The sequence below is a fragment of the Apium graveolens genome, chromosome 6 (genome assembly GCF_009905375.1).
Source record: "Apium graveolens cultivar Ventura chromosome 6, ASM990537v1, whole genome shotgun sequence".
Taxonomy (NCBI): Eukaryota; Viridiplantae; Streptophyta; class Magnoliopsida; order Apiales; family Apiaceae; genus Apium; species Apium graveolens.
Genome location: NC_133652.1, coordinates 143,072,219 through 143,144,307, shown reverse-complemented (window position 1 = coordinate 143,144,307; position 72,089 = coordinate 143,072,219). Strand labels below are relative to the sequence as shown.

The following is a 72,089-nucleotide window of genomic DNA, read 5'->3' as shown; positions in this document are numbered from 1 at the left end:
TATATATATATATATTGCTTTGATGGAGTTTGCATATAATAATCAATTTTATAGTAGTATTGGGATGGCACCGTAAGAAGCATTATATGGAAGAAAGTGCAGAAGTCCATTATATTGGGACAAAGAAGGTACGACAATCTTAGAGGGACCTGACATTGTTCAGAATGCACTTGATAAGGTTAACATCGTGAAAGAAAAGTTGAAAGTAGTTCAGGTTCGTCAAAAGAGTTATGTTGATCAACACAGATAAGAAATGGAGTATCAGTGGGTGAAAAGGTGTTCTTATAAGTATATCCTTGGAAAGGGGTGATGAGGTTCGACAACAAAGAAAAGTTAAGTTCGCGATATATGGGGCCGTATGAAGTTATTAAAAGAGTAGGACCCTTAGCTTATAAGCTAGAATTACCTTTAATGCTTTCTCAGATTCATAATATTTTTCATGTTAGTATGCTAAGGAGGTATCGTTCTGATCCTACACATGTTTTAAAAGATCCTGAAATAGAGATCTATGAAAATGCAAGTTATGTAGAAGAACCAATAGAAATTATAGGCCATAAGATCAAACAGTTTAGGAACAAGGAGATACCACTTGTTAAAGTATTGTGGAGGAATCACTCTAGAGAGGAAGTAACTTGGGAAATAGAGGAGAACATAAAACGGAAGTATCCCTACCTATTCAACAATACAGGTATCTAATTTCGAGGACGAAATTTTTATTAGGAGGGGAGAATTGTCACATCTGTCCAAGAAGCACACAAGAGCATGCATTTAATATTTAAAGTCAGTTATATTTTATTAAAGACTTTAACTGTGTTACTTGTTATTGTCAATAACTAGTAGATAAAATATATTGTTAAATGTGTAGAATATTATATATTTAGCTGTATATGCATTTGATGTTTAGCTGCTTGTGTGTTAGCTTAATAGTTATAACATTTTTATGAGAGCAATTATTATATTTTATGACATAAATTTAGATATGTATTGTTCTAGATTATTAATAAAATTTTATGAGGAGATCCGTATTTAGATGTTTAAAAAGTGAAGGACTCTTGTAGCACTAGATTATTAATTGTGTGTGACTCAGTTGTGTTTGAGAATTATTTATCTTATTAATTGTTGAGTCGTATTATTTTAATTCCGCTTTTAATAAGGGGTTTTATTGAAGATTTATTTTCATAAGTACTGAAATAATCTTTAAAATTATTTTTATGACTTTATAATTTTAATAATTATTTATAGGAATTTATAAAATTTAGAAAATAATATTTCGTCGATTATTTATCCCTATATGATTTTCTGATTGTATTTAATTGCGGGTCCAATGTTAAATTCAGAATCGTTTCAAAAATTATGAACATTCTATTTTATTAGTTTTTGGATATTTCAGAAATTTTAAAATTATTTTCAAAATTTATCCGACTTATTTTCACCCGCGGATTTGTATCGTTATTTGCGTAATAGTAAAATAAATTCACGCTTTCAGTCGGGGAGAGAGGTACATGTCCCTTTTATTGGACTCGTGTTTTTATTTCTAGACAAGTGGAAAGTTATACTGTAATATTCGGGATATATCGTGTGATTATTTTGCTATTAAATAATTATTATGTGTGTTCAGTATCTATTCTGTGAGTTAATTGTTAAATGTTATCTGTACTTGGATATTCAAAATAATATTAATTGAGTATTTTAATTTTTATATGTCCAAAATAAAATATAGATAGTTGTCATATCTTCCTAATTATTTTTATGTTGATTTATGGATTTATAAGAATCATATGAAATTTCTAAAATCATTTTCCGAGTATTTAAAACCTATTTTATAAAAACGAGAACCAACCAACGTCACCCGTTGTTACGTTTTTGGAACCCGAAACTCTTCCGAGAACTCCTTCCTAACCTAATTGTAATATTCCGAGCATATTCTATGTTTCGACTTTTTCGATCCGGCGTACGGTTTGTTCTGCGCGGGTCCCGGCGCAACATTTTCAATACAATATTCGTTTCGGTAAATCAATAAAACCCGTATTTTCGATAAACGGGAGCTTTTTATTAAACTATCCCAATTATCACTTCGTAGTACGTGTAACCAGACGCTGAGACGAAGACCGCAGTACAAATTGTACTAGTTTGGATAATTATCCCGAAAACCGATACCGTTTGTATCAGTTTTTATAAATAAACGTACCGTTTTATATCCGGAATGATCCAACGGGATACTAATTTTCCGTAATTATAAATAGCCTTTTACCGTATTTTATTTCGTATCAAAATCATTTGCAGATAGTTAATTTTATAATTTTCAGAGAAAAACCCTAATTACATAAACTGTTCTAAGAATCAAACAGCAAAACGAAGGCGTTACTGATCTCTGTTTTCAAAGCTTGAGTAACCAAAACGAAGTATTTGAAGTGTTCTACCAGATTCTGAGCTTCGTTTTACTGCAGAAATCAAGGTTTATTTTCTATAATTTTATTTATTTTTGAATTAAATTTATTAAAAATATGAATTTTTGTTCGGATGATTGTTTGTATGATTTGATGATTTCATCTTGTAGAGCTTGTTTTCCTGATGATTTTGATATATTATACGTCTGATTTGGAGTTCAATAACATGCTCAAAAGTGGGTTTAATTTTCGAATTTCAAAATTAGGGTTTATAACCCGTATGAATGTTCTTAATTGAAATTTGGGGGTTTCTTATTCTGGAATAGATTGATGTTGTGATATAGTGGATTGTATTCTCTGTGAAATTTGCAATCTAGTCGTATAAGTTTCATGAATCACCGAGGTCTGTAAAGAAGGGAGTTGTCTTTTGAAATTTTCCGAAGTTCGCCGGAAACTGGCAAACTTCACGGCCAAATTCCGGCCAACTCAGGGATGATTAGAACGATGTGTTGGCATGGTTGAATTCCTGGTAAAGTATAGATGCGATCTCGAGGTGATGGTGGGGTGAGGACGCCGGGAACGTGTTCTCCGGCCACCCCTGTATTTTCCGGCGACGGGGCTGGAAAATTACAGTTTAGTACCTATAGTTTTGAAAACGATGCAATTTGGTCCCTGAAGTTTCCAGAGTTTGCAAATTTAGGATTCCTGTTTTAAAAATGTTTAAAAATCATATTTCATATTTATTTTTATTATATAAATTTGTTTTTAATTTCTGAAAATTCTAAAAATTAGTATTTTAATTCCGAAAATTATTTTTAATTCAAAAATAAATCTAAATTAATTAGTTAATTCTTTATAAACGATATGTTATTGATTACGTGATGTATTATGTGTTATACGTAACTTGTTGATTGACTATCGGTTTATATATTCGGCGTTTACTTGATTATTGCATAACTTTCAATCCGTTAATCGGATTTGGATGAAACGAAGGGTAGATAGAAGTATGTGTTGAATAGAATCATTTGTGTTGATTATTGATAGATGCTTATGATATATGAGCAGAAGAGGCAAGACGTAGGAAAGGGAAACGGGTAGTTGAGGAGTAAGACGATTGTGATTGGAAGCGAGTGCAGGATAGTAAGCTAATACCAGGCAAGTGTTCTGAACTTTCTCGAGATATTGTAATACTTGATAGTCTTGTTGATATTGCAAGTGCTTTGAAGCACTGAAACCCAAACCCTGATTCCAGTTATTGTTCTTGAGCCATGAACCTTATTCTTTCTATACCCTTGATTGTTGTATACCCAAACACGAAACTCAAGTATACGATATTTCTCCACAAATTCATACAAACTAAATATTGAACACTGAACCAGATTGCTTACACATTCAAATCTTTGTATTTTATGCTGTGGAAGACCAAATCCTTGAAACCCTGAAACATTGATTCATTTTATCCAATTCTTTCATTACCTAGCATCAAAACTTTAAAAATACTCTGTTGATCCTTATGCAGATTAAAACCATTTCATTATGGAACATCAAATGTTGTTAATGATTCTGGTTATTGCTTATTATTGTTTATTCTGTTATTATGTTAGAATTGGATTGTTTATATAAAATTGTGGACCAGATTCGTGGTCAGACCATATAATGGTCAAGTTAGGCCAATGTGTGCCTTGGATCTAGTAGTTAGAGCAGTGTTGTGTGCTTTGCTTGGGGTTATTGCGTGACTGATCAGCAGCCTAACCTTGGTTTTTAATATGAAAATATAATATCCAATTCTAAATCATAATCCATTCTTCACTTGATATCATAATCATGTTCACTTGATGATCATTATTCTCAGTTTTGTCATTGTGACTTACTGAGCTAGTTAGCTCATTTGTGTGATATTGTTTATGTTCTTTTCCAGTTAAGAGGGAACCAGTTGGTACCGCGGATCCCCAGTCCAGCGCGAGAGCTAGGGATTCAGGTTGATTGAGCTGAGCTAGTAGGCTTCTTTTGGGATAATTTAAGTCTGTAAAAGTTTGTAATAATGTTTAATACTCAGTTTTGAGTTTGGAATAGTTGGGATTTGAACGGTATGTAATATAAGTAGATGTGTGGCTTGTGTGCATACTTTAACCTGTTGCGATCCGTGGTAGTTGGTAAGTAGGGTCACTGCATATTATGATTATCTTTATTATTGTTATAAGCAGGTTATAAATAAGGCGTGTGTGTGGATCCCAAACTTCTGACCCGGGTTTGGAGGGCGTCACAGGTTTGGTATCAGAGATACAGGTTATAAGTCACTGACACAAGCCTAGGTTGACGGGAATGGGTAGAGGGTTAGGATTAGAAGTAAGGAATAGAAAGATAGAACGTCGAGAGGTTGAGTGCTTCGGTATATCAGGTATTAGTGTAATTCGCATTATGGTATGAGATTCTGATATTGCGATATGATTTCAGATAGCAGCGATGGCCGACTCTTTTATTCCCGTATCAGCTGATCACTCAGAGCCTTCAGTTGGAGTGCCGTCTTCGGATCCACGTCCTGTTGTTCCACCAGTGTTGGCTATATTACCTCCACCTGTGTTGCAGCCCGTACCATTGCAGGCTATTCCACCTCCAGGCATGAGGCCACCTGTCAGAGGACCCCCACCTGCAGATTCAGGCTTTACTAGTCATTCAGTCACAGGAGTACCTTTCCAGTTCTCTTCCTATCATGTCCCATATCATCAGTTTGAGGCTTGCCTTATAGAGCAGTGATTCCTATAGGGTCAGATCCAGGAGTTACTGCATATCATGCGTACCAGAGAGATGGGGAGTGGTGAGAGGCGACTTAGAGGGAGGCTCCAGGTGTTTCGTAGAGCAGCTGCTGTGAGGATTGTTGAGGCTACACGTGAGGACATCACCCCTGATTTCCTAGTGGAGTGGGCTAAGTGGGTTCTAGAGGAGCTTGAGGAGATAGGAGGTCCAGATTTGCCATGAGCCAGAGATTCAGAGATGGAGATGTTGAGCAGTGTTGTTATGGTTATGTAGTATGTACAGTAGTGTGTAGTGTGTATCAGTAGACTTTTGAGTTGTATTTATAAATTAGCTATGCTGACTAGTGAGTAGGTTGTTGTACCCTTTTTGCTTTTACTTCCGAAGCGTCTTTACGCTTGTACTACCTAAAACTTTTGATCTATATATATCAGTACCTTTTTCCTTTCTATTACTGTCATTTACTTTATTGCACCAGTTATACCCCTGTGATACCATGTACCCTGTTTTCCATAACTGTTTATATTCTGTAAAGAAGCATGCAATTTACTTAGTTACAACTGTTTTCAAAAAGAGATATTTCTGTTTTGCAAAACCGTTCTTCTATGCAAAAGATTGATTCAAAAACTAAATAAGTTGATTGATTCTTTACAGAAAATGCCTCCTAGAAGAAATACCCGCTCCAACACCCAGAATGAAGAAACCAACAACAACAACAATAACAACCAAGATGATACAAATCCAAATGTGAACCCAATAGCCCAAATTCTTCAAATCTTGGCCCAACAAACAGTTCACCGGGCACAACAACAACAAAGACAGACCTACCCCCAGATAACTTTTAAAACTTTTCAAGCAGTAAACCCACCAGAATTCAAGGGTTCCTTAGAGCCAATTGAAGCAAATGTTTGGTTAAAGGAAATAGAGAAGGCATTTGCCTTAGTGAAAGTAAAGGAAGAACAGAAGGTTGAGTTTGCAAGTTACTATTTGAAGAATGAGGCCACATATCGGTGGGAGAAGGTGAAGACATTGGAAGGTATAGATGTAATTACTTGGGAAAGGTTTAAGGAATTGTTTTTAGAAAAGTATTTTCCTCATTTTGTTTAGGATCAAATGGAGCTGAAGTATTTAGAATTAAAGCAAGGGAACATGTCAGTAACAGATTATGAGGGTAAGTTTGAGGAATTGTCAAGGTATGTACCGTCGTATGTGGATACTGACAGGAAGAAGGCTAAGGGATTCCAGCAAGGTTTGAAACCATGGATCAGAGGGAAGGTAGCCATTTTTGAATTGGATACCTATGCAGGAGTAGTACAGAAGGCTATGATCGCAGAGACAGAGAGTGAGATATTTCAGAAGGAAAAGGAAAGCAATAAAAGGAAATTTGAAGGGAATGAGGGCCAGTCACAACCAGGGAAGTTTCCAAATTTTAAGAAGGGCAAGTTTCAGCCAGGGAGAAATTTTAATATCAGAAGACAAAATGCAGGAGACGGAGGCCAGAGCAACCGTCCAGTTAATGCAAATCAGCCGAATCAGTTGAGACAAACTTTTCCGGATTGTCCGGTATGTGGGAAGAAGCATGGGGGAGTTTGTAATAAGTTGAATGTGGTATGTTTCAAATGTAACCAGAAAGGGCATTATTCGAGGGAGTGCCAAAATCAGCCAGCAAGAGAGCCAACAAACAAGGATCAGCCTATCCGGAATCCAGCAGTAAAGGTTCCAGCCATTGGATTTACGTGTTTTAAATATGGGAAGCCAGGACATATGGCCAGGGATTGCAAGACATCAGCCCCAGTCAGTAATACATTGAGGATCATGGGATCTACCCCAACAGTGAATGAGACTCCAAGGGCTAGAGTTTTTGATATGTCTGTGAAAGATGCTATCCAGGATACGGATGTCGTGGCACGTACGCTTAATGTGAATTCTTTCTGTGCCAAAGTGTTAATAGATTCGGGAGCAACCCGATCGTTTGTTTCACAAGATTTTGTTAGTAAGTTAAATTGTCCAGTTGAGTGTTTAAATGAAATAATGATTGTGGAATTAGCAAATCAAGAACGTGTATCTGCTAATCAAGTTTGTGAGAATTGTGAGATTGAGATTTCTGGTAGTAAGTTTTTTGTAGATTTGATATCATTTAAGTTAGGGGAGTTTGACGTTATATTAGGAATGGATTGGTTATCTAAGCACGATGCCCAGATAGATTGTCGCAATAAGAAGGTAATGGTGAAAATGCCAGACGAAAGGATAGTAACGTTCAAGGGACAGAAACAAGTAAAGAAGTTCTTAACAATGATTCAAGCTAAGAAGTTATTACGACAAGGATGCGAGCATTTTATAGCATATGTGATTGACAGAAGTCAAGAACCAACAAAACTTGAAGATATTCCAGTTGTGAATGAATTTACAGACGTGTTTCCCGACGAGTTACCAGGACTTCCTCCAGATAGAGAAATTGAATTTGCGATCGACTTAGCACCTGGAACAGAACCAGTATCCAAGGCCCCGTACAGAATGGCGCCTGTTGAGATGAAAGAGCTAGCAAAGCAGTTGCAGGAGTTGTTAGAGAAAGGAGTAATCAGACCCAGTGTATCCCCGTGGGGAGCCCCAGTATTATTCGTCAAGAAGAAAGATGGAAGCATGAGACTGTACATCAACTATAGGGAGCTCAACAAGCTGACAATCAAGAACAAGTATCCGTTACCCAGAATTGACGATTTGTTTGACCAGTTGAAGGGAGCCAAGTACTTCTCCAAAATTGATTTAAGATCAGGATATCATCAACTGAAGATCAAGCCAGAAGATATACCATAGATAGCTTTTAGAACAAGGTATGGACATTATGAATTTTTAGTGATGTCTTTTGGGTTGACCAATGCCCCGGCAGCGTTTATGGACCTGATGAACAGAATTTTCAAGGAGTATTTGGATAAGTTTGTTATTGTGTTTATAGACGATATTTTAATTTATTCAAAAACGGAAGAGCATCATGCAGAACATTTGAGGACAACTTTAGAGATTTTAAGGAAAAAGAAGTTATATGCTAAATTCTCGAAGTGTGAGTTTTGGCTACAGTAAGTTCAGTTCTTAGGACACATAGTCAGTAACGAAGGGATCAAAGTGGACCCGGCAAAGATCAAGGCAATTACGAATTGGGAGAGACCAAGAACACCCACTGAGGTAAGAAGTTTCTTGGGATTGGCAGGATATTATCGACGATTCGTTCAGAATTTCTCAAGGATTGCAACACCATTGACAAATCTTGCATGAAAGAATGAAAAGTTTATATGGAATGACAAGTATGAAGGAAGTTTTCAGGAGTTGAAGCGGAGATTAATCACGGCACCTGTTTTGTCACTTCCAGACGATCAAGGGAATTTCGTAATTTATAGCGATGCTTCTCACAAAGGACTTGGATGTGTTTTAATGCAGCACGAAAAGGTGATTGCGTATGCGTCAAGGCAATTGAAACCACACGAACAAAAGTATCCTACTCATGATTTGGAGCTAGCAGCCATAGTTTTCGCTTTGAAGATTTGGAGACATTATTTGTATGGAGAAAAGTGTGAGATTTTCACGGATCACAAAAGCTTAAAGTACATATTCACACAGAAGGAACTTAATATGAAGCAAAGGAGATGGTTAGAGTTGATCAAAGACTATGATTGCTCGATTAATTATCATCCCGGTAAGGCTAACGTTGTGGCAGACGCATTGAGTCGAAAGGAAAGGTTGAATGTGTTATCAGTACCTGAAGATATATATAAGGAATTTCAGAAATTGGAATTGGAAATTAGAGTTTGCAAGCCTGAGGAAGCGAAAGTATACAGTATGACTTTTCAACCGGAGTTATTGGAGAAAATAAAGAAATGTCAGGAAGATGTAATGGATCAAGATATAAATCGTTTGGTAGGTGAAGAGTTATGCACGCAAAAGGATGATCAAGGTATTTTGAGGTTCTCATCTAGAATTTAGATTCCACCAGTGACGGAGCTGAAAAATGAAATTTTACAAGAGGCACATTGTTCAAGATATTCCATCCATCCAGGGAGTACCAAAATGTACAGAGATTTAAAGAAGAATTATTGGTGGCCAGACATTAAGAGGGAAACTGCGGAATGGATTAGCAAATGTTATACCTGTCAGAGAGTTAAAGCAGAGCATCAGAGACCAAGTGGATTGTTACAGTCATTGGAGATTCCAGAGTGGAAGTGGGAACATATTGCCATGGATTTCATAGTTGGATTACCAAGGACAAGGGCTAATCATGGTGCCATTTGGATTATAGTGGATAGACTTACCATGTCATCTCATTTTCTGCCTATAAATGAAAGATTTTCGCTCGACAAGTTGGTCCATATGTACTTGAAGGAAATTGTAGTTCGTCATGGAGTTCCTGTGTCTATTGTATCTGATCGAGACCCAAGGTTTAATTCAAGATTTTGGAAGAGTTTTCAAGAATGTTTATGAACAAGACTGAATATGAGTACGGCCTATCATCCCAGACGGATGGCCAAAGTGAAAGAACGATCCAGATAATCGAGGACATGTTGCGTGTTTGTGCTATTGACTTTAAAGGAAGTTGGGACGAACATTTACCTTTGGTAAAGTTTGCTTACAACAATAGTTATCATGCCAGCATTGGGATGCCACCCTATGAAGCCCTTTATGGACGTAAATGTAGATCTCTAATATATTGGGACGAAGTAGGAGAACGCAAGATACTTGGACCTGAACTGGTACAGCAGACAAAGGAAATTGTTGAAATTATCCAGAAGAGATTGATAGCCGCACAAGATCGTCAGAGGAAATATGTAGATCAGTCAAGGACAGACATTGAATTTTAAGAAGGAAGCTTGGTATTACTGAAAGTATCACCATGGAAAGGACTAACGAGGTTTGGGAAGAAAGGGAAGCTAAGCCCAAGATATGTCGGACCTTTTGAGATCCTAAAGCGCGTTGGCAAAGTAGCTTATGAGTTAGCGTTACCACCGCACATGGAGCACATTCACAATGTTTATCATATATCAATGCTCAAGAAATATAATCCAGACTCCAGGCATGTAATAGAATATGAGCCAATAGAACTTCAGGCAGATTTATCATATGTAGAGAGTCCGATAGAGATTCTAGAGGAGAGAGAGAAAGTATTGAGAAATAAAGTGGTAAAGTTAGTAAGAGTATTGTGGAGAAACCCAAAGGTTGAAGAGTCAACCTGGGAGTTAGAAAATGATATGAGAGAAAAGTACCCTCATTTGTTTTCTTAGGAGATTCTGAGGACAGAATCCTTTTAAGGGGGGGAGGATGTAATATTCGGGATATATCGTGTGATTATTTTGCTATTAAATAATTATTATGTGTGTTCAGTATCTATTCTGTGAGTTAATTGTTAAATGTTATCTGTACTTGGATATTCAAAAATAATATTAATTGAGTATTTTAATTTTTATATGTCCAAAATAAAACATAGATAATTGTCATATCTTCCTAATTATTTTTATGTTGATTTATGGATTTATAAGAATCATATGAAATTTCTAAAATCTTTTTCCGAGTATTTAAAACCTATTTTATAAAAACGAGAACCAACCGACGTCACCCGTTGTTACGTTTTTGGAACCCGAAACTCTTCCGAGAACTCCTTCCTAACCTAATTGTAATATTCCGAGCATATTCCATGTTTCGACTTTTTCGATCCGGCGTACGGTTTGTTCTGCGCGGGTCCCGGCGCAACATTTTCAATACAATATTCATTTCGGTAACTCAATAAAACCCGTATTTTCGATAAACGGGAGCTTTTTATTAAACTATCCCAATTATCACTTCGTAGTACGTGTAATCAGACGATGAGACCAAGACCGCAGTACAAATTGTACTGGTTTGGATAATTATCCCGAAAACGATATTATTTGGATCAGTTTCAATAAATAAACGTACCGTTTTATATCCGGAATGATCCAACGGGATACTAATTTTCCGTAATTATAAATAGCCTTTTACCGTATTTTATTTCGTATCAAAATCATTTGCACATAGTTAATTTTATAATTTTCAGAGAAAAACCCTAATTACATAAACTGTTCTAAGAATCAAACAGCAAAACGAAGGCGTTACTGATCTCTGTTTTCAAAGCTTGAGTAACCAAAATGAAGTATTTGAAGTGTTCTACCAGATTCTGAGCTTCGTTTTACTGCAGAAATCAAGGTTTATTTTCTATAATTTTATTTATTTTCGAATTAAATTTATTAATAATATGAATTTTTGTTCGGATGATTGTTTGTATGATTTGATGATTTCATGTTGTAGAGCTTGTTTTCCTGATGATTTTGATATATTATACGTCTGATTTGGAGTTCAATAACATGCTCAAATGTGGGTTTAATTTTCGAATTTCAAAATTAGGGTTTATAACCCGTATGAATGTTCTTAATTGAAATTTGGGGGTTTCTTATTCTGGAATAGATTGATGTTGTGATATAGTGGATTGTATTCTCTGTGAAATTTGCAATCTAGTCGTATAAGTTTCATGAATCACCGAGGTCTGTAGAGAAGAGAGTTGTCTTTTGAAATTTTCCGAAGTTCGCCGGAAACTGGCAAACTTCACGGCCAAATTCCGGCCAACTCAGGGATGATTAGAACGATTTGTTGGCATGGTTGAATTCCTGGTAAAGTATAGATGCGATCTGGAGGTGTTGGTGGGGTGAGGACGCCGGGAACGTGTTCTCCGGCCACCCCTGTATTTTCCGGTGACAGGGCTGGAAAATTACAGTTTAGTACCTATAGTTTTGAAAACGATGCAGTTTGGTCCCTGAAGTTTCCAGAGTTTGCAAATTTAGGATTCATGTTTTAAAAATGTTTAAAAATCATATTTCCTATTTATTTTTATTATAAAATTTGTTTTTAATTTCTAAAATTCTAAAAATTAGTATTTTAATTCCGAAAATTAATTTTAATTCAAAAATAAATCTGAATTAATTAGTTAATTAATTTCAGTTAATTTTTAATTGATTAATTGGTCAATTAATTCGAAAATTAATTGATTAATTGATTTAATTAATTATTAATTAATTTTAATTAATTACTTAATTAGATTTAATTATTTACAAATGATTTAAAAATTCCGAAAAATAGTTTCGAGCTTTAGAATATTATTCTAAATTATTTTTAAGGCTCGATAATTATTCTAAAATTGTTTCGGAGCCAGAATTGGCCAACCGAACCCTGTTTATTAACCCGAAATTGATCCAACGACCCGTTTTAATTCCGAAAAATGTTTTAAAAATCATTTTTAAATACCAGAAGCCTATTTATGACCCGAGACTTCTTTATAAACGATATGTCATTGATTACGTGATGTATTATGTGTTATACGTAACTTGTTGATTGACTATCGGTTTATATATTCGGCGTTTACTTGATTATTGCATAACTTTCATTCCGTTAATCGGATTTGGGTGAAACGAAGGGTAGATAGAAGTATGTGTTGAATAGAATCATTTGAGTTGATTATTGATAGATGCTTATGATATGTGAGCAGAAGAGGCAAGACGTAGGAAAGGGAAACAGGTAGTTGAGGAGTAAGACGATTGTGATTGGAAGCGAGTGCAGGATAGTAAGCTAATACCAGGCAAGTGTTCTGAACTTTCTCGAGATATTGTAATACTTGATAGTCTTGTTGATATTGCAAGTGCTTTGAAGCACTGAAACCCAAACCCTGATTCCAGTTATTGTTCTTGAGCCATGAACCTTATTCTTTCTATACCCTTGATTGTTGTATACCCAAACACGAACCTCAAGTATACGATATTTCTCCACAAATTCATACAAACTAAATATTGAACACTGAACCAGATTGCTTACACATTCAAATCTTTGTATTTTATGCTGTGGAAGACCAAATCCTTGAAACCCTGAAACATTGATTCATTTTATCCAATTCTTTCATTACCTAGCATCAAAACTTTAAAAATACTCTGTTGATCCTTATGCAGATTAAAACCATTTCATTATGGAACATCAAATGTTGTTAATGATTCTGGTTATTGCTTATTATTGTTTATTCTGTTATTATGTTAGAATTGGATTGTTTTTATAAAATTATGGACCAGATTCGTGGTCAGACCATATAATGGTCAAGTTAGGCCAATGTGTGCCTTGGATCCAGTAGTTAGTGCAGTGATGTGTGCTTTGCTCGGGGTTTGTGCAAGACTGATCAGCAGCCTAACCTTGGTTTTTTAATATGAAAATATAATATCCAATTCTAAATCATAATCCATTGTTCACTTGATATCATAATCATGTTCACTTGATGATCATTATTCTCAGTTTTGTCATTGTGACTTGCTGAGCTAGTTAGCTCATTTGTGCGATATTGTTTCTGTTCTTTTCCAGTTAAGAAGGAACCAGTTGGTACCGCGGATCCCCAGTCCAGCGCGAGAGCTAGGGATTCAGGTTGATTGAGCTGAGCTAGTAGGCTTCTTTTGGGATAATTTAAGTCTGTAAAAGTTTGTAATAATGTTTAATACTCAGTTTTGAGTTTGGAATAGTTGGGATTTGAACGGTATGTAATATAAGTAGATGTGTGGCTTGTGTGCATACTTTAACCTGTTGCAATCCGTGGTAGTTGGTAAGTAGGGTCACTGCATATTATGATTATCTTTATTATTGTTATAAGCAGGTTATAAATAAGGTGTGTGTGTGGATCCCAAACTTCTGACCCGGGTTTGGAGGGCGTCACATATACAGTCTTGTTTTCTTATCTTTTCTTCCGGCCAACATCAATCTCTCGGATCTCAGTCTCCCCCTCTCGCAATTCTCTATCTCTCTCGTCTTTTCTCTCATATCTCCCTCTCTTTTCTCTTTTCTCTCCCGTTTCTAATCTCTCTTTTCTCCTCTGTTTCTCCCTCGCGTTGGGTTCCTAGTTCTGGTAAGTCGTCGCTTACTTTCTTTTCCGATTGCTTGCTCTGGTTCCGGTCTCCTGGCTTTGGGTCAGACGTGGTCATTGGTACGTATATACACACGCATACGCGTGTGTATATTTCAGTCAGGCTTGCTGCTATGTGAATTTTTGAGAATTGATTCTTTGATTTTCTATGAAAAATTTGAAGTTGTTATTTTGTATGAATTCGAGTCATTAAATAATTGTAATACTCGAGTGAATTTCTGTGATTACTCGAATTATTGCTTCTAATCATTTAGAATTTTATCAGTGAAATTCGTGTTGGAAACCCGAAATATACGGGTACCGCCGAATTTTACAGCCGTCCGTGAGCTGACAGTGGACCGTGATGATTATTTTGAGTCCTACCAATTACAGAATATTTTCTTTATAATACGAGTTAGTCGTTTATTCATATTTAAGTCGTAATTGTATAGTTGGATTGTGAATTGTGGTTGATTGGTGGTTATAATCGTGTAACCTACTAATTGGATTTTTGTTGTGCATGTTGTAAAGATGCATAAACGCTTGGATTAACTAAAGGCGTTGTGATCGTCAATACTATAGTATCAAAGATAGGCATATCTAGCCTTTAAACATGAATGTAGTAGACTTTGTGGGTTTAAATGTGAATTTCTAGCCTTTGTGGTTATCAATGTGAATTTCTAGCCTTTTTGGCTATCAACGTGAGTTATGAGCCTTTGAGGTAAATAAAGTGAAACAATGTGAATTCCGGAATGATACTAAAAAATTGATTGGTCACAATAATAAAAGTCAAGAGAATATTAGAGCATAGGTATTCATGTACATGGAATAAGCATTTTATTATTCTTTGATTTGTGTTAAATCCGTTGGAGTAAAAGTTATAATAATTTATGATCATCGAGTTGCAACTCGTATCAAATGCAAATACTTTATACGTTATCCTAAAAACTAGACTTTTGCGTGATATCAAGTTGAAGTGGTAAATGCAGGCTTAAGTTACAGGTCAGCCAGCTAATGCTCAGTACTCCCTACTCTTCAGTACTTGTGTATGTAGCTATATGTAGCTAAGTCTTTTGGGAAGTTATTTGTAATGTTTTGTATCGAACTCCATTTGTATAATTTAAGTAAAAATGCGGGTTGTAATTATAATACATATGTTTTTGTGAATTTAAAATTTGTGCACTTGAACCTATTTAGTTTTATGAGTATATATTCAATTAGATTGAATTATATAAATACAATGAGGTACAAGGGTGTCACAACTGTTCTATGAAAAATATTCTAAGTCAAGATACCGACAAGTCACATGTCACGTAATATCGAGAAGTCATTCGAGAAGTATAGAATAGCTTATCGAGAAGTCCAAAATGGCTTATAGAGAAGTCTCGGAGATATCGACAAGTCAAATAAAGATGTAGAGAACTGGAGATATCGACAAGTCATTTCTGCATGTAGAGAACTTAGAGATATCGAAAAGTCAAAATGAAGATATGAAGAATTAGAGATATCGACAAGTCAACTGCTTAATAAACTCAAAAAGGCTTAGATAACTGCTTTTCCTGAAGCCTATCTTCATCCTAGTAAGGGGATGGCCTACATCTATCATCAAACCAGAAAGTGCGAATAATTCACAATCCCCAAAAATTGTGTTAAAGGTAATCTCAGAATAATCATGATATTGGAAACTGATCTTAAGACAAAGAAGAAGAAGACATATGAAGATGAGGAAGTGATAAGGATTTTGGGAAGATATTTGCAAAATGCTGAAACCATGTTGTCAAATACTCAATTCAACATCAAAGATGACTTGGATGATGATGAGCAGAAGAATGATGAGCAAAAACCTTCTGGCTTAAATCCAAGTCAATCTACCAAGGCAACTGGCAGTAAGGTATATCATAAGAAGAAGGATGATAGGAAGAAGGGAGATGAAAGCAGGAGGAAGAAAAGGGGAGAAGAAGAAGGTTCCAAGAAAAATGTTCAACAAATCCAAATCTCACAAACTCAAACCACCAAACCTAGCCAAACACCATCTCAACCAATCCTACCTCAAAAGCCAAAATTCTTGTATAAACAAATTGCAAACACCTTACTCAAAATACCAATCAGATCCAGCCATGTCACACTAGAGAAAGTCTCAAACCTACCTTCATTCAAACCTCCAACCAAAACTCACTTCAAGAATATTGGAAGAAAATCAAGGAAAATACAAGCTAATGTTGGTGTCATCTGGAACTGTTTCAATCAAGATGACTTTCTGCCTCTAAACATGAGCATAACAGATGATGACTATTTCAACATTTATCTGAAGAATTTGTCAAAGTTGGTGTTGTCTCTTTAGCAGAAGTCAGAATCTACTATTTGGATTGCTCCTTCATTTTGCTTAGCAGAGAAGTAATGGAAACATTTTCAACCATAAAATTGAAGAGGGTAATCAGCTTAATGAAGGACAAGGATACAAGTACAAGGATATGGAAGGTTGTGATGTCAGAGAGGTTGAGAGAAAGAAATGAAAGACATGCAAGAATTAAGGCTGAAAAAGATAGAAATATTTGAACAGAGATCAAATGAGCTCAAGGCAAGGGGGTTGAGTAGAATATCAAAAGATGACATTCAAGTTGGCAGATTTTCATGATTTAGGGTTGATTATCTCAATGGTTACACATTGGATGAATGGCTCAAGCTGGTAGAAGCCTTAGGAGGGACATAAATAATTGAAGAACTACAAATACTGTAAATCTCAAGGACCTCATTAGGAAAGAACCATGCTATAAAAAATTCACTTGATGGTTGTAATTGTTGAACTTATGTAATCATCAAATGTATAAAAGTGTGTATTTGTTAATCTGTCAAGTTTTATGTAATTGATTTTAGCTTAGGGTTAGTCTTGTCATCGGGCATGAATTTATGATAAGAAATCTTCTCACAATTTGGGGGAGATTGTTGTGCAAGACATGCCTATACAATAACAAGATTAAGTAACATTGACAACCCTGAGATTTGGTTGTTTGATAATCAATTTTGTATTTTGTATTGTATTTCTTGCGTCTGTAAAAAAGTTAGAAGATTAAACTGGAGTATTTTTATGTGAACAGATTCAAGCTAAGGAATAAAATCTGGAAGAAGATCAGGCCATGATCATGCCTCAGAGAAAAGTGCAGAAGCTTGGAGTCGAATAAAACTGTTCTATGAAAAATGTTCTAAGTCAAGATACCAACAAGTCACAAATCAAGTCATATCGAGAAGTCATTCGATAAGTTCAGAATAGCTTATCGAGAAGTCCAAAACTATTGAGAAGTCTCAGAGATATCGACAAGTCAAATAAAGATGTAAAAAACTGGAGATATCGACAAGTCATTTCTGTACGTAGAGAACTCAGAGATATCGACAAGTCAAAATGAAGATGTGAAGAATTAGAGATATCGACAAGTCAATTTCTCATTAGAGATCTCAGAGATATCGACGAGTCAAAATATATATAGAGATCTTAGAGATATCGACAAGTCATTTCTACATGTAGAGATCTCAGACATATTGACAAGTCATTTCACATTAAAGATCAAGAGACCTCGATAAGTCAAATATACCTATAGAGAACTAAGAGATCTCGATAAATCATTATACTTATCGAGATGTCACTTCTATATAGAACAAACTGGAGATCTCGATGTGGCTCTCAAATACGGAATGCAGGCAAATTCAAGATTCATGATTATCAGTCAACAAACGATCTGTTCACTAGATTGAAAAGTCTACAAAATAGCTGGGAGAATACAAGATCAAGGGCCAAGATTAACTGGACAAAGGATGGTCACAGACCTGCAAGATTCTGTACATATTTGCTAAGCTAGAAATTGAAATAAAAAAGGTTGCTTTAGAAAGTAGTTTAATACATTTTATTGCAAGTCTTGTAAACTCGTGTTGCTAGTGTATAAAGCATGCACTGGTTCTTTGTTCAGAAGTAACAAACAGATTCATATTTTTCTTGTATTCTCTTAAGGAAGAAGCTGAGTTCTTATATTTTTAAGAACACAAAATTTGTAGTAACACAAACTTAATTAATACAAATTAAGTGAGTTTTGATATTGTGCTTGTTGATTTATTCCTTTTAACACAATATATCTGCAAATATTAAACTGCTTTGTCCACAATATCCAAACAAGATTAAAAAGGCTAAAATCCAAAAAAAACATATTCACCCATATGTGATGTACTCAATATTTAACAGTCACTTTCAAAGTTAGACTCATAATTGCAAAAATTTCTAAATTTCTCGTTAGTTCAATGTTCCTTAAAACTTTAACACATTAGCATTTTTCGTCATTAATTATTGTAAAAAAAATTATGAAATATATACTACCTTGATACCAACTTGATATATTAAGCGGAACATCTCGATAAATTAACCCATATATTAATTGTGTGTTGGGAATAAGGAATAAGGTTGATTGTGCATAACAGAGGGTGATAATAAAATGGTAAGAAGTATAGAACTAGTGGTAAGAATGGCGGCAACAATTCGGTTTATGTTTGAAGCGCTCATGTCCAAAAAGACAAACATACAAATTACAATATTATTACATGGACTACCTACTTTCGTTATCGACAAAAAATTGAGGTCTCAGTATCTTCTCTTCTTTGATTCCTTCTTCATCAAACCCCCCCCCCCCCCTTCTAATATCCCCCCTGTTATTTTTCTTTTACTAAATATTCTGTTTCCCTTTCATTCTGAAATGGCCGCTTCTTCTTCTTTGTTTTTTCCGGCCACTCATTCTCCCGCTTTTTCACTCCGACCATTTAGGCCCAAGAGGATGATGATGATGATGGTTGTTCGCTCCGATTTGGACACAAATGTTTCCGACATGAGCTCCAATGGTAACCTTCACCCTTCCCTCTTTTAAGTAATTTTTGCTATGTTTTTTCCGATAAATTTTGACCGTGTTTAACCATAATTCGACTTTTTGTATGTAATTTATATTGTGTGTATTTGTGTGTTTTGAGTATTAGGGTGAGTGTGATAAGGTAAGATAAGGTTTTTACAAGTTATGGAAATGAATTGTACTAGTAAATAATTTTTGATTTGGTCCCATGTTTGAGTGAAATTACAAACACTAATGAAATTACAGCTTAGAGCTAGACAAATCCAGTAACCAACCCAAATAGTACTAGGTGTTTGAGTGTACACAGACTCATAGAGTAGTAAGATGTAGCATATTGAACTCTACTGCCCGAAGTAGAGACGTTTCGTAAAGACCCCCGATTCTAAAACTGTGAAATTACGGCAATCTTTTATGTTCTCTTTTAGAAATGAAAGATTCTTCATGTTCTTTGTGTTGATTCTGCATGTTTGTCAACATGACAATTTGAGGCAAAGATGGATTGTAATAGACTTTTTTATAGTGTTTAGACTTCAGAATTTATTGCATATTGTACTTGCTGTTCTCAGTTTTATGTTCTATGCTTCGGCATCATTCTTAACTTTAATGTTTGCAGCTCCAAAAGGGTTATTTCCGCCTGAACCTCAGCTTTATCGTGGACCCAAGCTAAAAGTGGCTATAATAGGAGCTGGACTTGCGGGAATGTCTACTGCTGTTGAGCTATTAGATCAGGGCCACGAGGTTATTTATATTCTTTTCAGTACCCTTCGATGCCTTTAAAGCTACTAAATGTCGCTAGCAACGAGTTCACTCATATGCTACATTGTTGATACAGGTGGATATATATGAATCAAGGCCTTTTATTGGCGGGAAAGTGGGATCTTTCACTGATAAACGCGGAAATCATATAGAAATGGGACTTCATGTATTCTTTGGTTGCTACAATAATCTTTTCCGTTTGATGAAAAAGGTGAAAGAATTTTTTCAGATTACTATAGTATTTCTTTAATTGATAAATGCTGTAAATAGGTATTCATATCAACTAAAAAAATCATCTGAACTTTAAAATAATAGCTCCATAACGACAAACTCTTTTAAGTGAAATGCAGAACATCTCTAAATATAGTAAGTTTATTATAAATTTGCATGCTCCAACTGTTGCGCAATAGAATGTTTTGGTAGGTATAATATCTATTTAAGTTTCAAGTTTGCATATTAACAAGTTTCTCATTACCTTTTCAATCTCTACTTGCTAGGTTGGTGCCGATAAAAATCTTCTCGTGAAAGAGCATACTCACACTTTTGTGAACAAAGGGGGTGAAATTGGCGGTATAGCGTGGTCCTTAACTTTTTAACCTTAATCTTGTACATTGACCTGTACTAGAAAGAACAGTATATTGTCTTTGAGGCCTTAATAATACTATCCACTGATAACATATCTTCCACTGCAGAGCTTGATTTTCGTTTCCCAGTTGGAGCACCATTGCATGGGATGAATGCATTTTTGACTACAAATCAGCTCAAGGTAGTTTCTTTGACAATCATACTATTGCATTTACCAACTATTGAGTTTTTTAAGATCCTGGTCATTGACAATCAGTTTATTTATCTTAGTCATCTCCATGACTGTGCTCTAACATGTGAATTTTGGATATAATATAAACTTTTCTCTTGATATTTGTTATCAGATATCGCATGAACTTTTCTCCATTGATCTGTGTTATCTTTGAACTACTTAAATCTAAATTATATTTCTTGTGCTATGATCATAACACTACTATGTTTAAGGAAAATTGACTTCATTTATATTAAGGATTGTATTTTGATTATCCAATGTTCCAAATAACCTTGCACATATATCTGAAAGTATATATCTTATTACCTGGTCTTTTATGTTCGTGACGTCAGTTTTACCGTTAGCAATTAGAACTGCCACTGTTTCAGCACCTGCTGTTTCGAATCTCATACTAGTAAATTTAGTCAAGTCGCCATTGCACAGAACCCATTTTTTGTTATTATAGGTTATATATATCATAGACCGGTAATTCAAAGCATTCGGTTTTGTTTTTGACTTGCTAAGGAAATAAAGGAGAACCATGAAAATTATTTTCTGAATACTCTTGTAATATACTTTTGCCTGTATGTATGAAGTTCTTACCTTACTTGAAGCCTTATATAATGTGTGTCTGGATTTCTACTTTCCAGACTTATGACAAAGCAAGAAATGCTGTTGCCCTTGCCCTTAGTCCAGTTGTGCGGGCACTTGTTGACCCAGATGGAGCAATGAGGGACATACGAAATTTGGATAATGTAAAAATTATACTTATCAGTCTGGTTCTGTTTACCAGTTCATCATTTACTAAAAAAGGAAGCTTGTCTAATTTTTGCTTTTGACTATCTTAATTTCCTTCTTTGTTACAGATAAGTTTTTCTGAATGGTTCTTGTCCAAAGGGGGCACACGAAAGAGTATCCAGAGAATGTGGGATCCTGTTGCTTATGCTCTAGGGTTTATTGACTGTGATAACATGAGTGCTCGTTGTATGCTCACTATTTTCTCATTGTTTGCCACTAAAACAGAAGCATCCCTATTGCGGATGCTTAAAGGTTCTCCTGATGCTTATCTGAGTGGACCAATTCGAGACTACATTACACAGAAAGGGGGAAGGTAAACAAGAAATCTGAGAAGATATCGTGCTATACTAAAAATTATGTAATGAACTTTACCTTTACATGGTAATAATATCTCTTTTAGAGCAGGTTCCATCTCAGGTGGGGATGTCGAGAGATTCTTTATGAAAAATCTAGTAATGGACAAACATATGTTTCGGGGATTGCCATGTCAAAGGTAAAATGCTTCTCAATCTACTGATTTTATTATCTTACCGGGTAATTTAGATGAAAGAACTAAAATTTCAAATATATAATGGTTAGTAAGATACTAAGATAATTAAATAGATGTAATAATACCCTCTATATGTGTCGCTGTTTGCTTTTGTTACTAATTTTTAGTTCATTTAAGCATAGTAGTATAACCAGTAATAAAACCGCAGTTACTTATTACAAGGAAACAACGAAATCCGATCTCTCAGTGCGCAGAACCTTGGACTTTTTATATTGATAAACTAATCTCTTCACTTCCTGATTCAGTTGTAGTCTTCAATCAGAAGGCTTTAATATAAGGAAATCTAGAGAGAACAAACAACAATAATGGAGGACGCGGTGTTTAGGGGATGCGTTAAGAGTCAAATTCATTCAACAAGTAGACCATTCTAAAGTCCAAGCAAATTAAAATATGCATTTTTTTCCTGATTTATAATCCAAGTGGTAAAAGTTACCAAGTTCCTAAGAAAAGAAGGGAATATACAGGAAGCTTTTGGTTCAAAGATTTAAAGACCAAGAGAACCAGAAAGCTACATATAACCCTATTTCAACGAGAAAAATGTAAATTTCATATTGACAAGTTGCATAACTATATTTTATTTACTTTATCAATCTATCACTTCCAAACTTATATTCAGATACAAACATCAGAAGCCCCAACTGTGTACTAAAAAACATTGACTTTATGTTTCTGCAATAGTAACTTTATTAAAGCCTTAAAGGTATATAACAATGAGAAGAGCTTATCAGAAGTTCTCTTTGATGCTTCTCCCATCTAAAAGATTTTTAAAATCATGAAATTTGTTTATTTTTTCACTTATCTACTCTTTTATGGGACCTTATTTTAGTTTGTATTAACATTACTTGTCTAGGTCCTGAAAACAGGTATTTATTGCGCTATATGAATTAAAATATTTTTACCGCTTAAGATGTAAGATTCCTTGTGATGTTGTTTCTAGATATGTTTGATAATGCTAGAGCTATTTTAATCTTATCATCAGGCAACTCAAAAGAAAATCGTGAAAGCAGATGCCTATGTCGCAGGTTTGAAATATTCTCACTCTGCAAACAGAAGATTACTAATGATACATGAGTTTTTTTTGAGGGAGGGGGGGGGGGTGGTAAATTATATGAACTAATAAAAGTCATTTTATTTTCAGCATGTGATGTCCCCGGAATCAAAAGATTATTACCCCCACAGTGGAGAGAATGGGAATTCTTCGACAATATTTACAAACTAGTTGGTGTTCCTGTTGTGACAGTTCAACTTAGATACAACGGCTGGGTTACAGAGATGCAGGATTTAGAAAAGTCAAGGTGAGCCCTTTAGCTCTGGAAATTCACTATTTCTGAAGGTTGATCACCCTTAACTGGAAAAGTTACCCTTCTTGTTTTTACCTTGTGTTGTTAGGCAACTGAGGCAAGCAGCAGGATTGGACAATCTCCTTTATTCCCCAGATGCAGATTTCTCTTGTTTTGCAGACTTAGCACTTGCATCTCCAGAAGATTACTATCTTGAGGGTCAAGGCTCATTGCTTCAGTATGATTTCCTCTTTCTTTCTAAATTATTTTAAAGTTTGGGTTGATTTTCTACTGTATTAATTATAAGGTACTTAATGCAGCAGTTCTTTGCTTCAATCTTTTTTGCTAAAACATATTGTTTCCTTACAGATGTGTCCTCACCCCTGGTGATCCCTACATGCCTTTACCAAATGATCAAATCATAGAGAGAGTTACCAAGCAGGTTATTCTATTTCGGCACAAGAACCATTGTTTACTTTTAGCAACTTACATAATAAAATGTCAGTAAAATCTGCCATTAGCTAGCAAAAATACCCACATTTTAATGAGTTTGTTGAGATTAGTCATCTCACAATTTTGCAAGTCTGAGAAAATGAAATTTCAATATAAGAATCCCCTCTCCTTCGATCCCCACCCTGTCCTACTCCTACACCTTAAAAAGAAGAAAAAGTAAAAGGGTATTTTTTTTTTTTAGTTTTATTATGCAAGACGTAAATTATAACTCTTGTCTACACTATTCTGAAGTTTCCGATTCAGAATGTTTGCTAATTTTTTTTATAATCTTTTGAGCTGTTTACTGATGTAAAATATTTATACTGAACAAAAGAAAGATATGATAACTATTGAGAAAACCTGTAACATTTAGATGAATTCATTGTATGGTTCTTGAACAGGCTTTATTAAAGAAAATTGACTATCTGTTCAGAAATTGTATTCTTGCCACTTATATTGACCCATTACCTGCCATCAATATTTGTAGCTAGCATTAGCATTTTCAAGTGATTAGTTTCTCGCATCCACTTTCTTCCAAATATTAAACAACTCTTATGTTTCTCTCAGGTCTTGACTTTGTTCCCATCCTCCCAAGGCTTAGAAGTTACATGGTCATCTGTTGTCAAGATTGGTCAGTCATTATATCGTGAGGGGCCGGGTAAAGATCCTTTTAGACCTGATCAGAAGACCCCCGTTGGAAACTTTTTCCTTGCTGGCTCGTATACGAAACAGGTGACATCTTCGTACTCCAGCTATGTATAACATGATTTAGGGATGCAGTTCATTAAATGGATGCACGCCACTAATTATTATTGCTAATTGAACACTCGCACACACATATTGCTTTTGAACCAGACTTTCAATATTTTAGTAATCTTCCAAAACTTTAAAAAAAAAAATCTTGAAAAAACGGTGTTTAAGGAAACAATCTCTCCACTGTGCATCTCCAACCCATTACACTATTTTGGTGTGATTTTTACACCAAAATGATGTAAACATTACACTATATTCAAATTTCACTCCAACCCACTACACTAAATTCTACACCATTCTTCTACTATATAGATTATTCTATTGCTAAAATAAAAAAAGTATAAAAGTAATAAAGTTGGTTGGATAGAGATGGAACAAATTTGATGTAGGTAATAAGCACAAGGGCAATGTTGCAATATACAAAAACTCTAAAAATTTGGTATGTCCCCAAATTTGGTGTAATTTTTATTGTGACACCAAAATGGTGCAAGTTTTAGAGTAGGGTTGGAGATGAATTATACCACCAAAATGGTGTAAAAGTGTACCTTTGAAGTTGGGTCGGAGATGGTCTTAATGCCTACATATACCTCCCTCATTTTACCCTCTTAGATTGTAGTTTCCATTTGCACAATAGGCATATTTGAATTACTTTATATGGATATTCTTTAATTAAGCATTTTTAAAAAGTCTTCATAATGAGTTGTAGCCTGTGCATGTGCAATGCTACATTCTTTGGATATGGTCTGCAGTAAGTAATACACTATTTTTGTGATACGTAGATTGAATAGTTATGCATAATGATGTATATATTATGCAAAGCCTTGGTGGTTTTTTCCGTAAAATGTCATACTGAACGTAATTTACAATCAGCAGTGTTTGATTTTCCGTGTAAAGACATTAATTCTTTAGTGAGCCCTATTTTATTCACGTAGAATACGTTATGTTAAACAGGATTATATAGACAGTATGGAAGGTGCAACTCTTTCAGGCAGACAAGCCTCTGCATTTATATGTGACGCTGGAGAAGAATTGGTGGCCTTGCAAAAAGCAATTGCTTCAATTGACTCCAACAGGCCTACAGAAGCTGAATTAAGCCTTGTTTGATGGACAATGATAATCTGTATAGTAAGGCAGAACTCAAACCTAATCAGGATTTGTTGGATAGGACGAGTGGAAAGCAAATCATGCAAATGAATGTACTTTACTATAGTTGAATCGAACCATTTGAACCTGATAGAACATAGATGTTGTATTATTCGATGTTCTTGGCGATCATTAGTGTTCATTGGGTCGGTGTTGAGGTTATAAATAGAAGATAAGCAAGGGCATGTCAAATTGGAAGCTTCGAGTTTGCCTCATTAGTAATATCTTCCCCTCTTTCTGAATTTTGTCTTGTATAATTTGTAATCAGGACCAATATGCTCCTGCAAATTACAGATTAATTTTATGGAGACAAGCATATTTTAATTTCTGTGTATCGGTAAATGGCAATGAATTAAACAGAAGTTAGAGAGTTAACAAAAGAAGTTTGTGGACGCCAGATATGAGCTGATTCTGACTCATACGTCTTACAAATTTATAATTCAACAACTTGTTTTGGAACACAGCTGCAGCACATTGATAATCTGATATTGCACATCTTATACTCATTTTGAGTTTAAAACAAGATTTCTGTTTATTGTAATACATAGCAAGTAGCATTTTTGCTGATAGACACAGTCTACAGCACAATTACACAATACGACTTGCATTACTCTACCAACATAGCACCATCTTATTCAAGACCTGACACAATATTACACACTTCTTAAACAAGCACTATATAATCCCTAATCGATAAGGCGACAATGTCTGAACATACTGAGGTCCGACGTTTATTAATTTATGAATTTTAGTAATGTTTAACTGCATATAATTGACACGTTTAAAAACACAAACATGGTCAAACCTCCTTCTCCAAAGCAGCTCGAGCGGTATCAAGGTCCTCATCCAAGAGAATATCCCAATGTCCATCCCACCTCAGAAAAAACTCCGTATCCTCAAAATACTCAACTCGATGAACATCAGCAGCCGGAGTAAACAAAAAGTCACCAGCACCTAAATCATACCTCTCCTTGTTACTCAAATTCCACACTCTTTTACTTCCTTTGATCACAATTAAATCATGTCCAAATGTATGATGATGAGCTGGCTCCACACTCCCCGCCTTAAACCTAACTATCGCAGATGTCGGATTCTCCCTCACTATCTTCATACTCCCTCCCGGTATCATTTCCACCGGAACAAACTCCCTCCTCTTCACTAAATCACAAATAGCACACGACTCGCTCAATTCATCCTCATTTCTTCCAATTTTCCACATTTCAGTAACTGAATTGTCGAAAAAAGATTCGGTTTCATTCGGCCACGGCTCGGAGTTAGAGGCAGGACAGGGGGACTTAAACGGAGTGTTGAGCCACGTGGACAGAATCTCAACCGCGACTTCCGGCGAAGTGGACATGCCGGAGAGAGACAAGACGTTGGAGTTGTTGATAGACCGGCAGTTCTGAGCTTCGGCGATCGAAGTACACGTGGCAGCATAGACGCCGGGGAATTTGTTGGCGAAGATCGAGACGCCAACGCCGGTGCCGCAGGCGAGGAGGCCGCGAGTTTCGATGGAGGTGTTTCCAGCGGAGGAGCTGACGAGACTGCCGATTTTGGAGCCGACGGAGTAGTATTTGTCGGTGCCGAGATCTTCGACGTCGATGTTGAGAGAACGGAGGTGAGTGACGAGAGCGTCTTTGAGAGTGCAGCCGAATGAGTCTGCTCCGGCTATTATTTTGAGGCGGCGGTGATCGGCGGTGGCGGTGCTATCTTGCGCTGCCATTGTAGTTGAAGTGAAGAGTCCAGAGGATGTGTTGTTTCTAGAGTTTTCTGGTCTGCATGTGGATAATGTATCACTTAGTTCATCTTATTCTTATTTAAAGATCTAATCTCTGGGAAAAATAGAAAAATAGAAAAAACTGCTAAATAATTTTTAGTTGGAATCACTGCAGATAATAATTTTAAAGAGATTAGTTAATTTTAGTTTGTGGATAGTCATTTACAAGTAGTATTTTGTTGTATAATATTTTTATAATACAAATGTGAAAATATTTTAAATACTGATTTTTTTAATGTATGATTTGTCATAAAATTTGAATAAATTTATCAAATCTGCATCTAATTATTCGTGTTGTACAAATATAAAATCGATTACGAATATTCAGATTTTTAAAAAAAAATAATTATCTTTATTTTTTTTCCCTAAAATTTGCCTTTACCTAGACAAAGTCAGATTTTGACAAATACTAGTATTGTTCAACAAAAATCATGGTATGGAAATTAAATTATTACTTCATCACAAGTCTGTCCTGTCTAAGCTAGTATTCTACTATTAAAAAAACTAAAGATAAGTAAATTTGAATTTGAAGTATAAATTATTCGGATGGCAGCTCTGACATGTGATAATGGTTACAGGGTCAGTTTTTCAAGATTCACCCAAAATTGTTAATAAATTAATTAAAAATATTTGATTAATTTGATAAATATTAATTTAAATTCCGAAATATGTTACAATGAATGTTAATTAAAGAATTTCTATTATAATTCAACTTGACAGTATGTTTTTAAAATAAGTAAATTATTACTTAAAATAACTTACAAGTGATTGATAGGAATAAATAAATTATGATTAAATACTGCAAGGTGTGGGCTGCTAGGCCCAATAAAAAGATATATGATACTCAGACCGGAAAGTTTAAGCCTGATAGAACAGATCAGGTCTGATGGAATAAAGAAGGCCCAAAAGCCCTGATTATTAATTAATTTCGTAATTAATTAATAAGGTAAAAATCAGCTATTGAGAAGAGTCCCGATAAGGATATAAATCCTTATAGATTATCCTCAAGGGGATCTAAAAGGATAAGGAATCAGTTTCCTACTATTTAGGACTCCTAAGTCCATTCTAATTATGAGACTTGCCCACCAAGTCTCCTATACCAAGTCCAATTCAAGGACTCCCAACATCTATATAAGGGGCCTCACCCCACATATCAGAACTACGTTTTTTGGCTTGATTCTCTAATTCACAGAGATACGTAGGCATCTCGTAAAGGCAGATCGAGCCACGAAACACGAGAGCAGCCATTAAAGGCCTTGAGCTCCCGAATCTTAGTAATAAATACAGCAAATAATAACCTTAGTTTTTTATCCATAACATTTGGCGCCCACCGTGGGGCAAGGAACAACAACCATGGCGAGAACACGGAGGACAACCAGCACTCTGGAGGAGGGAACACCATCAGGGACAACTCAGGTGATTTCGTCAACCGTGGAGATTCCTCCCCACTCAACTTATGCATCTACTCAAGCGGAGACCCAGATAAGGGCAACTCAATCTCAGCCACAAGGAACGACTCCCCCGACTATTTAAGGTACGAATCCTTGAGTTCAACAAGTACATATACCTGTGAATTCTCGACCCGTCGGGTATGAATATTCAACTGTTGTTACCACTAACCCCCCTTATGGGATGCCCCTTCACCCTGAGGTTGGAGGAAGCGGATATGCTGGGCGAAGCGAAGCACGAGGGCAGTCGCCCCCCTATATACGAGGTCTGGGTCCTATCCCTGAGGATCGGGAATTTTCTGGTCCTTACACTGAGAGAGACTCTGAATCTTCGGATGATGAAGTGTCCCCAAGAAGGAGGCGTCCTGGAAAAGAGCCAATGGCCGATGGAAGGCAACGCCCCCAAAGCACCCCAGTGGCGAATCCCCAAGAAGTGCAAGAAAGGATCAGGGCTCATGAGGCTGAAATCCAAAGGCTGAGGCGTGATTTGGAGGCTCACCAGACCCCAGATACCTCCTAGGGGGAGAAATCCTCCTCCTGTCATAGACCTGGATGGTCCGGTAAGAAGAAGGGCTGATGTCCCAAGAACTGATCCAAGCAATCTCCTTCCCCTTGGAGATCCTGATGATCCAACTCCACCCTTCATAGAAGAGATAATGAATGCCCATATCTCAAGGAAATTCAAGATGCCCACTATCAAAGCCTATGATGGCACGGGAGACCCCGCTAATCATGTTAGGACATTCTCTAATGCACTGCTGCTGCAACCCGTGAATGATGCTATAAAGTGTCAGGCCTTCCCTCAAACCCTGTCGGGTATGGCTCAAAGATGGTACAGTCGCCTGCCCCCAAATTCTATTGGATCGTTCAGAGAATTAAGCCAGGCTTTTATTAAGCAATTCATCAGTGGAAGAGTCCATGAGAAAAGTTCAGCATCTCTTATGAGTCTTGTGCAGGGAGCTAAGGAATCCTTAAGAGATTACCTGAATCGTTTTACAAAGGAGGCTTTAAAAGTCCCAGACCTTGATGATAAGGTAGCCATGATAGCACTGCAACAAGGAACCAGGGATGAGTTTTTCAAGATGTCCTTGGCCAAACGTCCCCCTGAAAACATGTTGCAACTCCAAGAGAGGGCAGGGAAGTATATCAAGGTTGAAGAAAGCATGAGGAAGACCGTAGTAAGTAATGAGCCCACTGGAGGCAAGAAGCGAAAAACTGATCTGGAGTATATCGCTAAGGACAAATATCCTAGAACCGAACAAAACCCTGATTCAACCCCCAAGAAGGGAGGACCTGGGCAAAAGTTCACTGAATACGCTAAGCTGAGTGCTCCTAGAAGTCAGATTTTGATGGAGATTGAGAAAGATAGAGATATTCGCTGGCCTAAGCCCTTGAAGGCTGATCCCGCCAAGCTAGATAAGAGCAAATATTGCAGGTTTCACAAGGATGTTGGCCATGACACCGATGAGTGTAGGCAATTGAAGGATGAAATTGAGTTTTTGATTCGAAAAGGAAGATTGAACAAGTATACTGGAGATGGAGGGGACAGAAATAATAATGGAAGGAAGAACTTTGAAGATCGTAGGAGGGACCAAGACGATCAGGGGCGGAATCCCCAACCTAGAGGGCCGGTTATAAATGCAATTTTTGGAGGACCGCGACGCCCTCGAGAGCCTGTGATAAACACAATCTTTGGAGGTCCAACTGCTGCTGGATTGTCCAAAAATTCCAGAAAGGCATATACGAGGGAGGTTATGCATATTAGTTGGAGAAGCCCCGAAGAGGGCCAGGACAGAAGTAACATTGGCTTTTGATGATTCTGACCTAGAGGGCGTGAAGTTTCCCCATGACGACCCGCTGGTCATAACACCGATAATAGGAAATAGCCCGGTTAAGAGGGTCCTTGTGGATAATGGTGCTTCTGTGGATATCTTGCTCCACGACACCTTTCTAAGGATGGGGTATAACGACTCCCAGTTGACACCCACCGACATGCCGATATATGGATTTGCTGGAGTAGAATAGTCCTGTGGAAGGGATAATCAAATTGCCAACCACCATAGGTACGGAGCCAAGGCAAGCAACGCAGATGCTGGATTTCGTGGTGGTAAAGGCTAGTTCAACTTATAATGCTATCATGGGGAGAACAGGGATACATGCCTTCAAGGCAGTCCCCTCTTCCTACCATTCAGTCATGAAGTTTCCCACCCGAAATGGGATTGGAGAAGAAAGAGGAGATCAAAAAATGGCTAGAAGCTGTTATGTGGCCTCTTTGAGGGCAGATGGAGTCGGGGGGCAGGTTCTTCCTATTGAAGATATGGATGTTCGAGAAAATGATGAGAATAGAGGAAGGCCAGCAGAAGAATTGGTTTCGGTTCCTTTAGACCCCAAGAATCCTGAGAGGATGACTTTCATTGGAGCCACATTAGAGGAGCCCCTTAAAGGGAAGTTAGTGAAATTTTTGCAAGAAAATAGTGACTGTGTTTGCATGGTCAGCAGCTGATATGCCAGGCATAGACCCGGAGTTAATTACTCACAAGCTAAACGTGGATCCAAGCCGGAAGACAGTGAAACAAAAGAAAAGAAATTTTGCCCCGGAAAGACAAGAGGCTATAAAACAGGAAGTAGAAAAGCTCTTAGAGGCTGGTTTTATTGAGGAGATTCAATTTCCGGAGTGGTTAGCAAATCCTGTAATGGTGAAGAAGGCTAATGGAAAGTGGAGGATGTGTATAGATTTCACTGATCTGAATGATGCATGCCCCAAAGACTGTTTCCCGCTGCCTAGAATTGATACTTTGATTGACGCCACTGCTGGACATGAGATGCTGAGTTTCATGGATGGATTTAGCGGATACAATCAGATCAAAATGCATAAGGATGACATTCCAAAGGTATCATTTATCACTGACTTTGGTGTTTATTGTTATCTTGTTATGGCGTTTGGTCTCAAGAATGCAGGAGCCACCTATCAGAGGTTGGTGAATAAAATTTTTAAGGATCTTATTGGGAAGACTATGGAAGTCTATGTTGATGACATGCTAGTCAAGAGTCTAGTAAAGACTGATCATATAACCCATTTGAGGGAAGCTTTTGAGGTCCTAAGGTACCACAAGATGATGTTGAATCCAACGAAGTGTGCTTTCGGAGTAGGATCTGGAAAATTCTTGGGGTTGATGGTCTCAAAGAGGGGAATTGAGGCCAACCCCGATAAAATAAAGGCAATCCTGGATATGGAACCACCAAAAACTGTCAAGGATGTACAGAAGCTCACAGGAAGGGTTGCGGCGCTAGGACGATTCATCTCCAAGTCAGGAGATAAGTGCTTGTCATTCTTCAAATCATTAAAGAACATTAAAGACTTTGTATGGAGTGAGGAAAATCAGAAGGCATTTGAAGAGTTAAAGAAGTATATGGGCCAGGCCCCGTTGTTGGCCAAGCCAGTTCTGAGTGAAGTTTTATCCTTGTACTTGGCTGTTTCAGAGAGCGCCTTGAGCGCGGTGTTGGTTAAGGAGGAACTGAAAGTCCAGAAACCCGTATACTATGTCAGCAAAATCTTGCATGGTGCAGAGTTGAATTATTCAACTATTGAGAAATTCGCTTTAGCCTTGGTAATGGCTTCAAGAAAACTGCGTCCTTATTTTCAAGCTCACCAGATTGAAGTGCTAACAAATCAGCCACTGAGAAACATCATTCACAGTCCCAAGGCAAGTGGGAGACTGATTAAGTGGGCAATAGAGTTGGGAGAGTTCGATCTCAAGTATAAGCCACGTACGGCCATAAAAGCCCAGGCACTAGCTGACTTCGTGGTGGAATGTACCATACCCAACCAAGAAGTCGGGGGGCAGGAAGATACCATACCTCAAGACAAGGGAGTCGACAATGGGGACAAGGAGAAAGAATATTGGGTTCTCTATTTTGATGGAGCATCAAAAACAAATTCCAGTGGAGCAGGGTTGGTTTTGCAAAGCCCTGATGGATTCTTAATTGAGTATGCTATGAAGCTAGACTTCCCAACCACAAACAATGAGGCAGAGTATGAAGCCCTGATTGCTGGCCTTGGTCTAGCTGGGACACTTAGGGTCAAAAACTTAAAGGTCCGTGGAGACTCGAAGCTGATTATATCCCAGGTAAAGGGAGAATTTGAGGCAAGAGATGATACGATGGCTAAGTATGTTCGCCTAGTAAGGGCTGTGATGACCCAATTTAATGAATGCCATGTTGAACACATTCCAAGGGAAGAAAATGCTAAAGCAGATGCGCTATCAAAGTGTGTTTCATCTGAGATTAAAGAGAGTTCAGGAAGTGTGTACTTCCGTATTTTGAAGACACGAAGCATAGATGTTAAGCTTGTGGCTCCCATAGGCTTGGGGATGTCATGGATTGATTCCATCAAGGCTCACATTCAGACCGGTTGGTTGCCAAGTGATGCAACTGAGGCACGGAAGTTAACTATTCGAGCACTAAGGTACTCCTTGATAGATGGAATTCTATATAAGAGATCTTTCGTGGTTCCTTACTTGAGGTGTCTCAGGCCCGACGAGGCACGCTTGGCTCTTGAGGAAGTGCATGAAGGTATTTGTGGGCAACACTTGGGGGGCAGGGCCTTGGCTCATAAGATAACCCATTTAGGCTTCTATTGGCCAGAAATGATGGCTGATGCCAAAGAATATGTGAAGAAGTGTGATCGCTGTCAGAAGCATGCACCAGTTGTTAGACAACCCCCCGAGATGCTAACCTCTATCAACTCACCTATTCCCTTTGCCATGTGGGGGATGGATATTCTAGGGCCTTTTCCTATGGCCACGACACAAAGGAAATTTTTGATTGTAGCCATTGATTATTTCACCAAGTGGATCGAAGCCAAACCCTTAGCCAAAATCACAACTAAGCAGGTTGCATAATTCCTGTGGGAAAACATTATGTGCCGATATGGAATTTCCCGTATCCTCGTCACTGACAATGGAGCACAATTCAACAATGAGGAATTCAAGAAGTATTGTGAAGAAAATGAAATTGAGTTACGATTCACCTCTGTGGCTCACCCGCAAGCCAATGGGCAAGCAGAGGTAGCAAATCGAATAATCCTGGATGGACTAAAGAAGAGGATCGAGAAGTCAAGAAATAATTGGGTGGATGAAATACTTCCAATATTATGGGCCTACAGGACTACCTGTAGAGTCACGACAGGAGCAACCCCCTTCATGTTGGCATATGGGGCAGAAGCAGTAGTTCCAGTAGAGATATCACATTCCTCTCCAAGAATTTCAAGCTTTCAATTCAGAAGAAAATGAGGAAGGGCAGAGGTTAGCCCTGGATTTAATCGATGAAGTGCGAGATAAAGCACATGCAAAGATAGTAGAATATCAGAAAAAGGCTTCATTCTACTACAACCTAAGGGTTAAAGAGAGGTTTTTCAAACAAGGTGACCTAGTCTTGAGAAAAATAGAGGCTTCTGGTGTCGGACAGAAAGGAAAGCTTGCCCCAAATTGGGAAGGGCCGTATAGAGTCAAGAGCGTTCAGGGTAGAGGAACCTACAAGCTGGAGACTATGGATGGTTTTGAAGTCCCGAGAACCTGGCACGCACAAAACCTGAAGGTTTACTACGTGTAAGATGGTCGAAGTACGATTCTCACTTGTCATTATGACAAGTAGGTTTAAAAGCACCTTGAAGCTTTGTTTGCATAGGATTTTAATTTTTTAGCTATTATAGATCAGGGTCGAACCCACATTATGTAAGGTTTTGGAAAACCAGACTTGAAATTGAAGAGTTCGAAATTATTTCAACCTATGGATGTTTGAGTTGTGATAATACTTGTGTGGCCCATTAAACCAAGTTTGAATATTAAAGTATCGGAAAAATGAAGGAGAGAATGCAAATAAGGAAAGTAGCATATAAAATAGCCCCGGAGGGTAATAAGTTTTAATACAAACAAAAGTCCAGACATAAGTTAAGGATAAAATTACAGAATAGAAAAACTTCTCCTCCATGCGGGAGCCTTCATTCTCTTTCTCCTTATCAGCGCCTTTAGCGTCCTTCGCAGGAGAAGCGGGAGGAGAAGCAGTGTTAGGATCCAAGATGCGATCATCTGGCTGAGAGAAGTTGAAGAGGGCGTCTATGCTGTCCTCTGACTCAGCCTGCTCAGGACTTATAAAGTCCTTAGGGTCGACTAAGCCCGAATACTTCTCATAAATCGCCTTCACGGCCGCATCCCATCCCTGAGTGAACTGTGGGGAATAAAGACCCTCATCATGAATCTCCATGAGGTTCTTAAACTTGTCAGAACCCATGTAGTCATCAATGAGCGTTTCCTTATCGCTCCTAAGTTTCACCAGCTCGGAATGAGCCTTATCCAGCTCCTCCTTCTTCGTGTCCAACTTCTTCTCCAGGACCTTGGCTCTCTCCTCCCACTTCTTCATCTCCTTCTCAAAATCATCAGAGTTACCCTTCCAGGATCTAGCCTGATGTAGGGCCGCCTTGAAATAGGTATTACTCTGCAAAGAAATATGTATGAGTTATCACAAATTCATTGGGATACAAGAAAAGTTGAAATTCACAAAAGGAAGAGAAGAAAAAAGAAAATTACCGCAGCTTGGGCTTGAGAACCCAGAAGCTAAATAGTCTCGATATCACTCCCCGTAACAATGTCAGTGAAATCGTGGGCAGTGATGGAATGGTACGACCAATCCTTGGCATGTTTGGTGGATCCAACCACCGTATCGCTCCTCCTGAAGCCCCAGTTAGGCCTGAAGGAATGTGCCTTAAGTGGAGGATCCACATCGTCCCCCAGCTCGACCACCGGGACATGGGGCTTAAGGAAAGAAGGACCGTCAGGTTTGCTCCTGGGGTCCCTGTTTAACTTGGCCCTCTTCTGGCGGCCAGATTCCCCCTCCTTGGGCCTATTGACATTATTAATAGCCTCACAAGCTGAAAGGAAAAGTAGAAGGAATATTAAAATCCAGAAAAAAAAGAAAAAGTGCGATTAAAGAGAAGGAAAAATAATTACGCATGTATAAATTTACCCTTATCACTGGCCTGGGAGAGACCAACTTTCTTCAAGAAAAACTCCTCTAAAAGGGTCCAGGTGTCTGTTTTCCCATCATCTGAAATTAAGGCTTGATAGGCCACCTCCTCCTCATCAGTTAATCTGATGCTACCAGCACTACCATCTGATACTTTGCAAAATGGCCTACGGACGAGTGTGGCCCAATCACCCCCAGCCCAGGTCAGCCTGACAAACTCATCCCTCCATTTAGGGTTGTTCTCGACTATAGAGTTACTATCAAAGATATGGGGAATTTTGGGCCGTTGGCGAATTAAAACCCAGTCCGGCTGACTCATGGAACTATTATAGAATTGGAAAACTTTCCTAAAGACAGCTACGAAAAGAGGGAAGCTATTCCTGAGACAAAGGACCATAAAACAGATAATGTTCCTCCAGGCGTTAGGAGGGAGTTGACAAGGGTTGATTTGTACATCGGCTAGTAAACGAGGAATAAATTCGTGGAATGGGAACCTAAGACCTGCGGTCAGGGCTCCTCGATAAATGAACAGGGTATCCCCCTCCCAATTACAAGTCCTATCCCCAGGGGCGGCTGGAGTGATCCTAAGGTGGGGTGGAAGTCTGTACAGGGTGTTCATAGACTCTATCCTACCATCTAACTCATGAAAAGTGTTACCATGATTATACGAATCTAACTCAGATAGAGAAGGATATTCATCACCTCTCGAGTTAATCATATCAATGAGGGAAGTATATGGAGACTGAATTTGAATGTTTGTACCTCTCTTAGAGACATTCATCTTCTGCAAACGAGCCAGGTCACGGTTCGCCATTGATATGCTTCGGCTGAAGGCTTGAAACCCAGAAATACTTGAGAATGGTGGAGCTGAGGTGGCTTTGGTCGCCGGAAATCGCCTTCTCAAAGGGAGAACTCTAGAGAAAATTGTGAGAGAAAATGAGAAGTGGGAAGTGAAGTGAGGATTCTCACTCCACACTGCACTTATATAGGCGAAAAGCTCGGAATACGAGGCGTTTTTAGGCCCATTTAGCCAGGCCCAACCTAGAGGCCCATCTACAAGAAGTATCAGGAACAATCTAGAAGCTCCTGTGGAATTTAAAAGGTCAAAAATCGACCAGAATCTTAAAATGGTTCGATCAGAGTCCTGATCGATGCAAAAGAGGATCCTGATCAATATCTTATTCGAACAGGAGGGAAGAAATCCCCTAGGATCGATCAGAGTCCTGATCGACGCAGAAGAGAGTCCTGATCGATATTCCATTCGATCAGAATGGTCGAGAGCCACTTAATTCGATCAGAGTCCTGATCGACACAGAAGAGAGTCCTGATTGATATCTTATTCGAACAGAAGGGAAGAAATCCCCTAAGATCGATCAGAGTCCTGATCGACACAGAAGAGAGTCCTGATCGATATTCCATTCGATCAAAATGGTCGAGAGCCACTTAATTCGATCAGAGTCCTGATCGAAATCGATCAAGAATCTTGGTCGATTAAGCCCGTGTAACAATCGACTAGGGTGTCACTTTGAAGGCCAATTCGGTCAGAATCCTGATCGAAATCGATCAGGAATCCTGTCGACCAGAGTGTAAGATCCTGAGCTAATTCGATCAGGATCCTGATCGATTTTGGCTGCATCCTGATCGATTTTGGCTGCATCCTGATCGATTTTGTCTGCATCCTGATCGATTTTGAATGCATTCTGATCGATTTTAAGCCAGAAAATTAAGGATAAGTCCCAGAAAATTAGGGAAAAATCCAGAAATTAAAGGAAAATCCCAGAAAATTAGGGAAAAATCCAGAAATTAAAGGAAAAATCCCAGAAAATTAGGGAAAAATCCAGAAATTAAAGGAAAAATCCCAGAAAATTAGGGAAAATCCCGGAAATTAGGGAAAAATTCCTGGAATTAAGATAATTTCTGAATAAAAGGAAGATTCATTGTAAATGTGTAGGTCGCTCCACACTTTACGCAAAAACGAAACCCTGTAAGGGAATAAACAGACTTAACTTCTGCGAAACCTAATCAATGTTTCCCAAAAGTTGGGGGGCAAATGATAGGAATAAATAAATTATGATTAAATACTGCAAGGTGTGAGCTGCTAGGCCCAATAAAAAGATATATGATACTCAGACCGGAAAGGTTAAGCCTGATAGACCAGATCAGGTCTGATGGAATAAAGAAGGCCCAAAAGCCCTGATTATTAATTAATTTCGTAATTAATTAATAAAGTAAAAATCAGCTATTGAGAAGAGTCCCGATATGGATATAAATCCTTATAGATTATCCTCAAGGGGATCTAAAAGGATAATGAATCAGTTTCCTACTATTTAGGACTCCTAAGTCCATTCTAATTATGAGACTTGCCCACCAAGTCTCCTATACCAAGTCCAATTCAAGGACTCCCAACATCTATATAAGGGGCCTCACCCCACATATCAGAACTACGTTTTTTGGCTTGATTCTCTAATTCACAGAGATACGTAGGCATCTCGTAAAGGCAGATCGAGCCACGAAACACGAAACACGAGAGCAGCCATTAAAGGCCTTGAGCTCCCGAATCTTAGTAATAAATACAGCAAATAATAACCTTAGTTTTTTATCCATAACAGTGATAAGTAGATAAATTTTTATAAGTTTCTATATTACTGTTTGGATAATCTTAATCTTACTTATAAGTTATATTTTTTTTACTTAAATAAATTAAGATAAATAATTTTTAAATATAATTATTTTAATTCGTAAATTTTAGGTTAAATTAACATTTAAAAGTATATTTTTTAAAATTAAAGTTAATAAAAATACAAAAAATGAAAATAAAATTGAATTTATAAGTTAGGTGGATAAACGATACTTGTGTGATGGCATCCATAAGTTAGGTGGATAAACGATACTTGTGTGATGGCATCCAAACGGAAACAATATCTACTCTAACCAAGGGGCTGAAAATGAATGATTGATGTGATGGCATCGTGATCTTGACATAAGCAGGACAAAGCTGATTCTACCCTTCTGTAAGCCGCACGCATACTGCTTGAAGTGCATGTTAGTAAGTTGCTGATTGTTTCTTGCTTTGTTCTCGGGCTCCAAACTTTACCTCGTCTTCAGGTGCCTCAAAAACTTCCATGGTTTTTGCAAATCCATCTTTGATTTAAAAAGCCACCTCAACAACATCATGCAACAACAATGAACACACTGATGCCTCTGTTGGATCTATATGATAATAGCAACAAAAGTAGCAACATACAAAAGGGGATGCCCAAAAAAGAAATGCACTATGTATACAGATACTACACAAATGAACAGAAGATAACCGATTATATCCCTCTGTCTTTTTTTTCTTTTTTTTTATATCCCTGTCTTAAATTTATAGAAGCCATCCATGAATACCAATTGCCAAGTAGATCCTGTTGCTGATGTTGTCAAAAGCAATGGTCAGTTTGAAGCTTCATTTAACTTCCAATGCAAGGCAAAAGGATATATGTCAATGTTGAAGTTCATTCTGGATGCCATTGCTTGCCTAAGGCTTCTGGCATATAGCGTTTCAGAGACCTTAGCCTGCTCTTCTCAAAGTACCCATGCTTCTGAGACCTTAGCCCACTAGCATACTGTAACTTAAACAATCAAAGTGTAACTTGAAGGAACAAAGAAGCTGCTTTTGATGCATAATTAATTACTTCCAACAAAAGAGAACAACTGGAATCAGGTCCATTAGCGTCACATTTCCATCATAGAGCATACGCAAAGAGGTTGTTGAGCAGTAACTGGAAGAGTAGAAATAATTTCACTAACATTTGAAATATGATACAGCAATCTCAATAATTGAAACCATATGACATATTCACACAAGTGACAGAGACTGTCAACAGATATATTGACAGTTCTACATAGCGAATGAGAGGTGATTCTCCATACCATATAACTTCCTCATGATAGGTCACCAGTAGTCCCCACAGGAGCAAACTCCGTTGTGGAAATGATGAAATCTATTGGTATCTCTCACTATAATTTCACGGTTAGTAATCTTTGAGATAAGCTTGGCAGCTATATGGCAGTCCCCGCAAACACGTAGATTCTTAGTAATCCTGATTGGTGTCCCAGGTTCTGTGTTTAGTATCACGAAGGCAATTGCCAATTTCTCACTGTGAACAGCTAGGTGGTTTTCTTTATCTTCCTCTTCTACATCATGAAGTGCAGAATCTGTCTCAGGGACATAACCTGCCTCTTTCATCTTCCATACTAAGATGTCTAACTCTTCATAAATCTCCTTCGACTGTGGATGTGACTGATCACCAGCGAGAAAGGAGTAGACGTGATCATTTAGCTCAACATTGCTGACACCAGGCAATTTCTTGATGCCTTTGTTCTTCATGATTGACCGAACCACTGTCACGTCTTTCCATCTACCAGCCTTTGCATAGATATTTGATAACAGGACATAGTAAGCTGCTTGCTCCGGAACCATCTGGAAAAGGTTATCTGCAGCTACAAGTCCAATATCCATGTTAGAGTAGACCCTACAAGCACTCAACAAAGCCCCCCAAATCCTTTCATTAGGTTTCATCGGCATCTGCTTAATGATGCTAAATGCCTCATTTAGTTGCCCTGCACGCCCTAGTAAATCAACCATGCAAGCAAAGTGCTCTAACCTCGGAAGTATTCTGTACTCTCGAGTCATTAACTTGAAATACTCTTCCCCTTTGACTAATAACCCTGCATGGCTGCAAGCTGAAAGAACTGATACAAACGCTATTGAATCCGGTACAAGACCAGATCCCATCATCTTGTCAAATATCCCAACAGCCTCAAAACCTTGTCCACTCATACCATAAGCAGAAATCATTGAAGTCCATGAAACAACATCTCTAAATTGCATCATGTCAAACACTTTTCTCGCGTCCTCTATGGTACCACACTTCGCATACATATCAATCAAGGCATTCTCTAACGATAAATTTGGTCGAAGTCCTTTCTGTTCCACATAATCATGGATCCGTCTTCCTACCACTACAGCAGCAAGATCCCCACAAGCAGGAAGAACACTAGCAAGAGTAATTGCATCAGGTTTCATTCCACTACTTTCCATCTTTAAGTAAACATTAATCGCCTTCGTGGGCATAGAATTATTCACATACACAGAAATCATAACATTCCACGAAACCAAACTCTCTTTATAATTTACAAACATATCACTGACCACCATAACATTCTCAACCGACGTATTAGTTACAGCAGGCAAAAGACTAGCCATAGTGCCAGAATCAGGCTTCACCCCCGAAATTTGCATATCCCTGCAAACCTGCAACGCATCATCAAACCGTCCATTTTGTGCATACCCAACAACCATAGAGTTCCACGAAACCACATCTCTCACCGGCATACTATTTAACACTTTATACGCCTCCACCAAACAACCACATTTCCCATACATAGCAATCAATCCATTCCCAACAAACAGATTGAAATCAAGCCCAACTTTAACAACCGGGCCATGAACTTGCAAACCAACACATAAATTACCTGAACCCGAACAAGCTTTTAACACACAAGGGTAAGTATAATGATCAGGAACAACATTACAACTCGCCATATTCTTGAACACAACAAGCGCGTCATTATAAAAGTGATTATTCATGTAACTCCTAATCATCACATTAAAAAATACAACATTCTTTTCAGGACTTTTGTCGAACACGTAGCGGGTAATTCTTGGCTGCCCAAAAGCAGCATATGATCTCATCAATTTGATTGCAATTGATGGGTTTGAGCTGAGGGTTTGGGTTAAAATGATCTTTGAATGTATTCTTTGTAATGTTCTAATGTCCGTGCATTTATCTAAAAATTCATTACAAACAGCTTGTGTCAGAAGAGTATTGTTTTGTTGGGGCAGTTTAGAATTGTGAATGTCTGTAACTAGGTTTTGTAATTGCTGACTAGTTGAGAAATGGCGGGAAATACGTATAGAGCTTGTAATGGCAGACATGAAATTTCTATCTCTTGACTTAATGTTTTGGTTTGGTTAGTACTTAGTAGCATTTGAGGGTAAGAAATGTGTGTAAATGTTCAAATTAGAATAAATAAATCCAATATTTTGTCAGAAAATCATGTTTATTTGTTGTATACAAAACTATTCACATTTGTGAAGATAGAGTGTTCGGATTCTAATAGATATAAATATTTACGGAGATTTGATGTTCGAATTTCTATAGATATAAATATGTGCGATTTTATTTAAAATTTCGATAGAGAGAGAAGCATGTGCGACTATTTAATTATTTTGTAATTATTGAAGAGAAATGCAGAACAACAGTTGAGCCTTGTTAGTGAGAAAGCTTATTGAATAATGCTGAATCAACTTGCAGAGTCATAGATAGTATACAAATGATCATAGACTACTTAAGATTGAGGAACTATATCCACTCTGATCATCCCAATATTTTGACCATAACATTACACCACCATACTTGGGTGACTTCTTTATCACCGGTAGAATCTCAGAAGTCAGCACATCAGCTGGAATGAACCCACTTCCGGCAGCCCGGGTTGCTGCAGGCAGCCCCAGAAATATTTTCCCAGCAGTAACTGTAGTAGTCCACTTGGTCCATGAATTTAAAATGTTATCAGTATTTCCAGAAGTATACTGACAAGGAGGATTGTTGTAAAATTGTACCCAAACATAATCAAATAGGCCTGTATTGATTGCCTTTCCAAGATGTGCATCAGGGTATGGACACTGTGGTGCACCTGTTATGTAAACTTTTTTGCCATGCTTACCATAAGCAACTAAATATTTTACGAGATCTTCATAATAATCTACTGAGCCCAATTCGATATCAAAATCGATACCATCCAAACTTGCATCACCTAGAGGTCTGGAGTTTGATTTACCTCCTAAATAAGTGTTCCATAAATATGCAGCTACGTTTTTAGCATCAGCCTTGGAAGCTAAAGAATAGTTTCCGATTCCTCCACCAATAGCTAGCATCAGCTTAATACCTTTTGATTGACAATAACGGATGGATTCGCTCAAGAACGTGCAAGTATTGCTGGCAGGGTTGCAATGACCGGCAAGATTGAGTTCCGGAGTTTGACCACTGCCAAATTTATTAAGGAAGGCTACATTGACATAGAGAAATTTCCCGGTGGCACATGTTTGTGTGAGGTTGCCTTCATTGCCGTTTTGGCCCCAGTAGATGGCGATGCCGCTGCCCGAGACTGTGCTTCCGAGGAGGGTGAGGATCAAGAGCGAGAGAAGTGAAAGTAATTGAGACATTTTCGTTTGGTTGTACAATGTTGTGAGCTAGTGAAGTCGATATATACACTAGTTGGAACTTGGATGTCTATTATGTACATTATCTTTGATGAACCGCGTTGAAGTTGTGGATTAGAATATGAAAGAATGGATTGCTGCGACTTGGTAATAGGACAATGATACAAGCCGCCCACAAACATTTGCACAAGTTGACATTATGATGTGATAAAAAGGATGAAGAGAGACTTTGTAACTATAAAGTCAAGTTGGTGCTTTTCTTTATTTAGGCATTTCCAAACATTTATAAGCCCACTAATTTTAGCATTGATTACGCTCTTTACATAATGCATTTTAGTATGGAAATCATTGATGCGTTCTCACCATTTTCACGGTAAAAAACTGTTGTCGAACATAATCATTGCATGTATGACTAATCATACAAATATAATGTGTATATGTTTAGTTTTTCAGCAATAAGGTCAACTTTTGTGATATGTATGTATGTATTGATAGGCTGTCATAAGTCATGACCGGTGCCGCTTTCTAGTAGGTCAACAAAGACGATGCTTAGGGTCCTAGAAATTTTAAATGCAAATTTATGGAGAAGTGCAGGCATAATAAGGTGTGCTGATCATACTTTGTGGCTCTATATGCAAAGTGTGGTTTCTGCATACTTCCAGAAGATTAAAACCAGTGCAACTCCAATGAGTATATGCAATATCAAAAACTTCTGCACTTTTATCAGGCCGTAAAAGATCCAAAGTGGATAGGAGGCCATGCATAAAGAATTGCAGGCTGCTGAACGCAACAACACTTCAACTTTATGCCATTACCAGCTGAAAAGAAGGCTATTACAAATAAATGACTTAAAAATCAAACACTTATCTAATGGACGAATAGAAAGGCACAAACTCAGTTACTCCAATAAAAGAAATCTGGGGAATTACTTGAAGAACCCTTATCTACAGAAGTTTAATTAGGAAATTGTTGTATTTAATTTCTTCTTGACCCGGCATCTCCTTTCCAGTCCAATTATTAAGTTAATTCTTACATGCTCCTAGAGAGAAGCATTTACAGGCTGCTCCAAGAGTCTTCTTAAGATAAGATACCTCAAATGCACTTAGACGCCTGTCAATTTCTTTCCATCAGACAAGAAGCTAAATCTACAGGGCTATACTGAAAGGTCTTTTAATGTGATCTCGGTGTTTCTATCATCTGTTCCTTTACATTGTGATAGCAAAGCTGGAGTGGATCTCAGTGCTAACCATGTTTACCATGCTCAAACTAAACACATTGAGATAGATTGCTATTGTATCAAAGAAAAAATTCAATCAGCTTTGGTGCATCCAGATATTCTTACTAAAGGTCTTAGTGAAGTTCTATTTGTAGTTGGCATTAATAACTACTCCCTTGATTAGTACATTCCATTGCCATGGATTGAAAGATTCGAAAATTAATTTATTTATGAAAAATTAACATGAAAGCAGAGTAAAGCCTCAACTCAACAATAGAGAGGAACCTCACTTATTGATCTATAAAAGAGAACATTGTGACCATAGTAATATGAGCCTTAGTCTGAAGTGCATTCAACAAAACAGCAAATCAAACACTGCCCTTAATAGCTGCACTATAAGTTTTGTCAAAAGTTCTGTCCCAGAGCATGACCCCTCCATACTTTGGAGACTTGCTGATAGTTGGAAGAACTTGAGATTTCAGCATATCAGGCTGTATATATCCACTCCCAGCTGCACCTTGATCATCAGAAGCTGGTATTCCCAGAAATATCTGTTTACCTGGAACAGTTATCCAATTATTCCAGCTGTCCAGAACGGTGGCAAAATTCCCCGAGTAACCACACGGATTGTTGTAAAACTGTACCCATACATAGTCAAATAAGCCAGTTTGTAGTGCAGTGGTTAGATTACCATCAGGGAATACACATTGTGGGGCTGCAGACAAGTACACCTTTTTGTTAAAACCTGTCAGAGCACGAGCAAGATCATCCCAGAACTGCCCTGTTCCCATCTCAATGTCAAAGTCTATGCCATCTAAAACAGCATTTCCCAGCGGCCTTGAATTGGATTGGCCGCCGAGGAAATTGTTCCATAGGTAATTTGCGACATTTTTTGCATCCTCAGGTGAGATGAGGGAATATGAGCCCTTTGCGCCTCCAATAGAGAGGAGAACTTTGATGCCTCGACTTTGACAAGAATCAATGTCAGCGCTAAAACGACCACAAGTATTTGACTCGGGCCTCGTGTCACAGTGTCCCGCTAAATTTAGCATTGGGGCTTGGTTATTGCCAAAAATGGATAGGAACCCAATGTTAACGAACTGGTAATTTCCGGTGGCGCAAGCCTCAGCTAAGGTTCCTTCACTACTGTCATTGCTTTGGCCCCAGTATGTAGCAATCCCGCCAGATTGTGAGTACTTGAAATGTGAAATGAATAATAGGAGGATCAGTAGCAGTAGCAGTTTGGAATGGAATGCCATGTTTGAGATGAATGAGGGTTGTTCAAGTGACTATGGTCAGATTTATAAGGCTTGAGGAACATACTAGTCAAGATAGGTGTTTACTTGTGGAAACGTGTGTTGCAGGTAATGAAATATGGCCGTAGATCTGTTGAAAAGATTGCAGGTACAAGACAACATCTGCTTCCAGTCATTCAATGGAGAAGTTCTAATTGTTGATTACTTTGGAATGTTCAAACCGAGTTTAGTTCATTTTTCACCAGGAGAAATGAACTTCAAATTTCACTCAATTTAACGACATGCCGTGGAGGACAGGCCAGAGTCTTGCTAACTAAAACAAAATGAATAATATAAACTCCCTTGGAGATAAATTAGGACATCACTAAAATTAGAATATTATAAAATGGTATGACTAGTTTTTATTACTAACAGATATTAAATTTGTTTATCAAAGTCTTATAATCTATACAAATTATCATGAATGTCAAAAAGATAACTTGAGAGCACATTTTATATATTCAACTACCATGAATGACAATGATACATTTTGAGTGCATATTTTATCATGATATCAAAAGTGTTGGGAATAAATTAATATATTGCTGAAATTAAAATATTATAAAATCATATGTTTATTTTCATTCTTAGAAGATATTAAACTTGTTAATTAAGTCTTGTAATCTATATTTAAATTATTTTATATTTTGTCATCCATAGTGTTGTTTTATGAAATTTTAAAATCAAGCCTAACTGTACCCGATAATTAATAGATATTATTTGACATGAAACTTATAAAAAATCTATAACTCGAAACTACAATTATTTACTACTGATGGGGGTCTTGCTATTGTTTTGTTCAAGTGGGAGTAGCAATATTACATATATTTTGATACATTTTATATTTACAACGCTAGGAGTTTACTAAATATGAATTCCGGGGACACTAATTAGTAATTACAACTCAAACATTCCCGGTTTTTAAAATTTTTACATATAAATCATTCAATATTTAGTTTAAATTTACAATAGCATCCCACAAGTTAAATTTAACTAAATCAATCTCAAAACCTTAAGACTGACACAGCTTGAATCATTTCTATGTTTTACTTGGAACGTAGCTAAAATTTGTACATTAAATTTTCTTTCTTTAATATTAGAATATTAAATAAAAATTTGAAATGGTCTTCCTCTTCGGCTTTTGGACCCATAAATAAATTTTCGAGTGAGAGTGAGTATTAAAATATTAATATAAAATCCTGAAAATAGCTTTTCTCTAATATTTTGGGATTTTAGAGTTACACATTTCAGATTCAAATCTAATAAATAATTAGCGGGATATAGTCCCATTTGAGGTTAACTTTTAAGAAGTTTATTTAACCATGCTCCCAACTGGTGGTCATAGGATAAAGAAAGAACTTTTTGAGCAGGCATCACTAGGCATGATAGTTACAGATAAACACAGCTTCCTAACTATCACGCAGAATAGTCGGTAGAATTGTCACATTTATATTGACAAGCAACAATGCTGAGTTCTGATCTTGGAATCTTCTCCAGACTAAAAAACTAGATTTCAAAATTACAAAAAAAAAAAACGATATTTCACCAACTATATAACCAAAAAAACACATCAGGCATTTCCACAATCTGGTGGAAAATTCTCAAAACTCTTTTGGTCAGTTTCTGTGAAATTTCAGTATAGACTAGTTCTCATTTCAACCAAGTATCCAAGTAAGAAGTGTTGGGTACTACTGGAACTATCTCAACCAATATATGTCCCTATATTGTGTGTGATTGGATTCTCCCCAAGCTCATTGAAAGGCCAGCCGAGACCATTGTAAATGTGAATTGTAATACCCTTTTACTCTTCAAGTACTGTTAGACGACCCATCTCAACCCAAAAAACTAACTAGCAAGGTGAGGACTTTCCTCACTTAATAATCAGGCACCATGTCCTTTCTAGTTTCTACCACATATGTAAGATAACTTAACTGCAAGTAAAATGTACTCGATATTAACGCGAGTTGACTGGTAAGATAGATCTGCACTCTGAACTGTGCACAGGGGGTTAGATTTCGCATGTGAGAATGAACAACTTTTTAAATTGAAGAAAGATTGAAAAAGACTGAAGACTGACCAGGTCAAAAGCCCAATCAACCAAACTATCATGTATTCAAACTAGTCCCAACGCAACCATAAATATAACTAATAAAATGTATGAGACGCCAGAGCAACTCCAATAGGGGTGACAAGTCCTATGTGGCATGACATTCTTGGGTGCCAACCTATTGGAGTGTCAAGGGTGCTTGAAGAGTGCCAAGAGAAGTGGCTAACTCTTGGCACCCCTTCAATATAGCTAAAATCCAATTCTTGTAAGAAATGTATAAATAAATCTTACCTCTTCAATTATATTTAATTTATTTATTTATCTAGTCTTGATTTTATTTGAGTTAGTGTGGGGACCATTTAAGCACCTTGAGAGATTGCTAGCTATTGGAGTTAAAAGGGTGCCAGCTTTGACATGAATGAAAGATAAGTTAAAAAGTTAATATTTTAGGTGAGTTGGCAATGGAGATGCTCTTAATCATGTAAGCATGCTCAACACCCTTCCCACCTCAATGGCTAGAAATGTAAAAGGTAACTTTGAAGTACACAATCCTGTTAAAGTTATGAAGTTCCTATTTTCCACACCAACCATGAGGAGCTCTAATTGCTCAGCTCCCTTTCCCTTTTACAATAATGTGTGTGTTTGTGTCAGTGTGCGCGCGCGTGCACGTGCCATATTAGGATACAAGCAAGCAATTTGTCCACAACAATAATCTGCTTGTGTAAATTGCTAATTATAACTTTCACATTATCTAAAAAAGGCAATACAAGGAAAAATGAATTAAGAAAAAAAATAACAAGATTCACCATACCTATTCACCTTACCCCGTCAGCGTTGACGGAAGTCATGCAACTGGTTCACTTCCCTATTTAGGCAGTCCAAATCTTAGTGTCTTTGATCAAAACTTTCCAATGCAACAATTTGTCGCCAGAATTCCTGCAGTAATATCATCATAGATATTAAACATATAATTGAACAATCTAACTTTTTACGTTAGCTTTCTTAATAATATAATTAAGATAGCTTGTATATTATGGACCTTGTAGTCCCCCAATTCCAGAATGGTAGGTAAAAAACAGTAGTCCTAGAATGGTGTGATAAAAGAAGGGCATTAAGAAATTACCTCAAGGTATAGTGGATCCAATTTTACCTATACAAGAAATTATGGCCTCTCTGCTTCTTGCTCACAGGAAGAGAGTCAGACTGCAAGAAATCTCAACAGAACTGCACATGTCACACTGAGATTGTGTTCACTTGGATGAATGAAACTGGGAGAAAATCGGATGAGATTTGTACTCTTCTTAGGGGGAGGAATCTAAATTAGAATTCTAATCACACCAACTTTGGAGAAATTTTCCTCTCCTTCATACATCCCCAAAAACTTCATCATAAAATATTTCTGCTCCCTTTTACATTCTCACTCTCAAAATTTTCTACATAAATTCATTCCATTCTCTCTTACTGAATACACCATTAGCATCTCAAAGGAGGATTAAAGAAATTTAATTAAATTTACAAATCTTTTTATGGACTTATAGTTGTCTTTCATGTTAATGGCCAGGGTTACTACTTGATTGTGTGGGATTACCAAAATGAACTTTTTTTTATTCCTGAATGTGATGATTCAAGCTCAACTCACTAAAAGTGACACATCATTGTCTTTTTCCTTGTTTTATATGTATATTGTGGAATTCTAATTTAAGGGTGTTAGCTGTATATTATATAGATATTATGTGTGCGTAGCTGTAAATTAAGAATGGTTGTTAGGTGAATCAGTTCCCTGATTTAGTGTAATTTAAGCAGACATATCACTGATTTTCAGGATCTAAATTGATCCCATTCTCTCTGTATATATTCTGATTCTTACTGAAATGAAAGCTAAGCTTTCTCCAAAACTTCATGGTATCGGAGCTTGAAGTATTACCCTAATTCAGCAGCTACAATTCCTTTCCAGTAGCTTACATCTTTTAATCTTTTTACCTATACATCAATCATGTCTGATAAAGAAATATCCTCATCATCAATCGTTGACCTTCCTTCCAGCCACAGTCCTATTGTCAATTCGCCCATGGCAGACAACACTATTCTTCTTGTGACCAACCACACACTAATTGGTCATAATTATCTTGAGTGGTCTAAGTCTGTTATGATGTTCGTTAGTGGTAGTATCCTTCAAGACCTCAAACAAGGTATTTCATCTGTAAACTCTTCAAAAGTTGATTACTGAAGTCGGTGTTCAATCATCCTCTACAGTTGGGACAACAGGTGTAGCAAATAGAGGTACGTCTTTGGCACTTAGTGTAGCAAAATCTAAATTAAATATGTGGATAGTTGATTCTGGTGCCTCGGATCACATGACTGGAAATCACACTCTTTTTTCATCATATAGTCTATGCAACAGACCTATTTTTGTTCGAATAGCTGATGGATCACGCTCAAAAGTAGCAGGAGTTGGCACTGTGTCTTTATCATAAAATATATCCTTACAATCTGTGTTGTTTGTTCCAAATTTAGACTGCAATTTATTGTCTGTAGGCAAACTTACAAATGCCTTGAATTGTATGACTAAATTTTCTGCCAATTGTTGTAAATTTCAGGATTTGGAATCGGCGAGGACGATTGGCAATGCTGGTCTCTATATTCTCACACCTCAAATCTCTCGAGTGTTTCCTAATAAAGAGTCTTCTCGTTCTTTTTATCATTCTCCAAGTAGTTTATTGTCATCGAGTTTGTCAAATAAAGATAGTGATGTTATGATGTGGCACTATCGTCTTGGTCACCCAAACTTTATGTACCTTAAACGACTCTTTCCACATTTATTTATCAATAAAAGTTCAAAATTGTTTAATTGCGATATATGTCAATTGTCCAAGCACACTCGTAGTACATATACTTCTAAACCACATAAATCTTCTGAACCTTTCTCATTAATACACAATGATATTTGGGGGCCATCGCGAACTACAAATGTTAGTGTGGCTCGCTGGTTCTAACTCTTAGTTGATGATCATACTCGTCTTAATTGGGTATTTTTAATGAAACAAAAATCTGAAGCCAGTCACATTTTTAAATCTTTTCATGTCATGATCCAAAACCAGTTCAAAGCAAATATTCAAGTGCTTAGGACTGATAATGCACGTGACTTTTTCAACTTTATTTTCGGGGAATATTTACAAACTCATGGCATTGTACATCAAAGTTCTTGCGTTGACACACCCCAACAAAATGGGGTGGCAGAGAGGAAAAATCGACATCTTCTTGAGGTTGCACGCTATTTACTTTTCACATCCAATGTTTCTAAACATTTTTGGGGGATGCAATCCTCACAGCCACTTACCTCATCAATCAATAGAATGCCTTCTAGGACTCTGAATTATAAAACACCGAGGCAGTCACTTCTTGAACTATTTCCCACATCACACATTATAAATAAAATTCCTCTCAAAATATTTGGTTTTACTATATTTGTTCACATCAATTCTCAAAATCGAGGAAAATTTGATCCAAGAGCCTTGAGATGTATATTTCTCGGTTACTCTCCTAATAAAAAGGGTTACAAATGTTATTGTCCTCTCACTAAGCGTTTTTTCCATTCCATGGATGTCACCTTTTTTGAGAGAAAGCCTTTTTACCCCAATTCTTCAATTCAGGGGGAGAGTAGAGTAACAGAATCTCAGAATTGGGGTTGGGGTTGGAACTCGTTCATTGAAAATACTCCTATAGTCGAGGCACATGTTCCTTTTCAAATGTTAGAGCAAATTCCGACTCCTAAGTTAGTTGATCCACCTCCAATGACCAAATCCATTTCCAACCAAACCCAAAAGTCAGATGAAATCAAAGTCTATTCTCGAAAGAAAAAGTCTCAGGAACAGCCCCAGTTGCAACCTGCACAATTTTAGCATGACCATGACTCTTCACCGGCTCCAATTTCCATCGAAAGAACTCAAGGTAAGGTTGGCATTACATCAAATACATTATCTGATTAGCCGACACCAGATTTAAGTTCTGATATGGACTTGCCAATTGCACTGCGAAAGGGAGTCAGAACATGCACTCATCATCCTATACAAAATCACCTATCCTATGCAAAATTGTCACCACGGTTCATAGCCTTTGTTACCAAAATTGATCAGGTCTCAATTCCTAATTCAGTCCAGGAAGCCTTACAAATACCTGAATGGAAGACAACAACTCTTGAAGAAATGAGAGCGCTCGAAAAGAATAAAACCTGGACAATTACCATTCTTCCTCCTGGAAAACGTGTTGTATGATGTAAGTGGGTATTTTCTGTGAAGCACAAAGCTGAAGCAAGTGTTGAAAGGCTTAAGGCACGCCTTGTGGCAAAGGGATTCACTCAATCTTATGGGATTGATTATCAAGAAAAGTTTGCCCTTGTTGCAAAATTAAACACCATCAGAGTTCTCATCTCTATTGCTGTTAATTTGGACTGGCAACTGATGTTAAAAGCGCCTTTCTAAATGGAGATCTCGAGGAAAAAGTATACATGAAAATACCACCGGGTTTTGAGAGCAGATTTCCAGCAAACAAAGTATGCAAACTCATTAAAACTTTGTATGGTCTTAGACAATCCCGGCGGAAATTGAAAAATTTACATATGTACTCAGGAAAGATGACTATGTTCAGTGCCAAGCTGATAATACTTATTTGTCAAACAAACGGCAAATAGAGGACTTACTGCTACTACTGTTTATGTTGATGACATTGTCATTACTGGAAACAATATGGAGGAGATATCTTGTCTAAAGAAATTGCTTGCCACAAAATTCGAGATCATGGACCTTGGACCGTTAAAGTACTTTCTTGGAATGGAAGTTGCACGGTCAAGAGAAGGGTTGTCAATTTCGCAAAGAAAATATGTCTTGGACCTTTTAAAGGAAACTGGAATGACAGGGTGCAAGCCTATTGACACTCTCATGGACCCTAATACAAAATTACAAGCTACTGGTATAAGTGTTGATAAAGGTCGATATCAAAGGCTGGTATGAAAACTGCTATACCTTGCTTACATTCGTCCAGATATTGGGTTTCCTCTAAGTGTGGTTAGTCAATTTATGAACAGCCCTACTCAAGAACACATGAACGCGGTCTACAGAATCTTACAATATCTCAAGAAGGATCAAGGATCCAGGTAAAGGATTATTCTTCCGGAAGAGTGAAAGTCAAATTATCGAAGTATTCGTTGATGCTGATTGGGCGGGATCACCTATTGATAGAAGATCAACTTCGGGATATTGTTCATTTGTGTGGGGAAATTTAACATGGCGTAGCAAGAAACAATCAGTTGTTGCCCGCAGCAGTGTATAGGTTGAATTAAGGGCATTGGCACTCGGTATATGCAAGGGAATATGCTAGACGATTACTAAACGAGCTTAAGGTTACTATGAAAGGGCCTATTTCCATGAAAAGTGATAGTCAGTCAGCTATAGCTATAGCAAAAAATCCAGTGCATCATGATCGAACAAAACATGTTGAGATAGATCAACATTTTATAAGTGAGAAGATTGAAGGAAAGACTTATCTCTCTCAACCATGTTCCTACAAAGCAGCAAACTGCAAACATCCTAACAAAAGCTCTTCCACGCCCTAACTTCCAAAATTTATGTTTCAAGCTTGGTCTGATAAGCCTATACAACCCAGTTTGAGGGGGAGTGTGGAGTTCTAATTTAAGGAAGTTAGCTGTATATTATATAGATATTATGTGTGCGTAGCTGTAATTTAAGAATGGTTGTTAGGTGAATCAGTTCCCTGATTTAGTGTAATTTAGGCAGACAGATCACTGATTTTCAGGATCTAAATTGATCCCATTCTCTCTGTATATATTCTGAATCTTACTGAAATGAAAGCTAAGCTTTCTCCAAAACTTCATATATATATAAATATGTATATATATATATAGAAGTACATAACTGGAAGATCTTTGCAATAAGAAACAAATAAGAACAAGCACACGTAGGTAGATATCCATCCAGATTATTATAAGAACCTTTACTAATATTGCTGAGCCATAAATTGCAAAACCACGTTTTTTATTTGACTGGTTCCAGTACGAATGAGAACATATTTACTGTTTACAGAATGATCATGAAGTTACATTCACAAATATACACATTCAAGGTGGGGGCTATTGTGGAAAGGTGTATCTTAATATTTATTATAATGTTGGAATATACTTGGATTCACCAGATCCACATCAAATCTTCAAACTCAAGCTAAAAGTTGATTGGTTAGCCTCCTGCCGAACTACGCATCCAATTCGCTCAGTGGGAAATTCTACTTCTCAATCTTTAACTGATTCTGTACAAGCACTATGAAATTATTTACATTGTTAGATAAGTTATTAAGGCTTCATTTTGATATTAACAGTTTGTAAGAAATAAGATGGGGATGTGTACCTATGGAATCAAGTTTGCAACAACTCCTACAATATGTATAAAAAACACATATCATCTCCAGACACCTCAACATTCAATTAGTACTTCCAAAAGATGGTGTAAATATTTGACCGATTGCTTCAACAACAGAAACGTTCCAACTTTCAGCATGGCGAATTATCTGTTGAATGATAATATGACAATTGAGCAAAGATGAATACTTTGTGCTACCTGAAACTGAACCACTTTATTTATCCCATAATGGAAGTCCATTTTGAACATTTCCGGAGGTTTTCATCTTATATATATTTTGAAAATAATTTTCCTAAAACAACAAAATTTGGTCTTATGCATTGTGGCTAAAAAATACCTACAGAAATAGTCCCTTCGTAAGCATATGGGGTAACAAAATATTAAGAACCGGGCTCAGTTCTGCAGGAACACAAGTATCAGAAACTGATGAAATAGCACAAATTTCTTACCTGGTAATCATTGTTTAAATCATAAACCGTGCTTCCGTCAATGCATATAAGAGGCTTCCATGGAAGTTTGAGATATGTTCTGCATATTAAGATCAAGTATTAACATATAACAGAATAATTCTGCAGTGGATGTCAAACAAGAATCTGACATATGTGCAAGTACTGACATGGTAAGTTATCCTAATAATGTTCCATTCAATAACAGAGAAGTTCTCTCAACAATTTAAATAGAGGAAAACAGGTTGAAGTATTGTTAACATCACCGTCAAAAAGCCACCTTAATTATAAATGTCATACAACTAATTTGACAGCCTAGAATACCACAATAATTTGTTTTCAATAATATATGCGCAAAAAAAATGCCTAGAGATAAATCAGAGAATAAGGAATAACAGAGAAACTGCAAAAGAAATTTTTTTTAACAAATTAAGCACCAACTTGTAACAACTGATGTCAAGAAAAGTTCTGTGGAGACTTATGATGAATAACAGATCGAATGAGAAGTGTTCAAGAATGAAATTTTCGCAATTTCTCGGTATGATCTTCAACCATCAGCAAGCCTAAATCACTATTTCTTATGATCCACAAAACCATTATGATCCACAAAACCAGAGATGCTGAGTGATTGAAGTGATAATCATATTTTAAATTATTGAATAAGATAAAGACAGAAAGCAACACTCTAGCATAAAAATGAATCCCGAGTTTTGGTCGAAGACAACTGTGCATAAAAAATGAACTGGACAAAATACTACTGCAGTGCAGGAATACAACTAATTTCTAATTACTACCTTAATTTCCACGAAGCAACTACAAAATCTTTGTCGCAATCATTTTCCTGATTTATAAGCAAATGACCAAGAAACAACGTCAGAATAATTGTACTTTCTCACGCTTTTATTTGTGGGAGTGGAATTTTTTTATTGGACCTAAACAGAACTATTTCTTCCACTTGAGCATGAAGTTAAACTGTTAGGTGTGTTTCAGAAAATTACTATATCCATACAATATTTACATACTTACACCTCATCAATTAAGCAGAAGCGGAGATATAGACCCCATATAGTTTTTTTTGCTGTTCTGCATATAATATATTCTTTTTGATTTTTAGGACCAGTTTGTTAACCCAATAGGCAGTCTATTAATGATTGGATTAAGCCTGCTACATTTAGTTTAAAAAAAGGAAAAACATGTAGTTGAAATAGAATGCTCTCGAGCATGTAATTTTCTTTTGCAAACTCTTTCGTTTCTAAAGATTTCCGTTAAAATATCACTTCCTTTCTATTTCAACTCTAATTTTTAATTAAGATAAAATTTAGTATCTATGAATATATAAAAATATAAACTTTGAAAGGGAACAAAGAAAAAATTCTAATTATTTATAATTGCATAAGTTAAATAATAGTACAATTAAATTATAGATTATTGAGATAAAATGATTAGCCCCTCTATTGGTCACCAATTTCTTCCAACAATTGCCCGTATATTTCTAAACCAGATTGATTTTTTTTCCACGATCAGCTTAAGACCTTATTAGTAAATATAAATCCCACATTATGAAATTTTATGTTGCTAGAAAAAAAACTCAGGACGCTCTAAACGAAGGTATACAAAAAGTAAAATGCTATATTGATCCTATTTTATCATTGAACAACTTTTCAATAAGGAAAATTATTAACATTTGCTCTTATGCAAGGTACAAAATTTATCAGATACCGTCTTAATCTGTTGCAATATGATTGACGGATGGTCAAAGAAAGGTACGAGCAAATTCAAGTTGCGTGAATATAATGCTTTACCTGCACGATAAGAACATTCAGTTAGCCCCTTTTTTAAATTTCCAACTTCAATAAAGAATCCCAAGATATCTAAAACAAGATTAGATGTTGATATCTCAAAAAGAAATTATACGATGATTTATAACTTTAAAAAGATGGTAGAACAATTTCTATTTTCTCAATTGAAACTCTCTTTGTGACCAACAAGATGCGAGAGAAGTAAAAAAACTCAAGAAGCCCCCAATTGACGCCAGACTGAACATGATAATGTGCAAGCCAAGAGTGAGAGAAGGTGAATAGATCAGATGTAGAGATAACATCACTGACCTATCTTTCAGACTGTTTCTTTGCAAAGATTAGGATATGAAAAATTGATATATATCAAATGAAAATTTAACAATACATATTAACATACTAAGATCCACAGAACAACAAAACAGTAACAAATAAATGGCATAACAAATATTCTGAGTTATATCCTCATACCACGAAATCTAATGGTTGGATCTTCAAATATACAATCATCCACGTAAACTTCAGGAGTGAAACTTCCTGGGTCATAAATTTGAAACCATCAGTGAAAATAGACAAGCACCAAGCCACCAATATCAATCAGTGTAACAAAGTCAATCTGTCAGCAGCTGTCTCTTGGGGCAGTGACTGAAAGAGATTGCAAAGAGTTTTAGATGCACAAAATCCCAAAGAGAAGTTCGGGGAGAGGAAAAGAGTGTCAGCTTTAGCACTTGTTTGGAATTTATGACATTCCTAGGTTTAAACATATCTATACACATAGTCAGAGCCAGACTTTCTGGAAAATGAATTAGTAAACCTACAGTTATATACTTACCGTTTATTACTATGCACTATGAGTTGAATATTATCCCCCACCCTTTAATGAAAATTCTTGTACTTTGTGACTGACTTTCTCACTACGCAACAAATTTTATAAGACTTCCAACTCATTTTGGTTCCGCAAGAAGTAAAGGGGGAAACATGCACAACACCACAAATAACTCCTTTTTTGGTTCCGCAAGAAGTAAAGAAAATAAATGACGAAAGCTGGATGTTTATTCACTCTACTAAAATCATACATCACGGAAAACCTATTCTAATTTCCCATTGCACCAAATTTCCTACTTAATCAAGAGAAAACCCATATATATATTTAGATAGCTATATGGGTGTGTTTTCTTCGGGTGCTATTTAGTCATACGGAAAATGAATGTCCTACATCACGTAGATAGCCATATATAAATGTAACAGACTGAACATTAATCAGTATAAAATTCTCAGCCATGACATTTCATGTGTGAATTATTGTTCACAACTGAAGCCACATTGGAGACTATATAAAAATTAAGCTTTAAATCTTAAAGAAACGTGTTCGTTAAACGTTAAAAGACAAAAGGGTCTAAATTCAGGAAAATACCAGTAACAAAATATTCTTTCTCATAGTCTGACTTGAGGACATCTAGAATATCGTCGATGCAAGAAATGGAAACTTTTTTTATCTCTACATCACTCACAACATCCACGCTGCAAAATGTTACAAATAAAAAGATGATAGGTAAAGGAAAACTGTAAAAGTAAGTAGCTTGATTAATAATAGACATGCAAACAACTTCAGTAAGCAGTAAATAATAGGGTTAAATATCAAGCTGACCATTATATAATTAGCAAAGTTTCAAATTTATCACCAACAAATTCGGGGTCTCAGATTGGCCACTTTCAAGTAAGGGAGTCTCAAGTCGGCCACTTTTTAAGTCGGTCATAAGCTAATGACATCTCAAATTTATCACCGTAAATTAGCAATTTTTTTGTGAAAAATGGCCAATGTGAGACCCCGAATTAATCGGTGGTAAATTTGATATTTCGCTAGTCATATACCGGTAAATTTGATACTTACCCGTAAATAATAATACCTCAAAATTAAAAAGAACTTCCCTCTTCGAGTCTTCTTCTTGTATAATTTTTTACTCCTACTTTTCATTTAATTTTTAGCTCGTCAAGGTGTACACTAGGTGTCTTGATGTACATTCAAGAAACACACATTCATCCATAATAAATATAGTACTTAACAAACTTTGTACTACCAGGTTTATGTTAATTACTCCTAAATGAAGTACGAATCCCGCAATATGATTTGGAAAAATAAATAAGTAGAACAACATATTGTAAAATATATTGCAGAATACGTAATAATCCCTTTAAGGGTGCTCCACGGTTTTTTTTGCCTAGTACTCATTATTGTGATCTTTAGTTGTTCAAGTTACCTGGATTTTGAATTTCACCAAATCGAATAAAAAATTTAACAAGTTTTGGCAAACTAAAAAGGAAAAAAATATAAAAAATGTTGAATGTGATTGGATGAATTACCTACCTGGTAGGAGTGGAGGAGAAAAGCCTTAGAATCTCAGTGAATCCGCTAACAGCAATCTTTAAAAACGACGGCGTTGGCATATCTTTCTTGTTGTGTTTCGGCGTGTGGGAGCAGCATCGGGGACCATGTAACTTCTGTAAATCAGCATATATAATTATTGTTTTATGTGAGGATGCAAGTATATGTCACTGTGAGTGCACATAATTGTTTAAGTAAAACAACGAGAATAATATGTGAGTGTGTGAAATTGGAGGAAGGAGGAGTTGACCTTGAGTGATAGAAATGAGAGTCGGGGTGCAGTCAGAAAGCAGGAGGAGATTCCCGCCATTTAAGTCTCCTCCTTCCAGACCAAACCTCTCTCTGCTTGGATATATTAGGTAGATTTAGATAGATTAGTCACTTAGATTAGTCACTTCAAACAGCATCCCTTGTACAACTTACTTTTAAGATCAGTGCCCAGTGGTTAGCTCCAGGCCAGAGCATCCTAAATAGATCATCTCCTAAGATAATATATAAATAAATGGAATTTTTGCATAAATATCCAAATTGTACAAAATATTTGCAAAAATACGAATCAACCTCACGGGCAACCACATATGCAACCGTTTCAGTCTCATATGCAACCACATATGTAACTCGTATTCGTATTTTTGCAAATATTTTCGTAAAAATTGGTATTTTAGGTAAATTTCCTAAAATAAATTCGTTACCCAAAATATTTATCTAAAATTTTGATAAACACGTCTTCTTTATATTCATTAGCTATATTCATCACTAAATTTAAGTTAGTTTTATTCAATATAATTGAAAATAAAATTTTTATTTTAAATATAAAGATATTTTCATGATAATGATTTTATATTTTTACATTTATGTAAATTTTTTAAAGTAAAAATTTTAAAAAAAAGTTATTACAATTATAATTCTAATAACATATTTGAAAATGGAAAAAATAAATTTAACAAACATTACTTATATATATTATAAAATATAAAAATACATAACTCAAACATAGTTTATTACATCAGAATATCAAATTTTTAAATTTTGATTAACAATTAAATAATAATAAAAATGCTTTAAGGTGGCATATTATATATTATAAAAAAATTTAAAAAAAAAGAGAGGATATAAGATTAGGTGAACAAATGTAGCCTTACCTCATCTAAAATTATACCTAACATGGATTGGAGTGATTGATTAATATTTTACATTTTAAATATAATACAATGTTATCTAGATATTATATTTAACTTTACGGATAATTTTACATGTGATATGTTAGGATGATATTTTAGGAGGGAAGTTGATCAATTTTTGATTTAATATTAAAAATTATTGATTAATTATTTTTAAAATTCGAAATTTATATTTTAAAATAAATTAAATATATATTTTAATTATTTTTTCCAATCTATATATTATAAATTATTGGATAACCCTTTCCTAAGGTTTGGTATCCATATTTTGGTTTGGATATAATTTTTAACTTTAATTTGACCAAGTGGACTATCCATTTTTAGGTTTGGTATCCATATTAGGTTTATAAAAGATCCATATATTTATTATGACCCATTTTAATTATACAAACTTTGCAATACAATTTTAAATATGAATTGTGTTACTTATGGTAAGTTTTTAATATAAATTTGAAGTAAACTTTAAATTTTGACAGATCTATTTATAGAAATAATCTCATAAAATATATAACATAAAAATAACTTATGTAACGAAAGTAGTTGTTAAATAAATTTATCATAATATGTAGATGCAATACACTTATTATATAGATAACTTAATCTTTCATAATTATATTATTCAATTTTAATTATAAATTTATTTATTCATTTTATTAAATAATTTTTGAAATACCCGTGTGCAAAGCACGGGCTATAAACTAGTTATACAAAATATGTAAAGTTAGTCAAAGTTTGGCAAATTAACCGGTTAAGGGTCAAAATAAAGGTATATTTAGGGACGGGGATAGTATTTTGGAGAAAATTATTTAGGGTTTTATATCAAGTCGGCCACCCTATTCGTCAAAATATCTCACTTAGACCACCATTTCCCACGGCAAATCATTTAAACCAATAAAAAACTAATATATATCACGCCATTATCCTTTTCTAAAAAAATTAACAGAAAATGTTAAATTTTTTAAAATTTCCGTTAGTTCAAGCAGAAATAATCAGAAGTGGTGAGCTGGTAGTCCACGTATGTTCCACGTTGGACTAACTATCAAGTGACACAATACAAGTGAAAGAAACCCTAATAAATTAAACAAATAACCCGAATAAACAAATAAACTGACATATTGGCGGGTTAATTTGGGGCTAAACAAAAACCCTAAACAGCGTGTTCATTCAATCGCCACTATCAACCATCATCCAATCGTCAATCGTCTTCAACAAAATCCGGACACCAATTATCACTCTTTAACATTATTCGATAAGGTAATCATTTACCTTGCTTTTACCACAACTCAAGAAACGTCTTCCTGGATTTTTGGAAGTCCATGACGTAAGTACTCGAGCATTCATACCACAAAAACAAAAAATCAAGTTATTATCAGACTTAACAACTGACGAGTTTGACAAAGCAGACATGGGGGTTTACGATTATGAGCGAAGATGTTGATAATGTGAGAAGTAATTACAAAGTTATGCACAAATTTAAGAGAAAATTAATTTTTTTATCAAGAACCCTAATACACACACTGTGTTTGTATGTCTGCTATATATACAGGGGTCAAAGTGAAGTCAGTCAAGCTAGTCGTTGCTTATTCAACGTCATGTCAGCTGACACATCAGCATCACCGTTAACTTTTTTTATTAATATAACAGCGTGATATATATTAGTTTTTTAATGGTTTAAATGAGTCGCCGTGGGAAATGATGGTCTAAGTGAGATATTTTGACGAATCGGGTGGACGACTTGATATAAACCCCAAATTATTTATCTATATTATATATATAATAAAGCAAGTGGGGCTTCAGTGAGACAGACAACTTAATAAAGGATACCCTCCAAATACTATAATTACACTTAACTCATATCCTATTTAATATGGATTGAAAATACATCCTACAGACACATTAAATGTTACATTAATTATATTTGGGCTTCTTGTCTAAAGTATAGTACAAACCTGTTTGTTCCGAGCTCGTAGCAGACTTAAGACGACCTATGTAGACAAGGCCCATCAGCAGGGGTCATCAAGGTCCACGAGCACAAACTGTTCACGGAATAGACCCAATACAGTTGGAAGAACAAAGATATGTGTCCTAAACGGACTCAAAGTCCCACACAGAAGGTTCTGGAGTTTCTTCCCTTATAGGACTCCTAATCACCATCTAAGTTGGAGACTTTTCCACCAATTCTCCCAACACAAGTCTAACCCTAGACTCAACTCTATATAAAGGGCTCTACCCCTCAACCTAGAACTATATTTTTGGCTTGATTCTCTACCACACAGAGATACGTAGGCATCTTGCAAGGACCGATAGTCCCGAACACGAGAGCAGCCATTAAAACTTGAAACTCACAAACCCTAGTATTAACTACTAACGTACTCTAGTTTTTATTTCACAATATTTGGCGTCGTATGTAGGAAGACTACAACAACCATGGTGAACACACAGAGCAGAAACAATAGTGGAACAGTCACTCATGTCCCGTCGCGAACAATCGCATCAGTGGTGGAAGTACCACCACACTCAACCTATGCATCCACCCAATGAGGAACCCTAGTAGGGGCAACTGAGGCTCAACAACAAGGGACGAATCCCCCGGCTTCTTAAGGGACGAATCCCGAATTTCAACAGTTGTTGTGCAAGACATGCTTGTACAATAACAAGACAAAGTCAAATTGACAACCCTAAGTAAGTTGTATGGTAATCTAAGTTTGTATTTTGTATTGTATCACTTAAGTCTGTTAGAGTGTAATTAGATTAGACTGGAGTATTTTTCTGTAAACAGTTTCAAGCCTAAGAATAAACTCTGGAAGAAGATCATGAAGATCATGCCTCAGAGAAAGAGAAAGTATGAAGAAGCTTGGACTTGAATAAATCTGTTTTGTGAAAAACATTCTAAGTCAAGAAGTCTACAAGTCACAGATTAAGTGTAAGAACTCGAATTTTTGAGACTTTGTAAAAACGTTTAATGAATAGTAACCCTGGCAGACGGGGAAAACTTTTTAGCCCACAATATGTTGTGCATGAGAAATTGAGTTTCAGAGTTGATAACATGATTATACGTACCAAATGAGTGTATGTAAACGCTATTAGTTTTCAAAGAAAACGAACTTTAAAAAATGACCGTATTTACGAATCATCGAGGATTACGGATTTCACAATATAATTACGAATTTAAAACCCTACAGATTTATATCCAAGGACAATACTTCAAAACATAAAGAATAAATACGAAAGGATTTACGCCGCGAACCGTTTACGAGAAATTATTACAAAAATGATTAAGCGACCGAACAAAGGCGTAAACGATTAAATAAACGTAACACACTAACTAACCATGGTAGAAAAGTAACCATGGTTACTTTATCAAATAGTAAGCTAAGCTATATAGGCATGATCACCTAAAACTAAGGAATAGTGAAGCTAAAGGCTAAAACTAACTAGATTAGCTTGTAACCTAGGAAATCTAGTAAGATTTGTCCAAGATATGCCAACATAATACTAGATTAGGTTATATACTAAAAGATATACAAACATATAACATAAGTCTTATTCAAGAAGCAAGCAAGAAGCTCACAAAATCTCTCTCTCCAAAAAAAAAACTCAATGCTGATTTCAAGAACACCATGAAAAGAAAAATCCATATCTCATGATCTATTCATTCAAAAATCACCAATTTTTTACCAAATCTCTTTCATATCATGGGTAAGTCACGCACCAAATTTCATGCCCATCCATGAAGTTATCCATTTTATAAAAATATTTGAAGTTGAGGGTGAATAGTAACTCCGAAAATCACTAACTTGTTTTCTTGATTTTTCATGAAAGTTTAAGGCTCCTAAAGCTAGACCAAGGCTTCATCAAGGATCTTAAGACTTTATTAAGTATTAACAAGCTTCAAAAAAGGTATAAACGTTCATCCAAACTTTGTTTAAGTTTTAAGTTTCAAGAAAAGTAAGGATCTTGGATATAAGTATGGTTTTGATGATTGATTTGATATTATCTTGCTGTTTAGTTAATTAGTTTTAAGGTTGATGATTTTTACCTCAAGAACATAATGTTATTGAGAGGAGTTAGTGTTGAGATGATGATTTGATGATTGTTGATGGTGGTATAATGATTTAAGACGTAAACGAATCTCAAATCATAATCATAACCTCGTTAAAATGAACATAACTCAACTTAAGTTTCTGCAGAAGTTCCCGAATATATAAACTGCAGTTTCTTAAAAATTAACACTTGATTATGATATACAATGTTATAAGGATCGTTTAGGCACTTGAATCGCTTGATTCCGATTTACGGATCAAAAGTTATGACCGTTTTACTAAGGGAGTTACGCAACAAAACTGCTATAAATTATGAATTTTATAAATATAAATGATCGACTTAAAAATATTTAAAAATCATGAAATTTTTACAGAGAGTAAGAAATAGAGTTTATTAACTGCCATCAAAATTTTAAGTAAAAATGTTGATTTTTCAATTTTATAAAAATATCGTAGCCGAGGTAGCGCGGAGTACGAACGTCAAAAATAACCCCTGTTAGGAAACTACCACTTCGGGATTTTCACCCCTGTTATCAGAAAAATATTTTCAAATAATATGTTCTAAATTTTGTCTAGATCGCGCACGCAAAAATGGTGCGTCAATTGAGTTAACGGTTTGAGAGATATCAACGTTTTAGTGAAAGCGGTTTGAATAGTAAAACTCCGTAGTTGACCGAACTTTTGAAATACTTTTTACCTAATTAAATTCATTTTATCAAAATGAAACTTTTAGGATAAATATTACAAGCACTCAAGAAGCTCCTCGAGATGGTTTCGTATTAAAATATTAATTTTACGATTTATTAAAAATGATAGAGTGCGAGTCGCGTAATAGTAATATTCGGTAAAGTCAAAATCTAGAAAACCACTTTGACCATCCGTTTCAACCAAGGAGTGATACTTATTTTGAGTCGGTCGAATAATGAAAATTATAAAGTATTGAACTTATTAGAAATATAAGTTGGTGATGAGAGTAGGAATACTAATTAAGATTATGATGTTTGTTGATTAGAAAACCCAGAACGAGAGGAAGTCGGGAAACTTATCTTGGACTCCAGACAAGTTTTCAAACCCTACCTTTTTGAAACTGTTGTGTTGTGTTTGTTTTCAAATAAGGTCAATATATACATGATGCTATATTTACGATGTCTTATAGACTATGATATATAATATCATACGATATGTTAATGATTTCAATATAATAATATTATCGGATTTCAATCGATAACGCTAGAGAGTAGCGTTGTATATAAGAGGTGTATATTTTAGACAGAGGATCGGTCTGTATAATTTGATAAAAATCCGGAAGTATTCTGTAGGGGTTTTATTTAAAATAATAACACTATAATAGAGCATGATGTATAAGTTGTAAGAACGAGAGTCGGTCAGTTTTTATAAAATAAAAATCCGGGAATCATCCCGGTGATATTTTAGGACGATTAAAGTCCGTAGTAGCTGTGTTCCAAGGGGCTCGACGTCCACTTACGAAACATTAAATACCTCGAACTTTTATTAAAACGATTTCCAAAGATCGTATTCCCCCAACTATATTTTAATGTTCGAATAATAAATATTAATTGACTATTCATTTATTATGGGAGAAGTATTCTCCAACGATTATTTATTTCAAACCTGATTAAATGTTAAAGATTATTAAATTACTTAAACATAAATAAGTTGAGGAATATTATTTCCATATTCTTTTAAAGTAAAACTATTCGAGGTTTAATTATTTAACGATTAATATTTAATTATTAATTATTTATTAAATGATTTATTTATGATTTAAAAATCATAAAACCTGATTTAAAATACTTTTTGATTTTTGGAAAATCATTCGAATAATTTAAGTTAGTCGGGGAATATTATCTTTACTTATTTTAAATATTTTGAATATAGTTTCAAAAGATACTCCCCCTTATTTACTTATCTGTTGACAACGGTCAACTCACATCCTTAGTACTTTCTTCGAAAACTTTCAGAAGTACATATATATATATGAGGTAAAGTTGTGTCTATCAACAAGCAAAATGCTTGCGGAACTTCGATATAGTTCGATGATTCCAAGTATATGATATGATTTTTAAAAGGACAAGGAGGGGTAGAGATCTAGTACTTCATGGACTGGGGAGACTGCCATATACCCGGGTGGAATGGGGAAGCATATAAAGCCCGAATGCGGCTTGGGTGACAACCAGGATGTTAGAAAGTCGTCCCTCTACATGTAGAAAAGGTTATTGTTACCGTTATACGACTGATCATCGTATCTCGGGGGCTCCAGTGAATGTCCTAAATTCTTCCAATTGGAATTGAGATGCAATACCATAACCCAAGCCTAGGTGTTGGGTTTACCATTAAGGTATTCGCAGGATAATAAGTCCACAAAAGAATTGTTTTCGAAAGAAGGTGTGTATTACCGTGGAAAACTATTTTTGAATAAACATATTTATCGTATATAAAATTATACTTGAATTTCTCATACAGTCTTTTCATATTGTACATTATTATGGCTGAGCATTATTGCTCACTCTTGCTTTCTTTTAAATGTCACAACACAACAAATAAACAGTATGCCGGTGTGGGACTTAGTCACTTGAAATCGTGGGGAGAATCCCTTACAGCTTTGTCTCAGGTGGACAAGAGTATCCAGATAGGTATAAGATGTTAGTAGTAATTATTGTAACTTCATGTAGAGGTTACGAATAATTGTTTAAGATCCTGTAAAGTACATTTGAGTGTAATAAAAGAAGATTACATTTTGTACATCATTTCTAAGGCTATAACTTGTGTGTATGTGTGCGTGAGATTGGGGTCTGTTGGATTATTGAATCAATATAGGTTACACATGAGTGAAGGATGGCGTGACGACCCAGATTCCTGATCCCGGATTTGTGGGCGTTACAGAAATGGTATCAGAGCAATAAGTTATAATACTTAGAGATGAGAGTGTTAGGAATCTGTCTAGATGCGAGATTGCGTAAGAGCTCATATAGGGTTCATCATTGGACTACCGGATGTAGCCCCAATGTGTAGGTTAGGATAAGTGTATATTTGAGGTATTAAAGCAAGACTAATAGGACCATTGGAGATTATCAGAATGATGAGAAGAAAAATTAGAATCATATATGATTTGGTAATGATGTGGATGTAGAACTCGGAGCTGAGTCTCCAGGGCATTTGGGGTAAAGACGGTATTATCAACACCAAATGTTCATTTGTACAACACGAGCCTTATTACTCGTAGTTCTTTATAGGTTGCCCATAAGGGGGCATCACATGTGAGAATCATGAAGTCTAATTATTAATATACAGTTGAGGTTATTGACCCAAACTAGTTGAAGGTGTCATTTTACCAAGGAGGATGTGAATATCGTATTAATCACGAATTCACCAGAGATAGTGTCCAATATACCCTTAAGAGTATTTTCTATTAAGAAAGATTTGAATGTAATATAAGAATGTTATCGTAAGATGACTATACTACATGATATTATTAGTGTGCTTAACATATAAGGTTATGATGGTTTAGCTCAGAAATCAAGAGCATCGAGAATTGATGGCATGTCTACAATTGAATGGCGTAAGATTACAACGAGCGATAGTTCGATCTTGGAACCTTTTAAAAGGATAGACCAATTGGTCTATAACGGAATTCTTCAATAGATATGATGTCAGAGACTACGTATATATACTTGTAGACCTCTAATATATTTGGTAACGTATGTTCAATTACACACACATGCCACCGAACTTAGGGACTGCATTGAGATCCTGAATAAATCTCATTGATCTATTCCCAGGGAGATCTGGCCACTTGTAGTTAGTAACGGATGCGTGTAGCAGGCCCCTATCAACTTAAAAGATGCTTTTGGAATATTTCTGATTAAGGTCTTCGTGGTAAAACACCGGAATGACAGATATACGTGTGAAAGTCAAGATTAGTAAGCGATTTTAAAATGATGTGAAAGAGACACTACCTGAAACATGGAATTACAAAGACGAAGAGGTGGTATCATCCTCAGGCGGATAATAATGAGAGTTAGGATAATTAGTGAAATATTTAGGCACCTACTCATTGTCACACTGCTCCCTCCAAACTGTTGATCATTCGTATTGCCTTGATAAGTCATATCAGGCAATCCTTTTCGTTTCCTACTTTGAACTTCTGATGTGACCATCTTGAATAGTCTTTCTCGGCATTAGAACTTGTTCAATTCTTTTAGTTGATCAATGAACTTTCATTCATAGATTATGATCTTCTTGTTCGGCTCAGAGCTATTTATACTTTATTTCAATTATCCAAGGAATTTTTTTTCTCCTCAATTCATTGACGGATATTCATAATGAATATCTTCATTTGATTCTTCTTTCATACTTACTCTTCTCAGTCGAGATTGTTAATATTTAACAAATTGTTAAAAACATGGATGATCTAATATCCATAGATTCCTCGGGAATCCTTTTCTTCTATTAAGGATGAAATTGTATATTGAACTTTGAAATCATAGTAAGGGTATCAATTTAATATTGGTATTCCGAATTCAATTCTATTCGAGAATCTGATAAAGTATGTGAATGAGGGAACCTCTGAGAGTACCATTTTATTGGCAAAAAATATTTGATGAGAGGCTATCGATTTTTCCGATTTCAAGACCACTCGATTTAGAGTTATAATTGTCTTTCTCGACCCAAATTTGAAAACTCTTTAATTTAAAATCGCCATCCGGTTGGCCACAAATTTCTTCAATGGTTACGATGTTGAGATATTTTTTTTCAAACAAATTGAAATATGCTTAGTTGCATATGTTCTCATGAATGACTAGTTAATCTTCCTAACTAGTTGAAATTTTAATTAATACGACGGAAGCCTAGCTAATCGTCCTATCAAGTTGCTATGGGTCAAACCAATTGAGCTGGCCATTTTCTTAGACAGTTAATAATATTGCTTGATACAGACTAGTTATTATTTTGCTAGCTCCACTTCCAATAAATTTTTTATTATTCCATAGTGCATCATATATGCAAAATTTAATCGTTGATAAAATTTTCAAAGAATGATTTAATTGAGACCTAACTAGGTCGCCCACTCAAACGAGAATTCATATTCAGTTTTATGAAATAGTTTGTTCATGAAATTTTCTATTATTTCATTTATATAAAGAATATCCAATTAAAATCATAAAGTGATTGAAGAACAATATACTTCCTTATTTTTTAATCATTGAATAAAATTCCTTCTTTCAAAATATTATCTCTTTGAAACCTCAATGGTTAACCTTTGGTTGAGGATGTTATTCGAAATTTCTTTCATTACTCGAAAAGAAAAATATTCTTTCATTGGGGAAATCTTACAAGTATTGTTCGTATGATGTTATTATTCAGCAATCATTGCTTTCAAGGAATATTCTCTATAATATCATAATATAAAATTCTAAGGACATGAAAGGATAATCCTTGTTGTATTCTTCCTTCCAAGTAATAAATCTATTGAGTGTTGCGACTCTATTATTCAGAGCTCATTGGTTCTTCGGATATTAGATTTTGAAATCTTGTTAAGAATGTCGAAATTACATTGATATCGTGAAAATCATTCTTTCAAGGCTAACTGCCTTCCAAACAAAGAGAGGTATAGTTAATAACTGATTGTTGTAATATGAGACTGAAAAACTCAGTGTTCTGATGGTGCAATCGAAGCATCGTGATGAGTAAGTTATTTTGAAAAGGGAATACCATGTTTGGTTATCATCCTAATGATCTTTAACATGATTATAGAAGAACGATAATAAAGATACCAACGTGATTAGTGAGGTACGCTTCTGTGAAACACTATCGGGATAAATACTAATGAATTCGGGAAAGACCAAACATGTATGAATTCGAGGAATATGATTTTTTGTGAAGTATAATGATATGTCTATGCGACTAAAGTACCGTGACATAAGGTATTCTAATAATAATCTAGAATAATCGCGATAAGGTTCGCACTGATAGGGACAAAGAGTATAACTTAAGAGAAAATTTTAATTTTTTTTTCTTACATTGAACACGAGGTAGGGGCTATAGTCAAATTAATCAAGAGTTGTGATTGAGAAATCTATTATCATCAAGGAAAGGCCAATAAGGTGGTCGACACTTTAAGTAATAAAAGACATATTGAGATTAATAAATTTCAGGACAACTGATGAAAAGGATCGCATGAATGAATTTTGAAGTTGAGACAAGGTGAATAGAACCCTTTATTAGGTAATCGGAAGACTTGATGATGCCTAGAAACTTAAAAGGATAATAGTCATGACCGAATATGAAAGGGATGTCATTGATTAGGAAAGTAAGTACTCGATATGGTTGAAAGTGAAAACAGAAAGGCGAGGTTTAAAATTTTGGCGATTGCGGCCTGTAAATGACCCGAATGGGAGTAAGAGTTATTATAATAAATTCTGGAGGAGGATTATCAGGAACCAAGTAAGCCGTCGTGCTATTTTAGGATTTTGAGTAATAGGTTAAATAAGACCGCTTATTTTATTATGCAAGGGATAGATCTCCGCTCTATAAAATTGTTATGAACGCAGAAGAGATAATTGGGACAAAGAGACCCCGTGACGACTGCGCCGCGCAAGGACCCAATATTTAATTTCACAACGGGACTATTTCCCAAGATATTTTATGAAAAAGGACGGATAGAGGCATGACTTAGAGTTCTCTAATCGACAAGTAGAATGAGAGGACTATCTTGACCATTGAAGATACATCTAGCGACTTACCTTTTATTTGGAACGGTTTGGGGAATTGCCTATTATTGACAGATAATTCGTGTAGATGTACTTACCACACTAAGCATACAAAAAATAGTCGCCGATATCCCTTACGAAGGACAACGTGGAAGAACGAAGGATGTTATAGTTAGAGCTGACTGAAGGCAAAGAAGATACGTGGAATATCGTATACGCCCTTTAAAAGGCCACTAGTAGCAGTTACTAATAAATGCGAGTACGTCTAAGGCGCTAGCGAGAATAACAAGTACGACCCAGGAGGTATCGTAGTACTATAGATATTATACGGGGAATAATTAAAGAAGTCCGACCGATAACGGAAGCTGAGCATTCCACGAGTCTAAACGTGTCAATCAATTGCGTATGAAATGGTGCTTCCTTCAAGATGACAACATGTTCCGATGTGCCTTACGTTACTATGGGAAGAAATGCTAAATCTGGGGCTAAACGTATAATAGGAGACTAGCGTGTAGAAATGCAATGAGAACTTCTTACATAAAATAATCAGCATATATCATGCGCCGAAATGAGCAAACGTTAAGGAACGAAACTCTAGCACTAGTAAGAGTGATGGAGGGTAAACGAATAAGTTAAAGGACCATTCCAAACACTTGAAGATGCGATAATCGTCCATATTATAGATTGTTAAGTAAAATAAAGTGACCAATTGACGTAAATTGAATTACTGACAATAATGAGTTATCGTGCGGCCATTGGAACGACTACAAAGCTTGTACAGAAGAAAGAATCGTTCTCCCTTAGGTTGGGAAGGAGTTGGTAAGCGGAGGATACTTGGACCATCGTTGAGTCAACAGACCAAAGAAATCCTAGAACTTATCGATACCCGGCTGGTGGCAGCCCAAGATAAACAATAGAGATATGCGGACCAAAACTATAAAGACAAGAAGTACGAAGTAACAGACCAAGTATTGTTGAAAGTGCCTCCCGGGGAGGGAGTGATGAGATTCGAAAGGATAGAGAATACGAAGTAGGGGATTCAGTGTTGTTGAAGGTATCTCCATGGAAGGGAGTAACGAGGTTTGGAAAAAAAGGGAAGCTGAGTCCCAGATTTATAGGACCCTTTAAAATTTTGAGGAGAATAGAACCTCTAGCTTACGAGCTCACCTTGACTCCTAATCTGCAATAAATGCACAACGTGTTCCACATGTCAATGCTAAGGAAATACCATCCCGATGCGCGATATGTGATAGAGTACGAGCAGGCAGATTTACAACCAGACCTGACCTACGTTGAGCAACCGGTAAGAGTAATGGACCAAAAAGAACAAGTCCCGAGGAACAAGTCTGTGAAGCGGGTTAGAATCTTGTGGAGAAATCAAAATGTTGAAGAGTCAACTTGGGAACTAGAAGACGCAATGAGGATTATATACATCCCCACCTATTTTCTAATTGATTCCGGGACGGAATCCCTGTTAGAGGGGAAGACTGTAATAACTCGAATTTTTG

At 36.2% G+C, this 72,089-nt stretch overlaps 6 protein-coding genes across 7 annotated transcripts; 1 reads left to right on the top strand and 5 right to left on the bottom strand.

The window, feature by feature from the left end:
- The first annotated feature begins 18,539 nt into the window (after positions 1-18,539).
- Positions 18,540-25,833, top strand: LOC141668909 (zeta-carotene desaturase, chloroplastic/chromoplastic). Its single transcript, XM_074475972.1, has 15 exons — positions 18,540-18,679; positions 18,863-18,936; positions 19,555-19,679; positions 19,774-19,908; positions 20,195-20,267; positions 20,390-20,463; positions 21,144-21,248; positions 21,360-21,604; positions 21,697-21,784; positions 22,821-22,863; positions 22,980-23,136; positions 23,231-23,359; positions 23,491-23,563; positions 24,181-24,345; positions 25,318-25,833. The coding sequence occupies exons 1-15, from the start codon at positions 18,567-18,569 to the stop codon at positions 25,468-25,470; spliced, it is 1,752 nt and encodes a 583-aa protein (XP_074332073.1). The 5' UTR covers positions 18,540-18,566; the 3' UTR covers positions 25,471-25,833.
- Positions 25,834-25,983: 150 nt separating this feature from the next.
- On the bottom strand, positions 25,984-27,306 carry LOC141668910 (DNA damage-repair/toleration protein DRT102). Its single transcript, XM_074475973.1, has one exon. It carries the CDS (start codon positions 27,230-27,232, stop codon positions 26,309-26,311), a length of 924 nt encoding a protein of 307 aa, XP_074332074.1. The 5' UTR covers positions 27,233-27,306; the 3' UTR covers positions 25,984-26,308.
- An 11,311-nt stretch (positions 27,307-38,617) lies between these two features.
- LOC141667433 (putative pentatricopeptide repeat-containing protein At3g49142) lies at positions 38,618-41,872 on the bottom strand. Its single transcript, XM_074473928.1, has one exon. It carries the CDS (start codon positions 41,732-41,734, stop codon positions 39,689-39,691), a length of 2,046 nt encoding a protein of 681 aa, XP_074330029.1. The 5' UTR covers positions 41,735-41,872; the 3' UTR covers positions 38,618-39,688.
- Positions 41,873-41,996: 124 nt separating this feature from the next.
- LOC141667434 (hevamine-A-like) lies at positions 41,997-43,161 on the bottom strand. Its single transcript, XM_074473929.1, has one exon. The coding sequence runs from the start codon at positions 43,022-43,024 to the stop codon at positions 42,137-42,139; it is 888 nt and encodes a 295-aa protein (XP_074330030.1). The 5' UTR covers positions 43,025-43,161; the 3' UTR covers positions 41,997-42,136.
- A 1,285-nt stretch (positions 43,162-44,446) lies between these two features.
- On the bottom strand, positions 44,447-45,521 carry LOC141668902 (acidic endochitinase-like). The gene has a single exon (XM_074475964.1). It carries the CDS (start codon positions 45,494-45,496, stop codon positions 44,606-44,608), a length of 891 nt encoding a protein of 296 aa, XP_074332065.1. The 5' UTR covers positions 45,497-45,521; the 3' UTR covers positions 44,447-44,605.
- An 8,088-nt stretch (positions 45,522-53,609) lies between these two features.
- Positions 53,610-59,100, bottom strand: LOC141668903 (uncharacterized). 2 transcript variants are annotated; one of them, XM_074475966.1, is made up of 9 exons: positions 58,880-59,100; positions 58,612-58,745; positions 57,661-57,767; positions 56,718-56,783; positions 56,170-56,252; positions 55,245-55,291; positions 54,454-54,532; positions 53,993-54,152; positions 53,610-53,905 (listed from the first exon to the last, which is right to left on the bottom strand). In XM_074475966.1, the coding sequence occupies exons 1-8, from the start codon at positions 58,937-58,939 to the stop codon at positions 54,066-54,068; spliced, it is 663 nt and encodes a 220-aa protein (XP_074332067.1). In that variant the 5' UTR covers positions 58,940-59,100; the 3' UTR covers positions 53,610-53,905; positions 53,993-54,065. The 2 variants fall into 2 exon arrangements, with proteins under 2 accessions (XP_074332067.1, XP_074332068.1); XM_074475967.1 differs by having other exon boundaries at positions 53,610-53,894.
- Positions 59,101-72,089: the final 12,989 nt, after the last annotated feature.

Coding starts and splice junctions, on each gene's coding strand:
- LOC141668909 (XM_074475972.1), top strand. CDS start 18,567: ATGGCGGCAACAATTCGGTTTATGTTTGAAGCGCTCATGTCCAAAAAG. Junction 19,909..20,194: donor TTTTCCGTTTGATGAAAAAG/GTGAAAGAATTT, acceptor TCTACTTGCTAG/GTTGGTGCCGATAAAAATCT. Junction 24,346..25,317: donor CTGGCTCGTATACGAAACAG/GTGACATCTTCG, acceptor TATGTTAAACAG/GATTATATAGACAGTATGGA.
- LOC141668910 (XM_074475973.1), bottom strand. CDS start 27,232: ATGGCAGCGCAAGATAGCACCGCCACCGCCGATCACCGCCGCCTCAAA.
- LOC141667433 (XM_074473928.1), bottom strand. CDS start 41,734: ATGTCTGCCATTACAAGCTCTATACGTATTTCCCGCCATTTCTCAACT.
- LOC141667434 (XM_074473929.1), bottom strand. CDS start 43,024: ATGTCTCAATTACTTTCACTTCTCTCGCTCTTGATCCTCACCCTCCTC.
- LOC141668902 (XM_074475964.1), bottom strand. CDS start 45,496: ATGGCATTCCATTCCAAACTGCTACTGCTACTGATCCTCCTATTATTC.
- LOC141668903 (XM_074475966.1), bottom strand. CDS start 58,939: ATGGCGGGAATCTCCTCCTGCTTTCTGACTGCACCCCGACTCTCATTT. Junction 57,768..58,611: donor TTCTCCTCCACTCCTACCAG/GTAGGTAATTCA, acceptor AACATTTTGCAG/CGTGGATGTTGTGAGTGATG. Junction 54,533..55,244: donor GTTGCTTCGTGGAAATTAAG/GTAGTAATTAGA, acceptor CTTAATATGCAG/AACATATCTCAAACTTCCAT.